The sequence below is a fragment of the Miscanthus floridulus genome, chromosome 8 (genome assembly GCF_019320115.1).
Source record: "Miscanthus floridulus cultivar M001 chromosome 8, ASM1932011v1, whole genome shotgun sequence".
Lineage (NCBI taxonomy): Eukaryota > Viridiplantae > Streptophyta > Magnoliopsida > Poales > Poaceae > Miscanthus > Miscanthus floridulus.
The window spans coordinates 129,244,519-129,316,607 of record NC_089587.1 but is presented as its reverse complement, the minus strand read 5'-3'; the positions used below and the strand labels follow the sequence as shown (position 1 = coordinate 129,316,607).

The window sequence follows — 72,089 nt, the reverse complement described above, 5'->3', positions numbered from 1 at the left end:
GTGTTGACATACATTGTGTATTCGGATCATGGAATCTACATACTTGCTGAAATTTTTATGCGAGATGACATGCTAAAAACTTGGAAACATGGTCACGTTCCTTCTCACAATTATTTCAGTTCCCTTTATTTTCGCAACCCTGTTCTCCTTTATGTTGTGCAGGATCAGTTTCAACCACAATCGACGCCGAGGATGGCTTTTCGTCAAGAAGGGGAGGATGATGAGGACATGACACCCATGCATATGACCATGTTTGGCACATGGTATGGAGGGGTAGGAGGCCAGCAAGGGTGTTCAAGTCAAGAAGGAGGTCTGAGGCTAATTCGGTTCGAGTCCCCAGGTGGAGGCCGAAAGCAACTCAAGTTCGAGTCTGCCTCGGCCTCTACGACCAGTCTGCCTTAAACTGGTCACCCAGGACGCATTTGGACTCTATTTTTGACAATCCACATATGGTTGGAAAGATAATTGATAAGGAAGCCAATCCAAGTGGTTTCACGTCAAAAGACCTTCGAAATCAATGGTAATCGTCGAAACAAGTCGGCGTTCAGAATCTATCAGGGTGCTACGACACCGTCTTTTGGTATATTGGACCGTGTATCGTGTTTGGGCCCATTAGGGGGCGTGTCCAGGGGGTGATGCCCAAGACTCTATAAATAGCAGCCATCGCTCTCCTTAGGGTTTGGGGTTTTGTTTAGTTCTTGATTTTCTCATGAAACAGACATCGTTTTGCTGCAACTGTGCCGCCAAGGCTGCTTGCTATGAACCAGGGCCCCAGTTCTTGATCTTGTTCACCTGTGGCGATTAGTCCTTTCGAATAAAGACTTGAACTCCTTCTCGTTATCATAAGCCTCATATTTATTTGCAATTTCAGATTGCGTTTATCTTGTTCTTGCTTGTGTTCTCAATTCGCTTGCAGGAAAGCCTTCTCAGCGAGGTCAATCGCATTCGCATGGTTGATAACCAATGGAGCAGTTGTGTAACAGTTGCGGGGGTCTGAATCAGTCTTGGTTCGAAGCCTAGATCATCAATGTCAAGTTTCCACCAATCGACGCTATCATACCTTTCAGAAGATCAGGCCTAGTCTACATCACTAGCCCCACTGTCAGGTTGGCCGGCCTATGGGCCCCATCGTCAGCCTCTGTGTTGCTATGTCGGTTCTCCACCACCTCAAGGATCACATCTACGCCATCCATTCAAGTCGATTTGATCTGAGGGTCAAGGATGATTCAAGGACTTATATATACCTGCCTATACCCCCCTCTCTAGGGCAGTCCATGCATTTTATCCTAAGAGCCTGAGGGCTAGAAACCCTAATTCATATGTCCACCAGGATCAAAGCTAGCAATCAAGGGAAGATTAGTCCTCGATAGGATCTAGTCTTATATTAGAGATAGAGAGATAGAGTGAGAAGAAAGAGTTTGGAGAAAGTACCAACCTATCGGTGCTCTCTCTACAGCTTGCACCCTGGCGAAATTAAGTTCTTCATGAGCTTGCTTCTGAGATTTCTCTAATAATTGACTTCTAATTCAAGTAAGCATCTTGTTCATATGGTTCTTCAAGTTTGCGACTCTTTTGAGTACTTTAATCCTTGTAGCTCCTGGGTTAAAGTAGTATTTGTAGTATAAGCATGGTGCTTATACATGGTTACTCATGGATGTACCTACTTTCTGGATTGGTGGTAACTCGCGAGGGTGACTCTTATAGACTTCTTGAATCCTTTGTAGTCCACCTCCTATTAGTAGGCCTAGCAAGACATTATTGCAATAGGAAACATACTCTGCCTATGTTTTCTCTAGTAATATCCCTAGAATTGAACAATAGATGACAAAGCTTACCGATTTTAGAACTAGAAGACCTCTGTGATCTCCCCTACCCTCCTATTATCAAGCCTTGATTGTGAAGTTGGGTTAAGTTAGATTTGGTTATTCTCTCACATGTTTCCTCGAGTTCGATATAAAACTGGGTACTCTCGGTGAAGTGCTACATCGGTATAATATTCATGTGCTTGCGGATTATTCCATGTGCATTAATTTATACCAATAGTATACTAAGTTAGTAGATACATGATGGTTAGCTATCAACTTCTTTAACCATTGTTTCCCTGTGGATAAATATGATACCCTGGAATACTCCTGGGTGAAAGCTCATCGGTGTAACACCTCTGGTGTTTTAAACACTAAAATATGCCATGTCATCATATGCATTACACATCATTTTTGACTTAGTGAAAACTTTTATAATGCATTCACTAAAACAAGTTTACTTTTATGATTATATGTGTTCACTTGTATGGATGAATCAAGTTCATAACTCTAGTATTAAATTTGAATTCCAAAACCCTAATTTCTAGCCTTTAAATTCTGCCCTGGAAAATCTAATTCAAAATCTAAGCACATTTTGGGGCTGAGCCTAAAAGGAAAAATGTAGAGCTTGTCAATGTGTACAAAGTTGGTTTTTAGAGTTTTCAAAGTTGTTATATAAAATTTGAAGTAACTTGAAACGGGATAAATTCTTAAAGTGTCCCCTTTTGATTTCAAACTTGCATTTTCAAATCTAGACATAATTTGGTATGGTTATTAAAGCAAAGTTATAGAACTTTGAATTTGGAGCAACTTTTATTTTTGGAGATTTTTGAGTTTCCATACAAATTTGAGAGTAATTTGAGAAATTAAGCGAGTGGCAATTCGGTAATTTGCTTGAATAGTGCAAGCAGGCAGACTCTCACTGTCGGTGAGCTTCCACTGGCTTCTACGCGCACCCGTAGGTGCCACCTCCGGCTTTGATGTGTCCATGCTACCATGGCGTGTCAAGCGCACCGCTCACCGCTGCTCTTCGCCCACCGGTTAAGTCTGGAGCGCCCTCCAGTCGCTCTTCCTCCTTTCCTCTATTTTTCACGTCCGCGCCGCCTTGCTTCGTCGAGCTCATGTCAGAGCCACCGGGCCTTCCCGTCTCCAGCCAGTGTCACCACTGTAACCATGTTTTCCTGGCGCACCCGTAGAGCCATCTAGCTGAGTCTCTCTCTCCCTAGAGTGCCCGGCGTAACATCGTCTTCCTCCTCTTCGGTAAGATGGCACCGCGATCCACTCCACCGTAGACACGAAGTTCTGGTGGGCTTCTCGCTTCACCGTTTATTGTCTCATGACCCTCATGATTTAGCGTTGCTCATAGTCTTGATCGTTCATCATTTGGTAGTTTGCTTTTGCCAGAACGGAGCTTTGCCGTGAGTTCACGCCGCCGCCATCGTCTCCAACGTCGACGACTTAGCTACGACTCGCCGCAGCCATTGTTCTTGAGCGCATCAGCTTCAGGGTGAGCCACTGATTATGCCTGTGCGGTCTTTTTAACCTCTACCACGCCGTAGCCATTGGACCATGGTACGCCGGCGAGTTTTGCTCCGCCATGCCGCTGCGCTCGTCGCTGCTTGCGTTGTAGAGCGTTGGGGGTTCTATTAAGGGCTCAGTTAAGTCCGGTAGGAGTTGCTGAGTATGCCAAAAACCTTTGTATTGTCGATGAAGTCGTAGATCGTTGGGCGCACGTTAGCCATGCTCCGCTGAGCCACCATCGTCGCCGGCAAGGTCGCTCCAATGACCTAGAGCTTTAACATGTGCCACCGGTGTGTGCGCAATGTCAAGGAGGTCATGTTGGTCCAAGTCCCGTCGCCAAAGACCTCGCCGCCGACAATAACGCGCCGGTCAGAGGCTCGCCGTCGCGCTGCTCTCACTGGCGGGTGGGACCCTGATGTCAGTGACCATTTATTTGAAAATGAAATTTTCTATTTTGCAGAAATGATTAAATAGTGCTATGATTTGTTTATTTTGTGTAGAATTAAATAGAGCTCCAAAAATTATGAAAATTTTTGTGTGACCTCTCTAAGATGTAAACTTTTTAGGAAAAATATTAAATGTTACTTTTCTATACATTTTGAATGTGATAAAAATTGCTCAAATTAATTAAGACATGGGTTTTCATGATTTTTCTAGGCTTGTATAATTATCCAAAAAATATGAGAATAGTTTTTACTCTTAGTTATCATGTGATGAGACTTCACAAAAATTTTGAGCTCAATTGGAAAAAGTTGATTTATTTCATAATTTTGAATTAATTGTTAATTAATAAAAACAAATATTAACCCTTAATGACTTAGGTGTTGTTTGAATTTGGGATTGAGTGATGACCTTGGGTCATAAGCATAAAATGATCCTTGGCATCGAAAGTAAGTGTTGAGTTTATAAAAAGGTTTAGTTAGTTTTTGGCTTCTAACTATACCGCGAAGGAAAGTTGTATTCATGTTATTAACTTTTGCATCCATCGTCAAGCATCATGTTTTCTATCTCGCATCATTTTAAACATGGCATTATTCTTATGTGTAGTGAACGAAAGTGAGAACGTGGTAGTCAATCAAGTTGTTGAGGGAGTTAATCCACCTGTTGAGGTCGGGTTTGATATCTATGGAACATCTCCAGAACCGGACTTTTTCGACAATCAAGGCAAGCCCCGGATGCATTTAAACCTACCTTGAGTTTTACAAATTTATATCGCTTATGCTTTTAAATACTACATTATGTGATTAGGAGTTGAGTGGAAACCTAATTGATGCATTACCAACTTTGTTTTTCCATATCAACCTTGTTACCAGTTCTAATTAGGGAAGGTCTAGTTATGCTTAGCCATGCTTAGACAGATAAAAGTCGGGAGATTATCTATCACCTGTGAGGTATAAATGGATTTTCGGATACGATTGGTTATTTATGCTATCATGAGGTATAATCATGTGGAGTAATAAATCTAGACCGGGCGGACTCGGTGTATGAGAGCCACAAGACATGGATGTCTTGTGAGTGGGTTCTTTCCGCCTGTGTCGATTAAGAACCGTCCGTTGTTGAATTGCATGAGGTGAGACTTTGTAGTACTAGCCGCATACTCCGGTAAGCCTTAACTCAGCTATTCTATTACGAGAATGGCCACTCGCGCACTGGGATTTGAGAGATGGCGAGAGTAGCGTGTACCCACGTGGTAATGGGCTGGAATGGTGGAGTACTGTATTCTTGGGTGGCGTGGACCCGTTCTTGTTTTAAAGGACCTGAGGGTAGGTTGGTATATGTAGGTCAGGGACCTGCATATGTCGTGTGGTTGAGAATCCCCAGCTAGGTTATAATCGGTTCGAATCGTCATTGCTCCTCGGTTATGGAGACTCAACTCACTGTTCATCATCGTAGTTAATAAATGAAACTTGAGGAAGATTTGAGAAAGGGTTTGATATGAAGTTCATGATCTCAATACGGATCATGGCAAATTCATATATGATCTTGATGAGAGTTATATGTTGAAAGAAAGAATCTTGTTAGAGAGCTTTTACGCAAAAGAATGTTGATTCTTGCTAAAGCCTTACCTTGAACCCCCAAGCCTGCATTCCTGAGTTTTCTCTGTTTATACATCGGTTTAGTCTTGTTGAGTACTTTTGTACTCAGGGTTCTTTAACCCTTGTTGCAGGTGAGCCTCACGGGTAGGTCTGCCTTGGACCATGCTGCATGACGGTCATTCAAATCGAAGATGTCGAGTAAATGTGTGGCCCTTGGGTAGGGCACTTTAATTGTGTGTTTTGTTTCATGTTACTTAGGCTACTCCACTATTATGGTTTGTAATAATAATCATACTTAGTTTGTGAAACAACTATTTTGTAACTAAGTTATTGTAAGACTTTCACTATTTTACTCTGATGTATATTAATGAATAAACTGTTGTAATACTGCAATGACTCTGTAATGGATCCTGCTCGGAAGAAATTGTGGCTGATTCGGGTTTCCCGAGGACACCCGACAGGCTTCTTAAGTTACCGGGAACATATGCATAGTCGTCAGCAGTCATTGGACAATGACAGGTGCATGTGGGCCCTATAATTTAAGAGGTGCTGCCACATAATGGTATTAGAGCGACCATTACAAAGTTTTTATAGTATTGATTTACAAAAACTTCAAAACGATTTGGGGCAAATAAATTTAACTTGTTAATTTGGTCCAAACTGCTTTTGACTTATCTTAATTCATTCTCGCCATTCCTTATTTGATTAAAAAGGCTTTGTATGGTGGAGTAGTAATCTTATTATGCCCTATATAATAAGAACTATTGTTTATGTACCTTATGAGCTTTGATGCTTAAGTTTCGTAAGGACGACTCATGCATCATGATTAATCCACTTGTTAATTACTTTCCCTCTTAGTTTGGGTTGAGTAGTATAAGTTCCATTCTTACTACTCTTTAGACTTTTCTTAGATTGTCTTACTGTTATTAAATCTTGCTTTCTATAGTATGGCTCATACCAAGGTAACAGCCCATAAGTTCGTTGGACCCAAAGGAGTTCCTCATCACCAGCTTGCCCCTAGAAGTGATGGTGCTAGCAGTAGCAGCTTTAGGCCTAATCCCCAGGCTGAGGTACAGAGGCTTTTAGCAGAATTAGTACAGGCTACTAGAGATAGGGTCTTGGATGCCATCCAGGTGGGCAAGTTATAGGATCAATTGAGGTGTCTCACCACTACTCATAAGAACTGTGAGCGTATGTTAGTTCGTATGGTGGAAGGAAGAAATGAAGCTTGGCATAGAGAAGATGTAGCTAGAGCCCGAGCTCATGAGTTAGAGTTCTATGTAGAAGACTTAGAAGAATATTATATCAATCTGCATGAAGAAGTCCATAGGCTAAACAATCTCCTAAATCCAAATCATGAGCCTCAAGCAAATGCAATGGACCTAGGTGTCATCATAGCAGATGATGATGAGCCTGAAGAGGAAGAAGAAGAGGATCCAGAAAAAGTGGTGGTGGTCAATGAAAGTGATGATGAAGGTAGAAATGTTTCTGGAATGGATACCGATCCCGAGGTTTGATGTGATCAAGGAGAAGAGTAGAGTTGTAATATAGTGAGTTCTAGTCTAGCTGGGTAGTCTTGCTTAAGTGCATACTTGTGTATAAATAAGTAAACCCAATGTAATGTGTTTGTAGTAAGCTCTTTTAATATTTTAATAAATGCTTGTGAGTAAAGTTTGGTTTCTCATGAACAGATGCCTCGTACTCGGGCTTTGGATATTCTTGGTTCTTCGCAAGATGAGGGTGGTGTTCCTGATCCACCACCAGTTCCACCAACTTTGGCTGATGCAATCGCGGCACTGGTCCATGTGACCGTAGATAATGCTCGGTTGCTTCGGGAGTTAGCTCAAAGCAATCAGAATATGATGCAAGGGAATCATGGTCGTAATCATCAAAGGCAGGAAGCTACGTATGTTGACTTCACGGATACATGACCACCAGTATTTACCAAGGTTGATGAACCACTTGAAGCTGACGATTGGCTTCGTACCATAGAGCAGAAGTTTGACCTCATTCCATGCACTAAGTTCCAAAAGCCTATTTTTGCTGCCCAATAGCTTAGAGGTGCAGCAGGTGCTTGGTGGGCGAACCTTGTGGCCATGCAACGAGCCGATACTCGGTTAACTTGGGCTAAGTTCTGCACTGCTTTCCGTGCCCATTATATTCCAAATGGAGTTATGGCCATGAAGCTTGATGAGTTCTTGCTTTGAAGCAAGGTGATCAAACAGTCATGCAGTATGTGGGCAAGTTCAATCACCTTTCATAGTATGCACATGAGCATGTTAACATGGATGCCAAGAAGAAGAAGTGGTTCATGCGTGGTCTTAGTACCAAACTTCAGACCATGATGACTACCTACACAAATGTCACGTATCATGAGGCAGTTAACATTGCTATTGCTTCAGAGAAGAAATATCGGCAGCATAAGGAAATTAAGAAGAAAAAGAGCGTGCCATCTGGGTCTTTTGGTGGCAATCAAAAGACACAGAAGATAATTTATCATCCGGTAAATCACTACCATCCTTCTTATCGTCTGCCACAGTTCCAAGCCAGTCAACAACCAAATGCCCGTCCTGCCATAACTTACCCGAACTCACAACAGACAAATGTTCCTGGTGTTCGTGCTCCAACACCTCAAGGCCACAATTACCCATGTTTTAATTATGGGAAGTCAGGTCATTTCTCTAGGGAATGCTCATATCCTAAACAGTATAATCCGAATTTTCAGAAGGCTCCGAGAAATCAACAATAGGGTTAATCTCAGGACAAGAACAATAACCAAAATGCTCAGAAGGGCAGAAATGAAAAGAAGATGGGGCGGGTTTTCTATACTCAAGCTGGGGAGATTGTAGAGGGGAACCCGTGATGCTGGGTATGTTTCCTGTCGCCGATCGTCCTGTAGTTATGCTTTTCGATTCTGGTGCATCTCATACATTCATCAATAGAACCTTTGTCATAAAGCATGAAATTCCAATTGGGGAAACAAAGGAGAATTTTTATATACAGTCGCCCAGGGGATGTCTGTGTACTAAGGAAATGGTGTACCAGGTACCCATAAACCTGGGTGGGCACATTTTTCCCACTACCATGATTATTTTAAAAGATCAAGATATAGATGTGATCCTAGTTATGAACTGGATGTATCAGCATAAGGCTGTTGTAGATACTTTGAATAGGACAATAAGGTTGAGTTTGCCAGATAGTAATTGTCAGCTTCTTATCCAACTTCCAATCTTAAAGAGATCAGTGAAAAAAGTTTGTGCAACTTCCATCAAAGAGATTAGAGATATCCCGGTAGTCTGTGAATTTCTAGATGTTTTTCCTGAAGATTTACCCAGTCTACCACCTGATAGAGATGTTCAGTTTGGAATAGATCTTAAGCCTAGAATAGCTCCGATCTCTAGGAGAGCTTATAGGATGTCTCCTAAGGAATTAGCTGAGTTGAAGACTCAATTGCAAGAGTTGATTGATAAAGGTTTTATCCAACCTAGTTTGTCACCTTGGGGATGTCCTGCAATTTTTATGAAAAAGAAAGATGAGACCCTAAGATTGTGTGTTGACTATCGACCATTGAATGAGTGACAATTAAAAATAAATATCCCTTACCTTAGATAGATTTACTTTTTGATCAATTGGCTAGAGCCAAGGTTTTCTCCAAGATTGATTTAAGGTCGGGATATCATCAAATCAAAATTAAGCCTGAAGATATTCCCAAAATGGCATTTACCACCAGATATGGATTATATGAATACCTGGTAATGTCTTTTGGTTTGATGAATGCCCCAGCTCACTTCATGTATCTAATGAATTCAGTGTTCATGCCTGAGCTAGACTAGTCTATAGTAGTATTTATTGATGACATCTTAATATATTCCAAGAACAAGAAAGAACATGCTGAACATCTCAGAGTTGTTCTGACACACCTAAGAGAACATCAGTTATATGCCAAGTTCAGTAAGTGTGACTTCTGGTTAAAGGAAGTACAGTTCTTAGGGCATGTCTTGTCAGCTGAAGGAGTTGCAGTAGATCCAAGTAAAGTTAAGGATATACTAGATTGGAAACCACCAACCACTGTTCATCAGGTTTGAAGTTTTCTGGGAATGGCGGGTTATTACCGTTGTTTCATTCTAGATTTCTCTAGAATATCCAAGTCCATCACTGGATTGTTGAAAAACCAAGCCAAGTTTGTCTGGTCACCTAATTGTGAAGAAGCTTTCCAGACTTTAAAGGGATTATTAACCACTGCACCAGTGTTAGCACAGCTAGATATCGAGAAGTCATTCGATGTTTATTATGATGCTTCTAGTATTGGTATTGGATGTGTATTGATGCAAGAAGGTCGAGTCATCACCTATGCTTCTAGACAACTTAAGCAACATGAAGAACATTATCCAACCCATGATCTAGAGTTAGCAGTAGTTGTCCATGCTTTGAAGATTTGGCGGCATTACCTGCTTGGTAATACTTGTCATATTTATACAGATCACAAGAGTTTAAAATATATCTTTACTCAATCAGAATTGAACATGCGGCAAAGAAGATGGTTGGAATTGATTAAAGATTATGACTTGGAGGTGCATTACCACCCTGGTAAGGCAAATGTGGTTGCAGATGCACTCAGTCATAAGAGTCATTGCAATTGCATGACTACGAAGACAATGGATCCAACTTTATGTCATGAGATGGAAAAGTTGAATATAGAGATAATTCAACAAGGTAGTTTGACCAATATAACTATTGAATCAACTATTCAAGACCAAATTATTGCCGCTCAGAAAGAAAACAAGGGTATAGCCCATATCAAAGAAAGAGTCAGGAATAGAAAAGCGGCATGCTTCAGAATAGATGATGTAGGTGTGCTATGGTTCAAGAATTGCCTTGTGGTACCAAAGGTCCCTGAGTTGAGACAGTTGATTCTTGAAGAGGCACATACCACTAGGTTCTCTATTCATCCGGGAAGTAATAAGATGTACCATGACTTGAAACAGAGATTTTGGTGGACCAAAATGAAGATAGAGATTGCTCGATATATAGCCAAGTGTGATACTTGTCAAAAAGTAAAAGCTATACATTTGAAGTCCGCTGGAGAGTTACAGCCATTGCCTATTCTAGCTTGGAAGTGGGAGGATATTAGTATGGACTTTATCGTCGGTCTACCCAAGACAGCAAAAGGTTTTGACTCAATATGGGTTATTGTAGATCGACTAACTAAGTCAGCATATTTTCTTCCAGTCAAGAGTATATATCCCACTATCCAATATGCCAAGATGTATTTAGCACAAATCATGAGCTTACATGGTGTACCAAAGACCATTGTGTCGGATAGAGGTACATAGTTTGTTTCCAACTTTTGGAAACAATTGCATGCTTCGATGAGTACCAAACTTCTATATAGTACCGCTTATCATCCACAGACTGATGGTCAGACTAAAAGAGTAAATTAAATACTTGAAGATATGTTAAGGTGTTGTGTCCTTAACTATTCCAATAAGTGGGATGAATGTTTGCCTTTGGTTGAGTTCTCATACAACAATAGTTATCAAGAGAGCATTAAGATAGCTCTGTTTGAAGCACTCTATGGTCGTAGATGTTGAACGTCGCTAAATTGGTCTGAACCTAGGGAAAGACGGTTCTTTGGAGTTGACCTTGTGAAAGAAACAGAAGAGAAGGTTAGGCAGATATAAAATAATTTGAAGATAGCTCAGTCTCGACAAAAGAGTTATGCAGATAAACGACGTCGACCATTGGTGTTTAATAAGGGAGATTATATATATCTGAAGGTATCACCAATGAAGGGAGTCAACCATTTCGGTGTTAAAGGCAAGTTGGCACCTCGTTATATTGGACCATTTCAAATATTGGAGAGGTGTGGAAAGGTGGCATATCGCTTGAAGTTACCAGAACATCTCTCAGCTATACACGATGTGTTCCATGTCTCCTAGTTAAAGAAATGTCTTCAAGTGCCTGATCAAAATATTGATATTGTAGGAGTGGAACTTGAACGTGATTTGACCTATTCTGAATATCCTATCCAAGTTCTAGATCAGAAAGACCATGTCACATGAAGGAGGACAATCAAGTTTTGCAAGATACAATGGAATCAACAATCTAAAGAAGAAGCTACTTGGGAATCCGAAGATTTCTTGCTAGAACAGTTTCCAGAGTTTCTTGCGTCGATATAGAATAATGTTAGTTGTGTTTTGTCTTTACGAACCATGTTTTGTAAATGGACCTTAGCTGTTTTATGGTCAGGTTTTGAATGTATTTGCTTGACACATTTCCTTTTCTATTACTTTATCCTAGGACTTTTAAATCTTGGGACGAGATTTCTTTTAGGGGAAAGGTTGTAACACCTCTGGTGTTTTAAACACTAAAATATGCCATGTCATCATATGCATTGCACATCATTTTTGAGTTAGTGAAAACTTTGATAATGCATTCACTAAAACAAGTTTACTTTTATGATTATATGTGTTGACTTGTATGGAAGAATCAAGTTCATAACTCTAGTATTAAATTTGAATTCCAAAACAGTAATTTCCAGCCTTTAAATTCTGCCCTGGAAAACCTAATTCAAAATCTAAGCACATTTTGGGGTTGAGCCTAAAAGGGAAAGTGTAGAGCTTGTCAATGTGTACAAAGTTGGTTTTTAGAGTTTTCAAAGTTGTTATATAAAATTTGAAGTAATTTGAAAGAGGATAAATTCTTAAAGTGTCCCCTTTTGATTTCAAACTTGCATTTTCAAATCTAGACAGAATTTGGGTGTGGTTATTAAAGTAAAGTTGTAGAACTTTGAATTTGGAGCAACTTTTATTTTTGGAGATTTTGAGTTTCCATACAAATTTGAGAGTAATTTGAGAAATTGAGCGAGTGGCAATTCAGTAATTTGCTTGAATAGTGCAAGCAGGCAGACTCTCACCGTCGGTGAGCTTCCACTGGCTTCTACGCGTGCCCGCAAGTGCCACCTCTAGCTTTGACGTGTCCGCACTACCATGGTGTGTCAAGCGCACCGCTCACCGCCGCTCTTCGCCCACCGGTTAAGTCTAGAGCGCCCTCCGGTCACTCTTCCTCCTTTCCTCTGTTTTTCCTGTCCGCGCCGCCTTGCTCCGTCGAGCTCATGCCAGAGCCATCGAGCCTTCCCATCTCCAACCAGTGTCACCACCGTAACCGTGTTTGCCTGGCGTACCCGTACAGCCATCTAGTTGAGCCTCTCTCTCCCTAGAGTGCCCAGCGTAACGTTGTCTTCCTCCTCTCCGGCAAGATGGCACCGCGATCCACTCCACCGTAGACACAGAGCTCTAGTGGGCTTCTCGCTTCGCCGTTTATTGTTTCATGACCCTCATGATTTAGCGTTGCTCGTAGTCTTGATCGTTCATCATTTGGCTATTTGCTTTTGCCAAAATGGAGCTTTGTCGTGAGTTCACGCCACCGCCATCGTCTCCAACGTCGACGACTTAGCTACAACTCGCCATAGCCGTTGTTCTCGAGCACATCAGCTTTGAGGTGAGCCACTGATCATGCCTGTGCAGTATTTTTAACCTCTACCATGCCGTAGCCACCGGACCGTGGGACGCCGGCAAGTTTTGCTCCGCCGTGCCGCTACGCTCGTCGCTGCTTGCGTTGTAGAGCGTTGGGGGTTCTATTAAGGGCTCGGTTAAGTCCGTTAGGAGTTGCTGAGTATGCCAAAAACCTTTGTATCACTGGTGAAGTTGTAGATCGCTGGGCGCACATCGGCCATGCTCCGCTGAGCCGCCATCGTCGCCGGCAAGGTCGCTCCAGTGACCTAGAGCTTTAACCTGTGCCACCGGTGTGTGCGCAATGTCAAGGAGGTCATGTTGGTCCGAGTCCCATCATCAAAGACCTCACCGTCAGCGAGAACGCGTCGGTCAGAGGATCGCCATCGCGCTGCTCTCACTGATGGGTGGGACCCTGATGTCAGTGACCGTTTATTTGAAAATGAAATTTTCTATTTTGCTGAAATGATTAAATAGTACTATGATTTGTTTATTTTGTGTAGAATTAAATAGAGGTCCAAAAATTATGAAAATTTTTGTGTGACCTCTCTGATATGTAAACTTGTTAGGAAAAATATTAAATGTTACTTTCCAATACATTTTGAATGTGATAAAAATTGCTCAAATTAATTAAGAAATGGGTTTTCATGATTTTTCTAGGCTTGTATTATTATCCAAAAATTATGAGAATTGTTTTTATAGTTAGTTATCATGTGTTGAGCCTTCACAAAAATTTTGAGCTGAATTGGAAAAAGTTGATTTATTTCATAATTTTGAATTAATTGTTAATTAATAAAAACAAATATTAACCCTTAATGACTTAGGTGTTGTTTGAATTTGGGATTGAGTGATGACCTTAGGTCATAAGCATAAAATGATCCTTGGCATTTAAAGTAAGTGTTGAGTTTATAAAAAGGTTTAGTTAGTTTTTGGCTTGTAACTATACCGCAAAGGAAAGTTGTATTCAAGTTATTAACTTTTGCATCCATCGTCAAGCATCATGTTTTCTATCTCGCATCATTTTAAACATGGCATTATTACTACATGTAGTGAACGAAAGTGAGAATGTGGTACTCAATCAAGTTGTTGAGGGAGTTAATCCACCTATTGAGGTCGGGTTTGATATCTGTGGAACATCTCCAGAACCGGACTTTTCCGACAATCAAGGCAAGCCCCGGATGCATTTAAACCTACCTTGGGTTTTACAAATTTATATCGCTTATGCTTTTAAATACTGCATTATGTGATTAGGAGTTGAGTGCAAACCTAATTGATGCATTACCAACCTTATTTTTCCATATCAACCTGGTTACCAGTTCTAATTAGGGAAGGTCTAGTTATGCTTAGCCATGCTTAGACAGATAAAAGTCGGGTGATTACCGGTCACCTACGAGGTATAAATGGATTTTCGTATATGATTGGTTATTTATACTATCATGAGGTATAATCATGTGGAGTAATAAATCTAGACCGGGCGGACTCGGTGTATGAGAGCCACAAGACATGGATGTCTTGTGAGCAGGTTCTTTCCGCCTGTGTCAATTAGGAGCCATCCATTGTTGAATTGCATGAGATGAGACTTTATCGTACTAGCCGCATACTCCGGTAAGCCTTAACTCGGCTATTCTATTACGAGAATGGCTACTCGTGCACTGGGAGTGGAGAGATGGCGAGAGTAGCGTGTACCCACGTGGCAATGGGCTGGAATGGTGGAGTACTGTATTCTTAGGTGGTGCGGACCCATTCTTGTTTTAGAGGACCTAAGGGTAGGTTGGTATATGTAGGTCAAGGACCTTCATATGTCATGTGGTTGGTAATCCCTAGCTGGGTTATAATCGGTTCAAATCATCATTGCTCCTCGGTTATGGAGACTCAACTCACAGTTCATCATTGTAGTTAATAAATGAAACTTGAGGAAGATTTGAGAAAGGGTTTGATATGAAGTTCATGATCTCAATACGGATCATGGCAGATTCATATATGATCTTGATGAGAGTTATATGTTGAAAGAAAGAATCTTGTTAGAGAGCTTTTACGCAAAAGAACTTTGATTCTTGCTAAAGCCTTACCTTGAATCCCCGAGCCTGCATTCCTGAGTTTTCTCTATTTATACATCGGTTTAGTCTTGTTGAGTACTTTTGTACTCAGGGTTCTTTAACCCTTGTTGTAGGTGAGCCTCATGGGCAAGTCTACCTTGGACCGTGCTGCATGACGGTCGTTCAATTCGAAGATGTCGAGTAAATGTGTGGCCCTTGGGCAGGGCACTTTAATTGTGTGTTTTGTTTCATGTTACTTAGGCTACTCCACTACTATGGTTTGTAATAATAATCATACTTAGTTTGTGAGACAACTATTTTGTAACTAAGTTATTATAAGACTTCCGCTATATTAATGAATAAATTGTTGTAATACTGTAATGACTCTGTAATGGATCCTGCTTAGAAGAAATCGTGGATGATTTGGGTTTCCCAAGGACACCCGATAGGCTTCTTAAGTTACCGGGAACATATGCATAGTCATCAAAAGTCATTGGACAATGATAGGTGCATGTGGGCCCTATAATTTAGGAGGTTCTGCCACAATCGGTATCCGTGCGCTTGTGGATTTCTCTATGTGCGTTAATAAATACCAACAAGCTTTCTGGCGATGTTGCTGGGGAAGCAATTGGCATAAAGATTTTGATATTGACCTTGATGCCTACTTATATAATTTACCACTAGCTATTGTGGGAAAATGGATCTTTGCTAACTAAACAAAAGCGCCATCTTGTTGTTAGCATAAAAGAAAACCTTTGGCCCCAATAACAACAATCACCCTTGTTTCTTTAAGAAATCCTTCAGGTATCTGTTGTCCACTAACCTTTGCAGGGATGAGAAATGAAACTTGATCGAGAAGGAGGTGAAGCATACACCTCCAAGTCCAAAATAGCCCTGCAGGGCCAAAATCCATATCCTCATCTCCAGGATTGGAAGATGCAAATTTAAGCTGAATTCAATGGAGAAGTCATGCTCAATTGACTTGAAATAATGAGCCCTCACCGATAGGTAAATCGGTATGTATCATGTATTTAATGTTCGCATTACTTTTAAATTTTAAACTATTGCTTGTTTAGCTTTAAATTTAGTCTCTTTTCTTTCATGCATAATAAATTAGAACAATTTGTCTTATGTTTAAAAATAATAATAACAATAAAATAAAGATTTACTTGCATTGTTTCTTTATAAAGCTTGCAACCACTCCTCTAATAAAGCCTCTCTAAAAAATCATACTTAGTCTCTTCTCTTTGTTCTCACCTGAAAAAAAGAAGTAACTTTATAAAGTGAGAACAAAAGCATCTTGTAGAACTTGTATCCTTCGGGTATTTGTCACTAAACCTTTTAGGTTGAACACAAAAGGATGAAGGATCAAACAACAAGGTGGCAACAACTTGAGCAAAACATCATTCAACATTGGAGTACACTCTAAGTGATGTCCCAACATCTACACTAGGCTTTTAATGTCAAGTGACATAAAAGTCCTAGTGTGGGGGGGCTGCCTGATTCTTCTCTTCCACCTCTCAGGCCTCTGCCACTTTGCCATGCTGGTTTGCACTCCCTTTGCCCACTCTTGCTTTGTTCTTCTAAATTTCATATGATTGAAAAATGCTATATGCTAAAATCAAAACTTAAAATATGGATCATGCCAAACTATGAGACTTTATAAAGATTGGCCAACATAAACTTTATTCCTAGTTCATATGCTTGTTACTTGTGGACATATCTATATTAGAGAAACATGTCAACTAAGTTGTTGTGAAGTGAGATATGGTAGAGACTAAAGAAATCCTATCTTTCTATGTAAGCTCTTGGAGATTTTTGTTTTGATCAAACATCAAAATTAATAGCCTCGCTTCTCCTCAATGGTGAGATTTCCTACCAAAGCTAAATATCATGCTATATGTTGAAAACCTTCCATATATGCTACTTGTTTTTGCTTTGAGCTTTGTCAAACTTTGTGACCTGTGTTGAGAATTCTATCATGCTCTTAAGATCAAGGTCATGTAGACTCCACCAAATATATGCTATACTTCTACACTGGAAGTTAGCAAAAACATGCCTTTCTGTTTCTACCAAATATATACTCCATGTTTGTTAGCAAGATCTTTCTCCATAATCCATACAAATGAGCATGGGCTATGCAAAAAGTATTGAAAAAAAGAGAGAAAAAGAAATGTGGACACAAGAAGGTCCATAGAAAAAAGAAATAAAAGAAATATAAAGAAGAAAAAAAGAGAAACATAGCCATGCTCTCAAATAAAAGGTGGAGAAAGAATCATATCATGCTATGGAGTAATCATGATTAGCCCATTTCCACACACATGCACACCTTGATCTGAGTGTATGATATTTTCTCCATAGATCCATTGTTTGACTTACCAATATATGCAATGCAAGTGTACTTTACTCTTATCCTACCCAAACTCCACATAAGCCTATTAGAAGTATGATGTAAGGCAAAAAACTAATGTCTTGGTGAGGATACAAACACCATTGAGTGATTTGAGAGTACCATTTGAGGAGAAGAATGCGCTAAGTTTTCTATTGCAAAGTTATAAAAACTCCAAGTATGCTTCATAGGGGATAGTGACGACTTGGTGTCAAAAGTTGTTCCACTTTTCAACCGCTCAAGGCGACATGGTAGGCACTTCAAAATCCACAAGGTATGAGGTACGACTTGGTATATCTTTTATGTTAGCATCATATCTTTTGAAGTCTTGTTTCATATCAAGTTACACTTGAAACTTTGTTTTCCCGCTTTGCTCGGGACAAGCAAAGGTTTAGTGTGGGGGACCTTGTTAACGGTCACTAAATGCCTAATTTGACCATCAACATTGCACCAACAATGGAAGAAAACAACAACTTGAGTAATGATTTATGTTTATAATTCATATATTTCCACTTGTACTTGGAGATCTTTGCTCATGTAGGAAAACTATACAAGAATACCAAAAATCAAGCAACTAGAAGCAATTGGAGCAAGGTGGGCCACCATGGGCCACTTGGTGGCGCCGCTCGGTGTGGCCCCACCCATGCCACCTCACCAATCTATGGGAAATGGCCAAGAAACATACCTCCAAGCCTTCTCCACCATTGATTGCAAGTCGGTGCATGATCAAGGGCCAAAAAGAAGCATCACATGGATTGGTGACTCACCATTCGGTATGTTGGGTTCTCAACTGGACAAATGGTGTTCATACCCACACTCTACTACATCCCAAGGGGCCCCACACTGAACGAGGAGGGGCCACTCAATAGTGGGTGCCGGCCGATGCCCTACCTACGCCGCCCAGTGCCCCTCAGCCACTCTACCGCCTCTCCTTCGGACACATGCAAGGAAACACACTTGGGAGCAATCCTATGTGTTGATTTATGGCAGTTCAAGGTCGGTTTGATCCAAGGGCAAGGAGAAGGTGTCACCTAGATTGATGACGTGGCATTGGAGTAACCCCTACTCCACCTTAGGCTATAAATAGGACCCTCAACGCTCACTTGTAACACACATCACAAGAGAAACTCTCTCTACTCTCAAGATGTAGTCTTAGTGTGAGCTTTAGTGGGAGTTAGAGTGAAGAGGGCCTCTTCTTAGAGTCTGGAGCGGTCTTCAGGAGTCTAGTATAGCTTTGTATCTCTCCTATAGTACTTTGCTTATTTCAATATATTACTTTCTATGCAATATATTAGTATCTTTTTTATTGTTTATCAAGTTCATGCCTTGTTGTTTAGCTAAGTATGGTTAGTATAGTTGTATCACACCTTAGCATGGGATCTCCGCTCGCATCGAGTGCTTTAGTTATCGTACATGACTAGAGTAGTAATCGTTATCATAGATGTGGTGTCTAGGCTGGTGTTTGCCTGAGTTTACGCCCAATCCCATGGATAGTTGTGGTAGCCCTAGAGGTGACATGTCTATAAGGCCTTTGCAATCCATCACATTTGGATTGGTGTTTTCGTAGAGCTTTTTGGCAGCCTTCTCCCGACCACTCTTTCTCACCTCCTTCGAGGGTTAGAAAGGTACTATTGCCACAAAGTGTTATTATGTGTGATCTCTATGTCTTACCCATTCTTAGTTATCCTATCTGGTCTGCTCTAGAATATAGAGAAGAACTTAGGAAACTCACTCACTCGTTGTCCTCTCAGTTAGCTATGCTTTCACTTTATCCTATCTAGAGTAGAACTTCTTGTGTGTCACCCTATTTTATCGTATATCACGTACCCCATTTAGTTTAGTTGGTATACTAAGTTAGTAGATACATGATGGTTAGCTATCAACTTCTTTAACCATTGTTTCCCTATGGATAAATACAATACCCTAGAATACTCCCGGGTGAAAGCTACATCGGTATCCATGCGCTTGCGGATTTCTCTGTGTGCATTAACAAATACCAACAATATTGATTTACTTCCATTTTAGTGCAATGTTGTTGGTCAAAAGTGATAGTTAAGGACCGTCAACACTTAACATGTAGAATTTTATGCTTAACCATTCATATAACTTATTCATTAGAATTAAGCTAATTTGAGGTGGCGGATCATCGTGCCTACAGGTGTGCCCATGTCCTATGCTTGTCGATCTGTAGGGTCGAAGTCCTGGGGGATGTGGGTAGTTTCTGTGTACACAAGCGTGGTGCTCAGGTATGGAGGAATAGGTGAATACATTTCCTACTCCACGGTTGAGGGTAGGCAGTAGGTGGTGATAGCCCTATCCGTCCCTTGTAATCCCCCTCATTCTGGTAGGGTGTAGGAGTCTAAATTGTCACATGAGGTTGCTGGTAGACAAATACTCGGTGGCCTCCCAACCCATCTTACACTTAGATCTAGCTCTAACCATGTAATTTGTATGATCATCAACTATTCTTTGCATGGCTACATTAGAACAAACCTGCTCTGCTTAGGAACATTCTTTCTTTCTCTTTTATCCTTGAGGTGGGCCCAATTGTGTGTCACACTATCCTAAATTATACCATGTTTACCCCTGCCATAAACCTTGGTTCACTTTACAAGCATGTAATCTTGTTCATATCCATACTAGACTCTTTATATCATGCCTTCCTTTGGTAAAATGTAAATAATGATACCCTGAGTACTTCTAGGTGAAATGCTACAATGATGGATTCGTGCGCTTGTGGATATTTTCTGTAATTGTTAAGAACTATCATGTTGATGTTTCTTGGCTATGTTGCTAAGGTTTACTAAATCTTAGTGATGGTGCTAAGAAATATCAACAAGCATTTTTGGCACCATTGCCGAGGATGGATTCATACTCCATACTTGGTGATTGTGCTAAGAAATGCCAACAAGATGCAGCCAAGGATAGATTTTCAATCCTATCACGTTCTGGCCCAAACATGTCAGTACCAAACCATGTGTTGTTACAACATTTTGGTTTGCTCTTAGCAAGGAATCTGCCCTACAGCTTGACATAGCTGCCAGAGGTTCGTTCATGTATAAAACCATAGAGGAAGCAAAAGCACTTCTAGACCATATTCTAGAGAACACTCCTCCCCTAGAACCCTCCGTGTAGAACCCAAGCCAAGCCATGAGGAAGTCTCTTCAACTGACTCTGAACCTATACCACCAATCTAGAGACTCTCACTTGAACCGAAAGATCCGAAGGAAGGTTTCCAACCTTCGAACCTTCCATTTTTCGAGGATGATCTATTCGAAGACTTTGGAAATACCTTGAGATATTCATGCCAAAAGAAATCCCTAGTTCCTATCACTCCCCTCGACCCACTAGACAAAGAAACCCTTAGGGAATCCATTAAGGAGTTGACTATTATAATGTGTAGCGAATGGGTAGAGGAAGCAGAGCTTTCTTCTGAAGAAATTCAGATTCAGACCCCTTCTTCAACCATTCGATGGAAAATCCAAAGGAACATGGTAGATGTGTTGTATAACCCAACTATGGGAGCAAATCTCATGTCTGCATCATTTGCATCCACCCACTTGGGTGATGAACCTTTCCCTCCCTTCGCCAAGTCCTTCAGGAATGCCCTAAATTTGAGCCTACGAGGACTCATAATTATCCATAATACCATAGGACATAATGGCAATGTCAAAATGGCCCTTGACTTCCATGTCTTTGACATTCAGGTGTTTGACATCCTAATAGGGCATCCCCTAGAAAAAATCTTGTTAGAACCACCAAGATCAGGGGACCTAGACATAAAACTGGGGAGAGATACTTTTTCCATTCCTATCACTTGAGCTAAAAACTCAGTGGCAGAATCTCTCCCATATCCAAAACTACCCAAACAAGTCATGTTGGTTTCACCTTTTGAATCTCCCGAGTCGACCATAGAAAAAGATGCTAAACTCTTCATCGAAGAGGAGGATGATTTAGGCAAAACCATTGATCTTCCTAAGGAGGAAGCGCCAACATGACCTCTAGTTGAACTTAAGCCCCTACCCGCTAGAGTACATTATGCTTTCCTGAATGGCGACACTAAAACTCATCGCCGTTTTAGAAAACATATGCCAGTCTTTGGGTATTCCCTTCAAGACCATAAGGGGATAAGTCTAATGTTTTATACCCACCGCATCCAATAGATCCCTCTAGCACATCGTCTAGAGAGCCCTAGCATAGGTTGAACAATGCGATGAGGGAAGTCATGAAGAAGGAAGTCCTCAAAATTCTTCACACTGGGATAATTTATCCATGCCACACAGCGATTGGGTTAGTCCCATCCAAGTGGTACCTAAGAAAGGAGGAATGACGGTCATGGAGAATAATAAAAATGAATTGATCCCACAATGAACCATCACGGGGTGGAGAATGTGTATAGATTACCGAAAACTCAACTCGGCTACAAAGAAAGACCACTTCCCACTGCCCTTCATTAATGAAATGTTAGAGTGGTTGGTAAAGCATTTTTTCTTCTATTTCCTTGATGGGTATTCAGGGTATCATCATATTCCCATCCACCCTGATGAGCAGAGCAAGACAAAGTTTACCTACCCGTATGGAACGTACGCGTACCCACGAATGTCATTTGAGCTATGCAATGCACCCACGTCGTTCCAACGGTGTATGATGTCTATTTTCTTATACATGATTGAAGAAATGATGGAAGCTTTCATGGATGACTTTTTAGTCTATGGAAAAACTTTCGATCATTGTCTTGAGAATTTAGACAAAGTCTTGCAAAGATGCCAAGACAAGGATCTGGTACTTAACTGGGAAAAGTGCAATTTCATGGTCAGAGAAGGCATCGTCCTTAGGCACCTTGTGTCCAAAAGGGGGATTGAGGTAGATAAGGCTAAGATCGAGGTCATCGAGCAACTACCACCCCCTGTGAACATTAAAGGAATCCGCAGCTTCCTCGGTCATGTAGGGAATTATAGACGATTCATCAAAGATTTAATCTCTAGACACCTCACGAACCTGTTAGCCAAGGATGCACCTTTTGAGCTCACAGATGAGAGCTTAAATGTTTTCTACACTCTTTAGAAAGCACTCATCTCAGTGCCAATCATCCGACCCCCTATTGGTCGCTGTCGTTCAAAATAATTCTGATGCCAGTGACTACGTTGTTGGTGCGGTTCTTAGCCAAACCAAAGATAAGTGTTGATGGTCACTAAACACCCAATTTGACCATCAACAATCCACCCAAACCAAGGTAAAACAACATCACATGTGCCATATTTTGTTTATAATTCATCTAGTTCCACTTGTACTTGTAAAATTTATTTGTATGCAGGAAAAAATACAAAAATGGACAAATGATGTGCATAGGAGGCAATGGGACGTGGTAGGGGGGCCATGGGCCCACATGCCATGTCGGCCGACACCATGTGGCATCGCCCGATGGCCCCACCCCTCTTGACACATCACTGATCCATGTGAAGGCCTCCACACTGCTTCTCCACCATTGATCCAACTTGATTTGATCCAAAGGATGATGTTGAGCTACCTTGGATCCACGGGCCCGCTGTCATACACTTGGAGGGGGCCAAACCAACCTCCAAATCACCTTCCTGACCACGACAACCGACTTACCTACATGCAAACGCCATCTAGAGGCCATCCATCACCGTTGGATGGTTAGGCGGTGCAATGGACGGTCGGCCTACCGTGGCCAAAGTCAGCCGACACTCCACCACCTCATCATTGCTTACAAGTACCCCCATGCCCTCTACACACTATAAAAGGGGTTGTGGTGCCTGGTGGAGATCATCACTCAAGAGGCTCTGAAGCATTCCAAGCGTTCTAAGCTCTCAGAAGCTCCCTAGAGTAGTAGTTTAGAAGTAGTAGCTAGCTAGCAGTGATAGAGTAGAGAGGAGCTCACCTTACACTCTAGAAGAGTCTTCTGGTCTGGTATAGCTCCTCTTGTAATCTTTCTTTTAGCATTTACTTTATTTAGTACTTTACTTTGTTGAGTACTTTATTTAGTAATATAGCCTTGCTTAGTTCAAGTCCTGTCTTACTATTGTCTATCATTAGTGAGCCTAGGTGCTTGTCCCTTGGCATTTGCATCTTTATTATCTTAGTGTTTTGTTCATTCATCGTTAGTACTTGTTCTACCATCTAGTTAGGGTGTTTCGATCTTATTTCACTGGAGCTTGGATCGAAACAGCGAGTTTATAGATTAAGCGTGGTGCTTAGGCTATATCTTGCCTGTAGGTAGATCACCAGATAGATTGTGGTAGTGGCAGGTGGTGATAGCCCTGTCTTTCCTCTGTATTCCACCACATTGGGTCTAGTTATTAAAATGTAGGGCTTGTTGTGCTTTGTGCCTGATTGAATTAAGAGCAGTACACCCCTCGTCATGAGGACATCAACACCAACGATACATCCACGCCAACACGAGTACCAGTTTCTGGTCCTATTACTCGCGCCCATGCTCGTCACATTAATCATCAAGTAAGTTCACTCTTGAGTTCCTTTCCATCATATTTAGACCATGGAGATGCGTGCACTCTTGTTTTGGTTAGGAACCAGGGAGAGGACCGAAAGGGACAAGGATTCGCGGAGGTTGAATTCGGACTCTAGGACAGCTCCAACTTGTGATGGTCACCACGGTCGCATATGGACTCGGATTGGGGTGTTCAAGTACTTCATGGAATCCTTATGAAGTCTATTTTCATATGGATCAGGAATCAAGTCCATATCTATTTTGAGGCGGCCGCAATGACTGAATTACAACTGAGAGTTTGTCTATCCAAAGGTGCTGCATCACCTTAGTTTGGTCCAATGGGCCGTGTATCAAGTTGGGTCCATTAGGGATGCATCTTAGGGTTGGAGAATGACCCCAACACCCCCCTAATCATCCTTCCACCTTCATATACTCCTTAGCCGCCACCAAGAATAGTCGGGTTTTGTTTAGATCAAGTTTAGCTCTCGCTACTTGCTTGTAAGCGCGCGTGTTGGATCAGCCGCCCGTCTTCTTGTCTTCGGAACCCCACCTTAATTGAGACTGAGTTTGAAACTTTCATCTACATCTAGTAATCCAGTACTTGCTATACTTGTTCTTGCTAGTTCTTCGATTGCTTGCTGGACGAGTGCCCTAGTGGCCGGGTGATGCGCTCCACAAGATCGCGGCAGCCATTGGAGGTGGTGTATCAGTTGCTAAGGCGTAGCTTGGAAGGCTGTAGTCGGGCCGTGAACGTCATCTCCACCCATCAATCGAGTTATCCCACACCTCTCATCGAAAGATCGGGAACAAACCCTAGCGGGTTCATATCAGTTGGTATCTGAATTGATGTTAAAACTGCATGAAACAACTAAAGAAAACGTAGAGCGTATGAATGTTAAATATAAGTTTGCTGGTGATAAAGGTAGAAAGGAACTAATATTTGAACCTAGAGATTTAGTTTGGTTGCACTTGAGAAAGGATAGGTTTCCTGATTTCAGAAAGTCTAAATTGATGCCTAGGGCTGATGGACCATTTAAAGTGTTAGAGAAAATTAATGATAATGCATATAAACTCGATCTTCCTGTAGAATTTGGGGTTAGTCCCACATTTAACATTGCATATTTGAAGCCATATTTGGGAGAAGAAGATGAGCTTGAGTCGAGGAAGCCTCAAATGCAAGAAGGGCAGGATGATGAGGACATCAACACCAATGATACATCCACGCCAACACGAGTACTAGTTTCTGGTCCTATTACTCGCGCCCGTGCTTGTCACATTAATCATCAAGTAAGTTCACTCTTGAGTTCCTTTCCATCATATTTAGACCATGGAGATGTGTGCACTCTTGTTTTGGTTAGGAACCAGGGAGAGGACCGAAAAGGGACAAGGATTCACGGAGGTTGAATTCGGACTCTAGGACAGCTCCAACTTGTGATGGTCACCACGGTCGCATACGGACTTGGATTGGGGCGTTCAAGTACTTCATGGAATCCTTATGAAGTCTGTTTTCATATGGATCTAGAATCAAGTGCATATCTATTTTGAGGTGGCTGCAATGACTGAATTACGACTGAGAGTTTGTCTGTCCAAAGGTGCTACATCACCTTAGTTTGGTCCAATGGGCCGTGTATCAAGTTGGGTCCATTAGGGACACGTCTTAGGGTTGGAGAATGACCCCAACACCCCCCTGGTCGTCCTTCCACCTTCATATACTCCTTAGCCGCCACCAAGAATAGTCGGGTTTTGTTTAGATCAAGTTTAGCTCTCGCTACTTGCTTGTAAGCGCGCGTGCTGGATCAGCCGCCCGTCTTCTTGTCTTCGGAACCCCACCTTAATTGAGACCGAGTTTGAAACTTTCATCTACATCTAGTAATTCAGTACTTGCTATACTTGTTCTTGCTAGTTCTTTGATTGCTTGCAGGACGAGTGCCCTAGTGGCCGGGTGACGCGCTCCACAAGATCGTGGCAGCCATTGGAGGTGGTGTATCGGTTGCTAAGGCGCAACTTGGAAGGCTGTAGTCGGGCCGTGAACATCGTCTCCACCTATCAATCGAGTTATCCCACACCTCTCATTGAAAGATTAGGAACAAACCCTAGCGGGTTCATATCACCTCGTACTAAGGACGATCTCACTATCATTAAGTTACTTTTGTTGCATTAAGATTACATACTCTACTTCTTACACTTAGCTACACTACGCTTCTAGTTACCTCTGTTTGTGTGGTCAATCTTTTTATCTTTTCTTTTACGTTCTTCATTCACCAACCCCGTGTTGCTAAACCTACCTACCTAGTCTACCTAGCTACACTCCCTGACACGCCGAACCGCCGTCCTTTGGGAAAATATAAATTTGATACTTGGTACTCACCGAGTGAAGTGCTACACGATAGTTCTGTGCGCTTGCAGAATCCCCTTTCCTATATACACACATACGAACCATCAACAAGCATTTCTAGCGCTGTTGTCGGGGAAGGCAACTGGTGCATGTTAGTTATCCATCTTAGCAACTCTTCTTTTCCTTTTTCATTTTCTTTTTAGTTACCTTCTTTTCTTCCTAGCACGATCATGGCCAATAAGACCATCCATGAGTTTTCTACCCCCTCAGTTGCTAATGTAGCCACTGGCCCTGATGTCATTAATGCGGACACTCACTTTGATCTTAAGCCCGCATTGATCATGATGGTGCAAGCTAGTCATTTCTGTGGTAAAGCCCACAAAGTTGCTAATGCGCATCTCCAACACTTTTTGGAGATTTGTAGCACCTTTACCATTAAGGGAGTGACCCAAGAGGCCATATGTCTCTGTCTTTTCCCCTTCTCCTTATTGGGAAAAGCAAAACAATGGTTCTACTCGAATCGCAGCGCTATTGATACATGGGAAAAGTGTTCCAATGCTTTCCTAGTTAAGTTCTTCCCGATGCGTAAGACCAATGCTCTTCGCAACAAAATCTCTAGCTTTTAATAGCAAGCCAATGAGTCAATTTCTAAAGCCTAGGAACATATGCAAAAGTATGTCATCACATGCCCACACCATGATATGGAAGACTCGCTTTTGATCCAGAACTTCTACCATGGCTTAGTTCCATTGGATAGGAGCCATTTGGATGCTGCCATTGGAGGAGCATTCTTTTCGCTTAATGTCACAGATGCTAAGGCATTGACCGAGAAGATGGTTTCCAACCAAGGATTGAGTGATGAATGACTATAGCCCCACAGATGAGGTATGCATTCTCTTAAAGAATCTAACATGCTTGCAGCCAAGGTAGATCTGCTCGCAAAAAGACTAGAAAATTGTGAGAAAATGAGTACCCAAGAAACTATACAAGCCATGGACACCCACATGACTTGTGAAGTTTGTGGAGAGACCGAACATTCAGGCAATTTCTGCCCAGAGAACCATGAAGACCTCAACTTTATCAATAATGACAATAGTTTTCATCCTCAAAATCAAGGATGGAATCAGCGCTCCAACAACCAAGGTAATAATTACAATAATTATTCGCAACGTCTGAGTAATCAAGGTAATGGTTATCCTTTCCTTAAGGATCTTGTCTATAGTCAAGATAGAATGATTGATGGTATAAATAAGAAACTCCATGCTAATGATAAGATGTTGGAAAACATAAATACTAAATTGGATGCTTTCTCTTCCGCTATAAAGAATCAACTTAGCTTTAATAAGATGCTAGAAATCCAATTAGCACAATTAGCAGCTGCTATCCCATCTTATGAGAAAGGAAGAATTCCTAGCAAGCCTAAAGAATTCATGGAGATCGCCAACCTTGCCACATCAAGGTATGATTTTGGTTTAGATGGTTGGGTGTTCCTATTAAGAAAGGTGATCCTAGAAGTCATGTTATTACTTGCTCTATTGGTCCTCATACTTTTGAAAATGCAATTTGTGATCTTGGATCTAGTGTGAACATAATGTCTAAGGAAACTTATGAAAACTTGTTTTACACTAAATTAGCTCCAACTTATGTCTATTTGCAACTAGCTGATCAGTTAGTCTGCCATGTAGAAGGTATAGCCACTAACCATTTGGTCGGAATTAGAGGTGCTTATGTTCCAGCTGATTTTGTGATATTAGACATGCTAAATGATAGAGATGCACCCCTCATCCTTGGTCATCCTTTTCTCAATACTGCTAATGCTTGTATATATGTGGCATCTGGATGCATTCAATTCCACTTAGATGGAAGGAAAGAAACCTTTGCTTTTGCCTCTAGAAAACCTATCTTTTATGAGAAACATGAAAGAAAGAAGCAACCAAAGAAGAGAAGAACTAGAAAGCCAAAGCCAATTGAGAAGGAAGAGCCTCACAAGAATAAGCCAAAGCCACGAGGGACATGGTGCAAGAAGAAAGAAGCATCATCTACATCATCGTCGCTCAATCCTATGAGTACCCCTGAAGAAAACAAGGAGGAAGAATTCCCATACAAGGAAGAAGAACCCCCATGTAAGGATGCACAACCATGAGTCAGTACTAGAAGGTACGCTTTTACTGCATTTCTACCGCATTTAGTATAGGTTGCATTTGCATATTTCCCTTTCCAACTTTGCATTACATGTTAGGTTATTATATGCATTGCATGTTTACATTTTCAATAAAGGTACTCATGAAGTACTAGCACTTAGAATAAATTCATAGTAATAGAATCTAAAAAACCCAATAAAATAAATCTCATAATAGTTAGGCTTAGTAAAAAAATTATCATAGTAGCAATAAATGAAGAAAGATTCAAGGAGAGCCGCCTGAGAAGAAGATTTTGATTTCCGCAAAAGGCAAGCTTGGGGGAGAACCTCCCCGCTCAGGTATGATGACATTCACATCTACTCTTTTACCTACATTAATTCTATGTATCAAAAAAGAAAAAGAAAAAATATATAAAAATTATAATAATATAAATATGATAATAACAATAAAATGAATGATGATATAGAGATACAGTAATGATAGCATAATTGAAAACAATAGAATATGTAAGACAACTATGCTATTATAATCAATGTAGAGAAGAATCATTAAAACTGCCTTAATCACTCTTGCTTTGAAATTGATGTTTACACACCTTTTGGAAATGATGAATAATTGCTCTGTGATACTTTGCAAAAGCTTGCTATACAACCCTTTACTTCTCAAGTTTTGAGCATGTAAAATTAGAGTTCATCTTAAGTTGACTGCTTTTGTGGGTTGCGAATGCTAGAACCAAGTATTGGCTTTTTGTGAGATATGTTATAGCAAAGATTAGAGTAAATCTTTTTAACCTGTCTAAGGAATGGCTGAGATAACCTGGAGTTTTGTTCTTACAAAAAGATAAAAAAACTTGCTAGAAGTTCCTCGATGGTGAAAATTTCCTACCAGAGCCAAATATATATGCTTTCCCAATATGATAAGCCTACACAAAAAACTACTTGTTTGTTTTGAGCTTTGTCAAGCCTTATTGATCTGAGTAGAGAAGCTTGACTTATCCTTTGATCAAGATCATGTACACTCCATGTAGATAGATATGCTACTTCTACACTGGGCTACCGAGAAAAATAAGAGAGAGAAAGAAGAGCAAAAAGCTCTATAGTTCAAAAAAATAGAGAAGAGAGAAAGAATAAGGTAGCCATGCCCTCTCAAAAAGGAAGCTAGAGGAAGGGAAGTTCTCAAAGGAGTACCACTTCCACCAAATACCACACACTTGCACATCTTGATCATTTTGTATGACTTGTTGCTCCTGTGATCCAAGCGTCTAACTTAGCAATAAATTCAATTCAAGTAAGCCTCGCTTTTTATTCCCTACCTATGAACTCCACATAAGCCTCTACAAATTTTTGACCCTATTGCACCGGCAAATTTTTGATGTAATAGGGCCAAAATTGATGCCATAGCTAGGTACCGCATCAATTTTGTGTTTGATGCGAGCCGATGCAATAGCTCTAGATGCAATAGCCTTGTCGCATCGGTTTGCTAGGACCGATGCGAGACTTTGCTATTGCATCAGCCATCCGCTGTCTCTTGCATCAAAATTGTTTTGATGCGAGGTCGCTATTGCATCGGCCAAAGATGTCTCTTGCATCAAGATAGAGAGATGCAAAAAGGTTATTGCATCAAAATCATGTAGATGTAATACATCTAATTAATTTGATGCAATAAGAATTTCAATTACAACGGCTAACATTCGGTGCAATAGACCATACTGCATCAACATTAGGTTCGGTGCAATAAAACCTATTGCATCAATATTAGGTTTGGTGTAATACAACCTATTGCATCAACATTAGGTTCGATGCAATTCAAACTATAGCATCGATATAAGGTTTGATGCAATACAAACTATTGCATCGACATTAGGTTCGCTGCTATTTTATATTGCATCCATTTTTATTTGCTGAATAATGAAGATTAGTGGCACATAAATTTACAAAATTACAAAATCAAATAGCACAAAAGGGCAATGATATTAATAACTTTGATCTTCCACATTCAGTAACGTTTACAATAAGAAAATTAAAAAGAAGCCTGATAGTTCAAAAACTAAATAATTAAACTAAGGACTCTTAACACACAAAAATGAAAGGTTCGTTGTCATTGCAGATTTCTTGATTAAGTTCATCCTTCCAAAGAGTCTGAGCAATCTTCTCAAGATTCAAGGTTCGTCTTCCTGCTCAATAGAAACAGTGATAATTGCATATGCATTAGTAATTAAAAATATTAACGGTGAAAGGGTAGTTTATGCAGATCAATAGCAGCTCTATAAAAGTGAAACAACACTGCACACAAAAACATAGTTGTATGAATTGGTTAAACCATTACTTAGGAAGGCATAGAAGTAGTATAGCACTTTAGAGTATAGAACTACAAATCACTAAAGCATAAGTACTTGTGCAACTGAACCAAGAATTTTGAAACAAAACAAAACTAGGAAGATGTAAAGAGCTCAAAGTGCTAAGAAAAAAAGTAAGTGTTCATTTAGATTTCTAATAAATCCAGCATGCATCTAAGCTCCAGTAGTCTCCTTAGTGGAAAGAAAACAACTACAGAATGATGATGAGCAAAAAAAGGCAAGTTTCTATAACTATTCTTTTTTTGTGCAGCTGTCATCTTCCTCAGATGTATCATCTTACAAAAAAGGGAATTTTATTAAAAAACAAAAATCAAATTCACAGGTAGCTAGACGAACAAATAAAACATATCATCATCACACAAGCAAGAGGATACAGAGGGTCGGCTCTGTTTTTCTCAGACATTCTTGACTTAGATGAGCTACCACTGCAAGCACACTAGCCATGTACTACTAGTGATGGGTTAACTCTCATTAGTTTAATTCATGGCTAGCCAAATCTGGACTGAACTATTTATTCATGTGATGCACATACATACAAGAAGGAGCGAGGGCTGGAACTGTAGCTTGCTGATCGATGAAATTTACTAATGGAAAACTGCACCTATGCTCTCTAATACTCACATTAACCTAGGTAACAGAGATAAGCAGAGACACATAATATGCTATGCACAATTGTGCCATCTTCAATAGCTCAAGGCTGATTTTAGACAAGTGTTCAAAGGGGCACATTTTAGATTGAAAACTACACCTATATGCTATCTGATCAAAAGTGTGACCTAAAAAATACTAATGTGTGAGCACAAATGGCATAATAGTCTCACCATAAATAATTTCATTTAAGAGCACAAATCAGAATCTTGCAACTAACAAGCACTTTCCCCGGTATTATATCCCTATCCATGTGAGATGTGTGCATTATGCAACATCTTTTTTTAAAAAAAATAGCAACTTTTTATCTCCTAGAATAATCAGTGGTGGGATTCATTGCTTTATTCAGTGAGTTTTCTGAGTTACCACAAGTAAAAGTGACCAAGACTAGCAGCCATTAAAACTGAGCACAAACTACTACTACTAAAATGAGTTCTTTTACCAGGTAACACAGCAAGAAACCATCAATGGTAGATTTGATGTAGACAAGGCCCGATCTTTGGATAGGTATGATAGCGTCGATTGGTGTAGACTCGACGTTCACGATCTAGGCTTCGAACCAAGACTGATTTGGACCCCCGCAACCGTTACACCACTGCTCCATTGGTTATCAACCATGCGAACGCGATTGACCTCGCCGAGAAGGCTTTCCTACAAGCGAATCGAGAACACAAGCAAGAACGGGATGAACGCAATCTAAAATTGTAAATAAATATGAGGCTTAAGAAAACAAGAAGTTCAAGTCTTTATTTGAAAGGACTAATAGTCACAGGCAAACAAGATCAAGAAACGGGGTCTTGGTTCCCAGCAAGTGGATTTGGCGGCACAGTTGCAGCAAAACGACGTCTGTTTCATGAGGAAATCAAGAACTAAACAAAACCTCAAACCCTAAAGAGAGCGACGGCTGCTAATTATAGAGCCCCAGATGTCACTCCCCCTTGATGTGCCCCCTAATAGGCTCTAAGATGATACACGGCCCAACGGACCAAAAGACGGTGTCGCAGCACCCTGGTAGATTATGGATGCTGACTTGTTTTGACGATTTCTGTTGATTTCGAAGGGCTTTTGACGTGAGACCACTTGCATTGGCTTCCTTATCTAATTAGCTTTCCATCCATATGTGGATCATCGAAAATAGAGTTCGGACGCACCCGTGTGACCAGTTTTATGACAGACTGGTCCTCGAACCCGAGATGGGCTCGAACTTGATTTGGGCCTCCACCTTGGTGACTCGAACCGGGTGAGCTTCGGGCCTCCTTCTCGGTTAGGACAACCTCGCTGATCTCCTCGGCCTCTATCTCTAAGCATGGTCGTATGTATGGAGCTCATGTCCTTATCATCCTCCCTTTCTTGATGAAAAGCCATCCTCGGCGTCGATTGTGCTTGAAACTGATCCTACACAACACAAAGGAGAACGGGGTTGCAAAGACAAAGGGAACTAAAATAATTGTGAGAAGGAACGTGACCATGTTTCGAAGTTTCTAGCGTGTCATCTCGCATAAAATTTTTAGCAAGCGTGTAGACTCCATGGTCCGAATGCACACGATGTATGTCAACACTATCCTGCAAAAGATTAGAACTAACCAAAGACAATGCAGGAATAGATGGTCTAGCAGACATAGGTAGCAACCAACAATGGACCCCTTCTTGGAAGTGAACTTGTTTCTTTGAGGAGCATGAGTAAATATTTGTATTATTATGGCTACCCTCTAAACGATCATAATCTTGTACAACAAAAGAAGAATTCATATTACTACGAACGTATACTCGATGTATCATATATTGTCCTTTGTTGTTATATTTACCAATAACATAATATGTGTGTTTAGAAAACCAAGGCAAATCAACATATTTAAAAAGACTCTCCTCCAAACAATCTAGGTTACACAAAACATCAAATTCAATGTAACCCAAAGTATGTAAAGAAAACAACAGTTTGAGCTCATCAGTTTTAGTAGCAATATGAATCACATGTTTATTTTCAGCACCAGTGGTTGGTTCCAAAACATGTAAAACTGAAGCATCATCAACCAATTCATCTTTATCACAAGGAACATCAAGCAAATTATCATAGGACAAAGATAAATCAAGAGAGGGTTCCACTAACAATTGCTCAATGATAGCATGGTTTGTAGAAAAATTTAGTACAGTAAAACAATTCTCACCTTCCGTGAGTGTAGCACTATGGGCATTACCTGTGTTCTCAGCAGGAGTAATTGGTGCATTGTGAAGTGATGGTTCTGAATTTGCATATGAGGTTGTGAGCTCCTCATTTTCTTCCATGTCATCCTCTCGCTTATGTACATTATCCTACAGAAGATTAGTCATAGCAAGAGGAATAACAATAGACTATTTCTCTAAATAGTGCACCTCAGCATATGAAGTCAAAACATGAGGTGGATTAACAAAGGTTTCTCGCATAAGGAGTTTCATATCATTCCAAGTTTGAGGTTTATCAGAAGGATCTAAAGACTCCCACCAACATAAAGCGGAATGTCGTAAAACACTAGCTGTATTTTTTACCTTCCTCCTTGGACAAATAAAGCGAGTAGGAAATATATTATCTATGGCAATTTCCCACCCCATGTACGAATCAGCACCTATACCATCATAAGTCGGTGGATACGAACAACCTGTCATTGTTAGAATCAAACAAGAAAACACACAAGTATGTATTTTCCTATCAGCTACTATAGGATGTGGTCAAGGAGTAAAGTCACACACTCTCAAGCGTCTTACCACGGTCTTACAAGTGTTCTTACCAAAGCAACAGGCGGTGCAATCGGTCGGTGACTATGATACCATTGTAGCTTGAGTGTAATAGTTGCAAGACGAACCTATACTTGGTTAGAAGAAAGTGGAGCTTGGACAAGCACAATATAGTAGCAAGGAATAGAAATATTTGCAACTAAATAGCTAAGCTGAATAAGTATCTCGAGTACTTGTCTTAGTTGTTGGCCTACTCACGTTCCAAGTACCAGATGTATCAAGTGATATGAACAGCAAGAATATGATTAGGAACAAGGCAGAAATCAGCACACGCAAACACAGCTCAAATGGCGCTCTCTATGTGCTCCTCTAGATATTGTTCCACTTTTACCCCTCTCTTTTTTCTCTATTTTTTGGTTGTCGTTGTTTTTTGGATTCTTTGACTTTTTCTTTTTCTTTTTTTAATATTTTCCACTTGGGAGCACAAAAGAAGTAATCATAGAAAATATGAGCTTAAACAAGTGAAAGGTGTGGCCTGTAGAAAATTCAGAAGACGTGCTCAAAATTGATAAAAAACTTATGACCACGAAAAGAGGATATTGTGACCAGTTTTTGGTCAAAATAAAATTTTCCGAACCCAGCAAGTCTGGGGACGGATGGATCCAAAAATTTTTCTGATTGATTTTGATATATGGAACGTCGAAATCTGAGTGCGTATGCAAAAACTAGACCAGTTTTAAGAATTAACTCTGAATTAGAGGACAAAACAGAAATAATGAGCGCAAAAGTTGTTGCGGCAGCTATGGATAGATGCAAACAGTGAAGACAAGTGTAACAAATTAGATGGCGTGCATTAGGGTTTGATGGATACAAAAAAACACAGCAAGACTTGAAGGTATTCACGGATTATGATGAAAAACAAAGGGAAAAACACAAACTGTACTAAAAACGATCTAAAACCAGCAACCAGAACTTGCCCTAGGACACGAACTCAACAACGCGAAACAGAGATGAAATTGCATGGCACAACAAGGCTATAGGACATGGAATATGTGGCGGTGTATTTTTTTGGCTTTTTGTGGACTATAGGTAATGCAAAAACAGTAATAATCTAAAGAAGAAAATAAAGTTATACCTAACGGACAACAAGGTCTCTGATACCACTTGATGTAGACAAGGCCTGATCTTCCGATAGGTATGATAGCATCGATTGGTGGACACTCGACGTTCATGATCTAAGCTTTGAACCAAGACTGATTCGGACCCTGCAACCGTTACACCACTGCTTCGTTGGTTATCAACCACGCGAACACGATTGACCTCGCTGAGAAGGCTTTCCTGCAAGCAAAACGAGAACACAAGCAAGAACAGGATGAACGCAATCTGAAATTGCAAATAAATATGAGGCTTAAGAAAACAAGAAGGAGTTCAAGTCTTTATTCGAAAGGACTAATAGCCATAGGCGATCAAGATCAAGAACCGGGGTCCTGGTTCACAGCAAGCGGCCTTGGCGGCACAGTTGCAGCAAAATGACGTCTGTTTCATGAGGAAATCAAGAACTAAACAAAACCTCAAACCCTAAAGAGAGCGACGGCTGCTAATTATAGAGCCCTAGATGTCACTCGCCCTAGACACGCCCCCTAATGGGCCCAAACACGATACACGGTCCAACAGACCAAAAGACAGTGTCGCAACACCCGGGCAGATTCTGGACACTGACTTGTTTCGATGATTCCCGTTGATTCCGAAGGGTTTTTGATGTAAGACCACTTGCATTGGCTTCCTTATCTAATTAGCTTTCCATCCATATATGGATCGTCGAAAATGGAGCCCGTACGCGCCCGTGTGACTAGTTTTATGACAGACTGGTCCTGAAACCCGAGATAGGCTCGAACTTGATTTGGGCCTCCACCTTGGTGACTCAAACCGGATAAGCTTCGGACCTCCTTCTCGGTTAGGACAACCTTGCTGATCTCCTCGGCCTCTATCTCCAAGCATGGTCGTATGTATAGAGCTCCTGTCCTTATCAAGACTAATCTAAACAAGGAATTCTATGACTACTTATTAAACAAGCTACTTCCCCTGCAACTTTAATTATGTACCAGATCACTCAAAATCCGCTCACACATGGCAGGGATGAAAAATAGGATTGAGACGTTCCATTGCATGTTACTTGATTATATTTCTATAAGAGATAAATGTTATATTTCCAGCTCATACCTTTCTGCCTTTCTTTCTCAAATCTCACTTTTTAGCTGCAGCATTTCTCAGTGTCTGTGATGAAATAAATTTCCCTGGCGCATTATTCTCTTTGTCATTTGAGAAAAGAGATCTGTTGGCAGTTCTGCGAGTGAAGCGACCAGATTGAATTGTGTTTTGTGTTCTCAATACACTTTCTGTTAGAGTCTGCAAAATCCAGGAGATTTGAATGAACAATCACCTCTAAGCAATTATAAGAATCTATGCAACTGCAGGTGATATTTTTCAAATATATTACATGTTGCACATGTTCTCCTCCTTGGCTGCGAGTGGGAACAACAGTAGGTTCATCAAAAGCTTTATTATTTGTGGCCATTGCAGTTTCCATCCCAGCCTGCATATTTGAAAAAAAAAATATGAACAATTACCTCTAGATTAAATGTAGGTATCCATTGCATTGCAGTTGTCATTTGTCAAAAAAAATATTACCTGTGCTAAATGTGCATCTTCATGTTCACTAAGCAGATTAGTAGTGAATTGTGCAGGTTCACAGGTGGGTGGAGCGTCTTTGTATTGGCGTTATAAGGTGAAACATTAGCACTCAAATATTGTTTAAATCCATGATGTTTTTAACAATTAAGAAGTTGTATTACCTGTGCTGGTGCTTGTTTGTGTTGTGCCAGTAGTGAAAAAAACTCTTGTCTTAGTTCTCCTCTAATCTTGTTACTTGTATTCTCCAGTTGTTGTCCCAGGTGCTGAATTTTTTTCTTGTCGCTCTCCCTCTCAGCAGCTTGAATGGTAAGCTGTTCTTTTAACTTCACCTCAGCTTGCGTCTCATTTTTTTTGTTGGGCTGCTGCTGCTAATGCAGCTGCACGAGCCTGCTCTTCAATTATTCCATTCATCAGTTGCCTTCGGGTCAGATACTTCGCCATGTATCCATGTCCAGGACCTTTGTTGCTCCTGCATGCAATGGTTTCCTCGTAGGTTTCCTGAAGAATGTGGCTTTCTTCTATTTTTGAACTGCCTCAATTCTATCAAAGATTTTGGCGCAGGTTTTATCCTAAATTTATTAAGAACATAATTAGTGTTTTTAACTTTAGTTGTTCATAAATTATAGGAACTTTGATACATCTAATGGATGATTAAAGCAGTAACCAAGTGCTTCATGCTCTGAAATTAAAATCATGTCTGTCTTGCAGGCTACCTGAATATATATATATATATATATATATATATATATATAGAGAGAGAGAGAGAGAGAGAGAGAGAGTATATTCAGTAGCCAGCTACAAAATAAATTTACGATAATATCAATACGTATTTACGATAGTTGGGTTACTACAACACATGGGGATATTTATCATAACCTCATAGTAAACCACTTAGTAAGGAGTTACTATAATCTCGTAAATTAACATAGTAATTATCGTAACTCAAAGTGGCTACAGAATAAGTTATTTTGTAGCCAGTTACAAGGTAGTAGTTCTCTCTCTCTCTCTCTCTCTCTCTCTCTCTATATATATATATATATATATATATATATATATATATATATATATATATATATATATATATATATATATATACACACATAATTGCTAATAGGAAACAATATGTAATTGTTAATTAACCCTACAGGGTGGTGCCACTGGTAGAATATTCACTAAATGATGATATAAAGAGATAATAAATTTGTTCAATAAGACAATGTGCAGTAGTACCATGACACGTGCCGAACTAATCCAGTCCACACACAAACTTGCTGTAAACGAAAGGGTTAACAAACACACAATCAGTCCACATGCAAAAACTATCTATATTTATGACTCAAATAATGATATTTTGCATCTAGTGAAATTTAAAACTGCTTTACTCCTAGAAAAAAGAATCCAGCATCGATATACCAGGACAAGAAAACACATGAGCTATACATACGAGATTTATTTCCCCTTAAGAAGAAATTGCAAAAATAAACTGACAAACGACACAGGAGAAGAGCACGAGCACACGAAAGGAAAATCACAGGAAACACAGCACTGCACCAATCAGCTCATCATTTTGGATCCAAAAAAACAATTTGCATGCCCATGGTAAGATGCCAGTTCCATCGATTGGTCATGCTTATGCAGGCAACCGAGCTTTCATGCAGAGATTCATAACTCGGTAGGGTTATTAGCAAACTAGGCCCATCGACTTCGTACCTGGTAAGTCACCGTCTTCATTCTGGCTTTCTTCTTGTCCACAAGGAGGTGTGTCCTCCGTTGGGTCGACCTCTTCATCGGCTTCACGGGAACGCCGCCGTCTGGACAGTCTCCTGCTGGATGACTGAGTATCGGGCGACCTCCTGGACGGAGGAGACGACAATCTCCTAGTAGACGTCCTCCTTATAATTAGCGGAGGAGATGCCGATCTACTGAAGGTAGTAGACGGCGACGTCCTTGATGCAGGTTTCTCCATTGCCTCGGAGTGGAGAAGATCCGATCGGAGGAGACAAAGACGTGGGCGACGGCTCGTCTCTCCCAGGCCTGTGATTTTGGAATTTATATAAACCGCCTTTTAGGGGAGGGAATTAGCGGGCCCGATTTGATTTTTCGTGGGGGTAGGTGCGCGGGGGCGGGGTCCAAATTTTTTGAGCAGCGTCGTGGTGTCCCTGGTCTATACATGTCCAACGGGCCGGCCCGATCCGGCACGGCAACAGGCCGGCACGGTCCGATGGGGGTCAGGCCGACAAGGTAAGACGTGCCCTGTGGGCCGTGCCGCCATGGGCTTCGTGCCTGGCCGACCGTCCAGGCACGGCCTGCTGGGCCTTTTTGGTGCTGGGCCCACTACGTGAAAAACGGTTTTTAGGAACAGGATAATTTTTTTTAGGGGCGGCTGGTGATGGAGCCGCCACTACAGTGACGTGTTCGGGATCCACGAGACCAGCCGCTCCTACAAATGAAACAACAGGGGCGGCTGGTGGTACGAGCCACCCCTACAAATGGATAGGATTTGTAGGGGCGGCTCAATCACCAGCCGCCCTCGGTGTTTCTATCTGTAGCGGCGGCTGGTGATTGAACCGCCCCTAGAAATACCCCACGTACGGTCCAACCGTCCGAAACATCTATTGCCTCCTCTCTCTCTCTCAGTCTCGACTCCCTCTCTCTCTCTCTCACTCGCTCTCCCTCTCCTCCGACTCTCTTCGAGCCCCTCCGTCTCTCCCCCACGCCGCCCCTCCCTCTCCCCCACGCGGTGATGGGACCTCCCTCTCCAGCGGAGGCGCACGGCGTCGCACCCCCCCTCTTCTCCGCGCGGCGGCACTCGGCGGTGCACCCTAGGGTGGCGGGGGTTCTGCTGGGTGGGACGAGGAGTCCGTCCTCGCCGCGATGGTCGTCGAGGACACCCCCATCTGCGAGTCCCGTCGCAAGAGGCGGGCCTCCACCTCCTCCACCGGCGGCAGCGCCGGATCCAGCACTAGGTACGGCGGCCGACCCGCCTAATTCTTTTCCTGCTCGGGTTCTCGCCGGTACGGCGGCGCAATAGCCCTGCTTTTACACCAGTCTGCTGTTTTTCTTCGTTTCCCCCGTTCAGCTCGCCTATACGTTCGATTTGGTCGTTTTCTGCATCAACGGGGCCAAGCGACCATCGGCGCGGCCGCCCTACTCCCAGCTGCCCAGGTCCCTTCGTCGACGACGAGCGCCCACCACAGCAGGTACTCTTTCCCCCCTCTCTCCCCTTCCTTCTCTGCAAAACTGAGCACGCGGCCCCGAACCCTATCCGGATCTGATCTAATCACAAGTCTAAGTGTATGCATGTGGCTTCGGGGGGGGGGGTGTTTTTTCACAAATTATTGGGTCCGTTCCTGCCTCTTGCATTCTAGGATGGCGACGCTGGGGAATCTGAAGATCAAGACGTCGATGTGCAAGAGGATCGTGAAGGAGCTGCGCTCGTACGAGAAGGAGGCGGCCAAGACTGCCGACATGAAGGAGAAGGGCGCCGATCCCTACGATCTGAAACAGCAGGTGCTGACAAGTCCCTCTGATTCTCAGAGCATTCTTCTTCTACTACTATTTTTGTTCCTCTTGACGCAGTTATTGACCCCACCCTGCCCTAGTGGTTGCAAAGCAACCTAAGATTATATTAGTATGTTGTGTTGCTGAAGGTTTACATTACAATACCTGCCACTGGTTGTGATCTGATATGCTTACAATTCTTATAATACTATTGCTCGCTGGTCTTTCAGTCTGCATCTAGTTAGGTAATACTTCCGGATTGCTCTGCGGTAATTGGTGGTTCAGTTTAGCCTTGGAAAAAATAGTATGGTTCATGGGTCTGAAGTTTCTGCCTTCCCATACATTGAGAGGAGACGCGTTAATGGATTGTCACTGAAAATTATATTCTGGTAAGAATTACATCCTTGAGGCTATAAGGATAGGAGTAATTGGTTGTTGATCATCGCATTGTTGTTTTCATTGTCCTAGGCTCCTAGCATTAAACTGATCTCTCATTTCTCAGATGCACTGCATTTGTCAGGCCACATGAAGCCACTGAAGTGGTTTTCTCCTCTTCATGTAACAGAGATTGTGAAAAGTCATTGTTGAAATTGTCTGCTGTTCTGATCTCAGAACTCACAAGTCTGTCTGAAACTTGAACTTCACCTCTGCAGGAGAATGTTTTAGCTGAGTCAAGGATGATGGTCTCAGACTGGCACAAGCAACTTGAAACTGCACTGGCTGACTTGAAAGCAACACTGGTAAGACATAAAAATTATGTGTCCGTATCCTTAAATATTGTGCATTATTTTCTTCGTCCTTTTCAAGGATTGTATCAATTGCAGGCTGAACTGAAGGAGCCAAATGAGCAAGGTGCTGAGATTGGAGAAGCTGAGAGTACAATCACAGAGGTTGAAGCAGTTGTCAAGCCAACAGAAGATTAGACTTAAAACTCTCATATTGCTGAACTGTTAGCAGGCATCGGAAGTGAAGGCCGCCAAGGAGGAAGAGAAGGTTGTCCTTGTGGGCAACAAGGAGGCGTCAGGATCTGGCGAGAAGGCAGCGGCCACCGGTAACATGCCGTGTATCGATCGCCTCCGGGAGGAGCTCTCTTGTGCGGTAAGGGTGCTTCTTTTCTTTTCTATGATATGATGTTACATCTGTGATTGCATACTAGATGGTATTGGGGATTGATTTGGGAGTTGCTTATTGTCCTAATATTGGGAGGGATCCAATTGTTTATAGGGTCGTAAAAAACCCCTTTTATGATTTTTTTAAAAGTGACATTCCTTTTTTACATGTAAATTTAACAGTCATTTCGTTTACGTTTTGATTTGCTTGGTTGTATCGGATTGGAGTTGGAGTGTTGGACTATAGTAGATTAGTATGAGGGGGAGGTGGTTCTTGCTGAGCAGGCTGACAAGACTGGGGAAAGCAGCCCTTCCGTGGATGACAAGGCCACAGAACATCAATGTGAGATTTTTTTTGTTATTGACTTTTGTACATGCGTGAATCTCTTTGTACAATTCAAGAATTACTATATTTGGCTTTACACTTAAATTGATTTATTTTCAGGGGAGCTGATTGATAATTTTCTTACCATCAACTTCACACCCTTTAAGGCTGAAACTCTAAGAAATGATTCATGGAATGAACAGCAAGCTATGACGAATACTGTTGTGTGTATAACATCAATAAACTGTTGTAGTTGTTATTAGGTACATTAATGTTAACTAGTTCAAATTTATCTTTGTTCACAGGATTATCTTGCTCAATTTGACAACACTTCTGAAAAGTATGTTTTTTCTACCTGTTTTTCTCAACGTGCTTTATTGTTGTGTGTGTGTACAACATTCCTAGTTTGGATTTCAGCAACCATGGGAATCTTGTATGAATGGTACTGTGCAGAAAATGTCCGTCAGTAGGGCTATAAATGATATGCTAGTTGAAGCTATAGTTTCTTTTCTGATCTGTTGATTGTTGCTGTTAACCAAGCGCAATAACTTTCTTGAACTTCGACTATTTGATGGTTTTTCTGTCATTGTGTATTGGACTGTTGGCTTAGCATGTACTTGAATGACCAATATATGCCTTACTGTGATTTTGAATGTGCTCAACGTGCTGAATCATCATAGATGTGCACTCCTGAGCACATTGTATGTGTTATCTAAATTCTAACGCTACCACATTGGTCCTCCTATGCTTGCAGCTCTGATCTGGAGCTAGCTATAGCACTTCAACAGCAAGAGTTTGAGCGGCAACCACAAAGGTTTCAAGCTCCACCACCACAGCAGCAGCAACAACAGTAAGTATAGGAGCCAGGGATTACATATGTCCCTGCGAAGTCTTAATTATAACATCAAAGTTTATATTGTGTGTTCACTTGTTCTGTAAATTTATTTGTGTGTTCACTTGTTCTGTAATCCATGAATATCACCAAAGTTTATATTGTGATACTTCCTGGAATATCATACCAACTGTATGCCAAGCACTATGATATCAAAAAGGAAAATCATCCATGTATCTCAGTATCATTTTCATGTCTTTCATGTCTTTGTGAAAGTGCTAAGATGAATAATTGTATGCTAAGTAGCCCTTCCGTCGAATTTGAATTATAAATTTAATTTTTTTGACGGAAAAATGATTTGTAGGGGCAGTTGGTACTGTAGCTGCCCCTACAAATCAATATGTAGGGGCGGCTAGTGTTCCCAGACCGCCCCTATAAATTGATTTGTAGGGGCGGCTACAGTACCAACCGCCCCTACAAATCAATTTATAGGGGCGGTCTGGGAACTGCCCCTACAAATGCATGATTTGTAGCCACCCTTTCATAGGGGCGGATGGCAAAACCGCCCCTACAAACGGTTACCAGCCGCCCCTAAAAACGTTTTTTCTATGTAGTGGCTGGCCTGAGAAGCACGGCTAATCCAGTGTGCCGGGTCGGCCCAAGGCCCACTACACCGACAGAGAGAGAGGGGGAGGCTAGGGAGCCAGGCTACCATCGTTGCTTCGGAAGGCCATGGACGACGCGACCTCTACATCCGCGGAGGATGAGCGATGAGGAGGCTAGATCCGTAGAGGATGAGCGATGAGGAGGCCGGATCCACGGAGAACGAGGCCGGATCCACGCAGAGGAGGCATGTGGAGGAGCAGCACCGCGTGGCGGTGAGGAGGAGGTGGCCACCGTCGGCGGAGGCGGGTTGGAGTGGAGGTGGGATTCGGCGAACCACGGGGGAGCAGGAGCTCGAGGTGTCGGTGGCCAACGGGGCGGAGCTCTAGGACGTCGCGCTCGCACCCAAGGCGTGGCCTCGTGGAGGGACGGGAGGAGACGAGCCCGAGGCAGGTCGTGGATGGCCGTCGTGGCGTTCTACAGCTTGTGCGTGAGGAGGAGGCGGGCGGCTGTAGGGCGGAGAAGCAGGTGAACGGCGGGGAAGGAGAAGGCCGCATCCACGCCATGTGCGGAGTCGTGTTGCGTCCGCGCGTGTGCGGTGTGGGGAACGGGAGGTGGCGGCGGTGAGGGGGAGCCGGAGGGGAAGGCCGGAAGGGGTTAGGGTTCAGCCGGGGGTGGGAGTGTGTTGCGGTTGCGCGGGCCGTGGGGCGGCGGGGCCATATGAGGAGGGGGAGGAAGGGACGCTGGGCCGGCCACGCTGTGCTGCGCTAGGCCGCGGGGAGGGGAGGAGGAGTGAGGAGGGGGAGGGGGGAGGCTGGGCCGGCTGACGCAGGGCGGGCCATGCCGTGCCAGCGCACGGGCCTGAGCAGCGGCCCAGGCATGGCCTGCTCCCTCGGACTGGGCCAGCCCGGGCCCGCATGTCACCGGGCTGTGCCGTGCTCGTGTCGGGCTAAAAAAGCCGGCTTCGTGCCATGCCGTCGTGCCTCGGGCTGCATGGCCAGCTATACCCTGGTCCGGGCTGGCTCATAATAAATAAATAAATAAATGGAAAAAGAAAAGGCTTGGGAATGGGCGCTGGAAGTAGAGAAAAAAAGACGTGAGGAGTAAATAAACAAAGAAATGGTTCCGGATGATAAATAACTAAAGAGAAAATATAGAGAAGTTGGCATAAGTATTAATTAAAATCAGCTTAAACTTGTAGAATAAATAATAATAAATCACATAAGTATTAATTAAATAAAGTTAAATTAAATTTATTAATTTCTATAAGTTAGGTCAACATGATGGCCCTGTTCGCTGGTCTTATAATATGTATTTTTTAGCTTATTTTTTCAGCCGGAACAGTATTTTTCTCTCACAACAAATCATCTGAAAACAATGTTTCAGCTTGTTTTTTTAACGAAGCGAACAGGGCGATATTGGTGATCAAGATCCTGAGTCACACAAGTATTAAAAAAAGTTAAATCGGTTTTGTAAGGTTACTATAAACTTGATCCACACGACATGACGTGGCAGTCTTGACAGACGATGTACCTATTGGACAAGATGTAGCACCCAATGGGATACGACACGCGTAGCAAGTTGATGATCATGGTCGATCCGTCGGTGGCATATGACATGGCACTTGATAGGACGAGACTACATATCAAGTTGTTGGTCATGACATGGCATGCTCAATACGACACCAATACATGTACTTACTAGTTAGTGAGACAGGCAATTACGTGCCACTCGATGGAAATGACAAATAGTTACTAGTTGGACACAAAGACTCAGTGGCATATGACATGGCACTCGGTGGCATATTCCATGGCACTCGATAGGACGAGACTACATATCAAATTGTTGGTCATGACGTGGCACGCTTAGTACGACACCACGACATGTAGATACTCCCTCCGTCCCAGAAAGAAAGTCGTTGTGGGATGCGTGTAGGTCAAACTTTCTCAACTTTGACTATGTTTGTAAGAAAATACATGCAATATTTATATCTCCAAATAAGTTTATTATGAAAGTATATTCAATGATCTATCTAATGATACTAATTATGTATTATAAATATTAATACTCTTTTATATATAATTGGTCAAAGTTAAAAAATTGACTTCTTGAAAGGTGAGAATGACTTCTATTTTGGAACAGAGAGAGTACTAGCTAGTTAGACATAGGAAATGGCATGCCACTCGATGGAATATGACAAATAGTTACTAGTTGGAGGACACGATAAGGCACTCAGTGGCATATGACGTGGCACTTAGTGGCATATGACATGCACTCAATAGGTCAAGACTATGTCGCACTCAGTATCACACCACGAGTCCACGACATGTACCTACATGACGCACAAATACTAGTTGGACACGCAATAGCCTTGACACACGGTGGTTTGATGTCCTTGCAGCAACTAGGAGCAAATCTAGAGATCACTAAAAAGGTTATAAACAAAAAATTGTTAAAAAATAGAACTTAAAAAGTTGGCACTTGTAAAAGGTTATAATATGTCGCACTCAGTATCACACCACGAGTCCACGACATGTACCTACATGACGCACAAATACTAGTTGGACACGCAATAGCCTTGACACACGGTGGTTTGATGTCCTTGCAGCAACTAGGAGCAAATCTAGAGATCACTAAAAAGGTTATAAACAAAAAATTGTTAAAAAATAGAACTTAAAAAGTTGGCACTTGTAAAAGGTTATAAAGAAAAAAATGTAAAACTATAGAACTAAAAAAGTCACTCGTGAAAGGCTATGGACTCACGAGGATCAACCCCCATAAGGGCATGGCTGATTAAGTGTGAGTCATCGGCTGAGAAAGTAAGATTTATAAGTCAAATAAGCTTAAATGAACATGATGTATGTTATAAGAGTTTCAACATGAACAACTCTCTTGAGCTTTTAAGTTGTGCTTTCCTTCTCTCAATAGGTGAGGTGGTACTAATATACAAGCGTTGGACAACAGCCAACACGAACATGTTAATGGGCCGGTCCACTTCGTTTCCTCAAAACCTTTCTAGCCCCCAGCGACCGCTCCCTTCTCCAGTGCCAGGTAGGAATCAAACTCAAGAGCTCAAAACTATAGAACCGCTATGTCATGTATTTAGTGTGAAGAGAATAAAATAAAAAAAATGCAAAAGGAAAAAATAGAAAAAGGAATTTCCACGTGACATCTGAACAAATTCATCTTATGACTTTGATTATATTGTCTCTATATAGAAACTTTGAAATGTGGACAGCCACCTTCAGCCGCCGCCAGCCAAAAAACGGGTAGCTAGCCAAAATCTCAAACAAATCGGCAGCTGGCCACAGAAGCCCACCCGTAAGCGCAGCGATTGTGTTCACGAGCCCCCCATGATTGTTTTGAATTTTGATGTTTTCATTCCCTAGTGTTGGTGCATGAGTTGAGATCCTACATCTTACAGCTTGTACCGGAAGCTTGAGGCAATTAAAAAAAATCTATCGGCGCCTAGCCCTCTAAATCTGTTCCCCAATTTCGCCCCCAAATCCCGCCGCCACTCATCGGCCACAGCTACCTCTCCACCACCATCCCATCGTCCACGAGCGCACGACGGCACGACCCCTTCGCCACCACACGACGGCACGATCCCTTCGCCACCGCACGACATCGGCGGCGTCTCGGAAGATGCGAGGGCCCGCCGCCACCGTCGCTGCTGCAAGGACCCCTCCGCTGCCCGGTCGCTGTTGCAAGGATCCCATCGCCACCCCAGCCCGGCCGGTGCCCTCGGCGGGAAGGTGGCCAGCACGCAGCATGTGGAGCAGGTCGAGGATGATGCATGGCGCGCGGAGGAGGCCGGCTGCGGAGGTCCTGCATTCACGGCCCTCAGCCCTCGCAACTCTCTCCCTCGCACAAGCAAAAGACCTCTCTAATCAGCGAGGATCTAACACTGGTATTCACTGGCAGTGCTGCAGTTCATGCTCCCCCACCGTGCCGCAAGCCTGCATGTACCTGGCCGGACCTTGATTCAGGTATGCTCTCCTCCCTTCTCTTTTGCATATGTTTTTCCATGTGAATGCAGATCAGCAAAGGGATTTAAGTAAATATTTATCGTGACATGATTTTTGTGAATGGGAGTTTTGCTGTACAGATCAGATTGCAGACCTTCATAATATTCCTGCATTTTCCATGCCCACAAGGTGTTTGCTAAAATGCTAGGGCTCTGTATAAGAATAAAATTGTACCATTTTTTTTCTATTCCAGACAATAATATTTAATGGATCCATTTTCTATTCCATGCAATAATATTCAATGGAATCAATGGATCGAGATGTTTACTATACTGTAGTATTCAACTGAACCATGAAACTGATAGGTAGTATTTTGCAGCTAATCCATGTTTCAATATTACTCTATAATCACCATTGTAACTGCTAGCATGACAATAATAATAATACATGTACTGCTCTCTTTAAAATATTGATACTGAAAGAATATAGAAGATCAGGTTTGTGTAGATGTGCAGATAAGCAAATGTTTTGTTTCCTCCATAGAGTAGCTCCTTCTCCATATATATTTTCTTCTTTGCCCATGACAGAATCTGACTACTTGAGCTCATCAATTTTGTTATTATGTGTATAACATTCAGATAGATTATCACTTTATGCACCACAGGAAAGTGTCTTTGACAGTAAAACCGATAAATTGCAGGAACAGGAGCAGCAGAGCTGCAGCTTGTCCATCTCTTAGCCTTGAGGGAGTAGCATACATCAAGCACCAAATGAGAGTGCTGATCGATACTTCAGATCTTGTTTAGTTATTTTCTCTGCATTGCATTATTTTAGCTTTGAACTTTAAGTATATGCTTTGCTGCTTCTTTGTGCAATCATTTTTTTAGCCTGGTTAGTTGCCTTCTATTTTTACCTGCTCAATGCTTTGTAATAGCAAATTCTGTAGTCAGCCCAAAATACTACTGAGTACATTCCCTTTTGCTCTGCCTATTTTGGTATTGACCTCTGTTTAAAATTCAAAATGAGAGTAGCTTATAATCTCACGTTCTCCTTTTCAAAATCCTTCACAGATGGTTTATAAGCTTTAACATCTTTGTTTATTTTGTGTCCTTGTAGCTACTTCTATGCGATATTATCCATTAACAAATCTAAAAAATATAGGCATTACTAGTTTATAGACATGGCTTATATAATTCTTCAGCTCTGAGTATGTCAAAATATATAAAAACATATAGGGTACTGAGTTATTAAACTTACAAAGTGGAATGTGGTGTAAATATAGTCAGGGATCCCTAAAGTTGTGTCATCTTCCAACAAGAGCCTACAGTTAAATTGTTCAGATAGTACTTCAAATTTTTTCACAAGCTTGGCAATATTGATTATTAAGTGTACCTGTCTATGTAGTACTTGTATTACATTATAATCCCTGTATCTCTACTATGATGTGTCTTAAATACAAAAAGTTGCCATAGTCAGGAACTATTCTTATAAAACAGGGGACTCCACTTCTGAATGGTAGATTGATTAAATGTCTTTTAGGCATGATGGTCCTATCTACAGGTAGGCAAGCAGATTGTTTCAGTTATGTATTCATGGTTGATTCATAGCAGAGCTTCATCTGCCTCTTCTCATTTTCAGTTGTTTCAGTTATGTATTCATGGTCCTATCGACAAATTGTGTATCGCCCTTGCAAAGCTTCTCATCTGCCTCTTGCATTTTCAATTATTTTTTACCCAATGACTGATGAAATTCTTAGTAATTAGTATCTGTGCCTTAGTGATATCTTCAGTCATAACCATATTTTTTTATTAAAGGTTTCTGATGACAGTAACGAGGAAGACGATTCTTCATCGAATGCCTTCTACACTGATTCCTGTGACTTACTTTCGGACTTCGATGAACATGATGATCCTGTCAACATGGACCTGCTGAAAGCGACAGTTGAGGCAGCTAAGGCCGATGCCAAAAAAGCCAACATGCACTATGCGGAGAAGTCAGACCGTAAAGTTGATGAGTCGTTTGATAGGCTCTACTGTGACATCAGGGACGGCGTGCTGGCACCACTAAAGAAGTAGAAGCTGAAGAACACGAAGAGGGCTGCTCGCAAGAAGTGAATTGCAAGTCTGACCTGGTGGTCATCTTTTGTAGTGGCTGATCGTCACTTGAATAAACCACTATTATGTATATGTATGCGCTGTGGTTGTATGAACTAATGGATGCACTCGATGCGCTAGTGGTTGTAAGAACTAATGAAAGCACTGTATGTGCTAGTGTTTGGTAGTTTGTAAGACCTAATGGAACCACTATGTATATATGCTATTGCCTGCTAGTTGTCATGACTTGGTGTCAATTTCGAGTCTGGTTTTTGCTTCCCTTCAAGATGTCGAACAATTTCTTGCTCTTAGCTGCAATTAAGCTGGTTGAAGTATTCCAATTGCTCTTAGCTGCAATTAAGCTGGGGTATCTGGAAAAGTGCCTTGGATCCACGAGCCCACTGTCATACACTTGGAGGGGGCCAAACCGACCTCCAAACCGCCTTCCTGACCACGGCAACTGACTTACCTGCATGCAACCGCCATCCAAAGGCCATCCATCGCCGTTGGCTGGTGAGGCGGTGCAATGGACGGTCGGTCAACCGTGGCCAAAGTCGGCCGATGCCCCACCACCTCTCCACTGCCTCATCATCGCCTACAAGTACCCCCATGCCGTCTACACACTATAAAAGGGGTTGTGGTGCTTGGTGGAGATCATCACTCAAGCAGCTCTTAAGCATTCCAAGTGTTCCAAGCTCTCAGAAGCTCCCCAGAGTAGTAGCTTAAAAGTAGTAGCTAGCTAGTAGTGATAGAGTAGAGCGGAGCTCGCCTCGAAGTCTAGAAGAGTCTTTTGGTCTGGTATAGCTCCTCTTGAAATCTTTCTTTTAGCATTTACTTTATTTAGTACTTTACTTTGTCGAGTACTTTATTCAGTAATATAGCTTTGCTTAGTTCAAGTCCTATCTTACTATTGTCTATCATTAGTGAGCCTAGGTGCTTGTCCCTTGGCATTTGCATCATTATTATCTTAGTGTTTAGTTCGTTCATCGTTAGTACTTGTTCTACCATCTAGTTAGGTTGTTTCGATCTTATTTCACCGGAGCTCATATTGAAACAACGAGTTTATTGATTAAGCGTGGTGCTTAGGCTATATCTTGTATATAGGTACGGCTAGATCACCAGATAGATTGTGGTAGTGGCAGGTGGTCATAGCCCTGTCCTTTCTCTGTATTCCACCACGTTGGGTTTAGTTATTAAAATGTAGGGCTCATTGTGCTTTGTGCCTGATTGAATTCAGGGCAAGTATGCCCCTTGTACTAAGGATGATCTCACTATCATTAAGTTACTTTTGTTGCATTAAGATTACATACTCTACTTCTTACACTGAGCTACACTACGCTTCTAGTTACCTCTGTTTGTGTGGTCAATCTTTTTATCTTTTCTTTTACATTCTTCATTCACCAACCCTATGTTGCTAAACCTACCTACCTAGTCTACCTAGCTACACTCCTTGACACGGCGAACTGCCTTTCCTTTGGGAAAATATAAATTCGACACTCGGTACTCACCGAGCGAAGTGCTACACGATATTTCTATGCACTTGTGGAATCCCCTTTCCTATATACATACATATGGACCGTCAACAATAAGAAGCATCATGCAATCGCTTACACTAGCAAAATGCTAACAGGAGCTCAGCTTAACTACGCTACCACTGAAAACGAGCTTCTAGCAGTTGTTTTTGCTGTTGACAAGTTTAGGTCTTATTTAGTGGGAGCAAAAGTTATTGTTTACACTGATCATGCTGCACTAAAATACCTATTCACTAAGAAAGATGCTAAACCTAGATTAATAAGATGGGTACTTCTACTATAGGAATTTGACCTAGAAATAAAAGGCAAAAAGGGAGTAGAAAATACCGTTGCAGATCATCTTTCGTGTATGCAAGTCACTAACATGCATAAGTTACCAATAAATGACTTCCTATGTGACGACATGCTACTAAAGGTGACGGACTCCAACCTGTGGTACATGAACATTGTGAATTTCATGGTCGCAGGTTAAGTACCAATGGGGAAGAACAAGAAAAAGCTACAAGCCAAGTGCAGACATCCCCTTTGGGATGACCCATACCTATACATGGTATGCTCTGATGGTCTATTGAGGAGGTGTGTGCCAACAGTGGAAGGAATGCAAATCATCGAGAAATGCCATGCAACACCATACGGAGGCCACTACGGAGTATTCCGCACACAAGCAAAATATGGTAGTGCGTGTTCTTCTAGCCAATGGTGTATGATGAGACCAAAGAATTCATCTGAAGGTGTCGAAAATGCCAGCTGCAAGGAAGCATCACTACTTGCAGCGCAATGCCCCTCCACTACAACTTGCAACTGGAGATCTTTTACGTCTAGGGGCATTTCAAAAATCCCATGATAGCGAGTGCATCCTTATCACTGTAGACTACATATCCAAATGGGTGGAAGTACTACCATGCAGAGCTGCTGATGCCAAGCATGCACATAAGATGTTTCATGAAGTGATCTTCCCTTGCTTTGGAACACCTAGAATGGTGATAAGCGATGGGGCATCCCACTTCGCCGACAAGACCTTCCGAACCTTCCTGAAGGAGCTTGGAGCTAAGCACAACATTGCCACCCCTTACCACCCTTAGACAAGTGGTAATGCAGAGACCTTAAACAAACAAATCAAAAATATTCTATAAAAAATGGTCAATGCCATGGGAAAGGGTTGGAAGGACAAACTACCTGATGCACTTTGGGCATATAGGACATCTTACGAAACCCCATCGGCATGTCACCGTTCTAGCTCGTCTATGGAAAAAGTAGCCATTTACCAGTTGAGCTTGAGCATAGAGCTCACTGGGCCAAAAGAGCTAAAACATGGATGCAAAGCTAGCCGGCAAGAACAGACAAAAATAAATTGCTGAGCTAGAAGAATGGCGAGAGAAGGCCTGTCATAGTGCCAAGCTTTGTTAGATAATTAGGCATTTTCATGGTCAATTTAATCCAGAAATAAAAACATTAGCAGGTTTGTGATGACATATATGTGCATGTGTATATCTACTAACAAACGCTACAGCATGCAAGTATGACATACAGATTGATACAGTAAATACACAAAGTATGGTAATCACAGAATTAAGATTGTACCCAGCGGAGGGTCCCATGTCAAGGGCATCAGAGGCTCCATTCGCACTAGTCGACATAGTGTGTTGCTCGAAGTCGTGGACCACAGTCGATGTAGGAAGGTGTTCGCAGTGCAGTCCCATGAATGGTCACCTAGGAAGAAGACGGGTTCTGCGATCGATCCCCTAGGAAGAAGACGTTGGATGAGCAGTCGCAGAATCGCTCCCCAAAAACCTAATCGCCGCACACCCCATGCAAGGTTCGTAGGCGGACAAGGGTTCTAGAGGCACCTGCTCTCCCGCTATTCCATGCGTGCAGAGGTACGGGATGGGGAAAGCCAAAGGGTGGCTGAGATGTGGTATCTTAGAAGCGAAGGGGAAGGACTGGACTGATGGAGGACTTTAGATTTATGGCTGCGGTGGGGAGGGAGAAAGGCAGCGGAGGAACCCTAGGAGATGGAGACACAAAGAGATGATAATTGGCAGCAATCAGTTTGCCTCCTCCATAAAGGAGAGAAACTCCTATGATTATGTGGATTAAGTGGCAAAACCTGGCCACGTCCGCCCGCCCGCTCGCTCACCACCCTCAGTCTCGCCACGCCCACGGCCACGACCTTTGCCTTGGCCTGGCTTGGCCCGCCACACCCACGCCCACTGCCCATGCCCACGCCCACGGCCTAGCCCAGTCCCTGCCGGCGATGACGGCGGTGGCGTGCGCACGCGCGTGTGGCACTCCTAGTGTCCTTTTCTCAGCTTCTCAATTAAGATGGATAATTTCCAACCAAATAAGCTGAGTAAACATTCAGTCAAAATCCCATACCGTATTAAACCATACAACGCTTAATGTTACTGACCATAGAGTTTATTTGATTTATTAAATATTGTACGGGCCAAGCCCATAATATATCCAACAATCCTGACCAAACTCTAGGGTTTGTAACAAAGTAGTCTCAGAACCACATTTCTTTTATATACCAGTGTTTCGATGGAGACTGTTAAGTTGAACATCCATCTAGAGCAATAGTTTCACTCAGTCACAACTGAACAATGGACTAAGCCTTGAATTGACAGTTTTATGTGAGGTGAATGTCACTAAAGTCCTTAGCTGATACTAGGCTGCAAGGCATCCCCTCTATTTGAAGCATATAAGTCATACTCCAGTGCCTTTCATGAGTATTTAGAGATCACCCAAATCTCATAGACTGTGACTAGCAGTCTGACTCATATAGGTGTGTTCCTCAAAAGATGTTTTGTGGGACAACATCTTTGCTTTAGTAAGCCACTTGGAACACATTAAGGTAAAAACCAACCTGTCTTACAGAAAGGAAAGATATGCATCAGAAATGAGTCTTACTAAGGATCTTTCCTCACAATTTACTACTAGCTTGTTTCACCATCCTACTTCATGGGATCTTCGATCACATAGAACAGGTTACCACTATAGTAAATTTCATGTGGGTCTCAAACCCATCTCTCTCGATGCACTTTCTATCATATTGTGTGACAGACCCTTAGTGAACTGATCTACTAGATTGATAGACGTGTGAACATAGTCCAACGCTATTACTCCGGAGTTTCTCAATTTTCTAACAGATTTTAGTCGTCTCTTAACATGCCTTGTAGACTTCATGTTATCCTTAGAAATGTTGACCTTCGTAATCACAGTCTGGTTATCGCAGTTCATAGAAATAGCCGGTATGGAGTTTTCAACAACCGGTAAATCCATAAGGAGATCACGAAGCCACTCGGTCTTAGAGCCAGCAGTGTCTAATGCTTTGAGTTCTACTTCCATTGTAGACTTCGGTAAGATAGTCTGCTTGCAAGACTTCTACGAAACAGCACCACCTCCAAGCGAAAACACATATCCACTTGTGGTATAAAGCTCATTAGCATCAGAGATCTAGTTGGCATCACAATAGCCTTCCAGCACCTTTAGGTGTCCGATATAACGAATACCATAGCTCATAGTGACTTTTAGATAGCGCATCACTCTCTCAAGAGCACGCCAGTGAATCTCCCAGGTTTGACACTAAACCAGCTCAGCTTGCACACAGCAAATGAGATGTCAGGCCTTGTTGCACTAGCAAGATACATGAGCGAACCAATGATCTAGGAATACCTCAACTGGTCCCTTGCTATTCTCTAATTATTCCTCAATAGCACACTCGGGTCATAAGGTGTAGGAGCAGGTTCACAATCACTAAACCCAAAGTGACTCAGCACCTTTTCCACATAGTGGGATTGTAACAGAGTTACCCCACCATCACCTTCTCTTAGAAGCTTGATATTAAGAATAACATCAGCCTCTCCCAAATCTTTTATTTCAAAATTATTAGATAAAAATTCCTTCACCTCCTCAATCACTTTGAGGCTGGATCCAAAGATCAGTATCTCATCAACATATAAGCACAAAATAACTCCTTCACCCCCACCATACCGATAGTACACACATTTGTCAGCTTCATTCACAACAAAGCCAACAGATGTTAGAGTTCTGTCGAACTTCTCATGTCACTGCTTAGGAGCTTGTTTTAGGCCATATAATGACTTTAATAATTTACACACCTTGCCTTCTTGACCATTTGCTACAAACCCATCTGGCTGATCTATATAGATCTCCTCCTCTAACTCTCCATTTAGGAAAGCTGTCTTAACGTCCATTTGATGAACGATAAGACCATAAGATGCTACCAGGGAAAGCAAAACTTGAATTGTAGTTAATCGGGCAACCGGTGAATAAGTATCAAAGAAATCCTCACCTTCCTTTTGAGTATAACCCTTGGCCACAAGTCTTGCCTTGTACCTCTCGATAGTACCATTAGTCCTAAGCTTTTTCCTGAACACCCATTTGCACCCTATAGGCTTGCACCCATAGGGACAATCAACTATTTCCCAAGTTCCATTAGACATAATAGAATCCATCTCACTCCATACTGCTTCCTTCCACAAAATGTAGCATCTCTAGATTCCATGATTATATCAACAACCTTCTCAGGAATACTAGAATTTATAATTAAAAATCTATAACCCACGCTATGAATAGCATAACCAAGAAAAACACAATCAACGGTCTTTGGTCTAAGCTTTCGCTTTTTGTTTATTGGCACATTCACCTTTGCCAAACAACCCCAAGTTCACAGGTAAGAGAGATTTAATCTCTTCTTCTCCCATTCCTCGAATGGTGTAATTTCTTTGTTCTTTGTGGGCACCCTATTCAGGACATGACATGCTGTCAATATAGCCTCACCTCATCATTCCTTAGATAGTCCTACAGTCTTTAACATGGCATTAACCAAATCAGTTAGAGTGCGGTTCTTTCTCTCTACAATCCCATTGGACTGTGGTGAGTATGGTGCATCCTCTCATGAATAATTCCATTCACCACGTAAAACTCAGAAAATTCATTTGAGAAATATTCTCCCCCGCGATCGGACCATAAACGCTTGATTTTCTTCTCAAGTTGATTTTCTACCTTAGCTTTATAGACTTTAAAATAATGCAACGCTTCATCTTTAGTTTTCAATAAATACACGTAGCAAAATCTAGTACAATCATCTATAAATGTCATGAAGTATTGTTTACTGCCTTTAGTCAATTCGTCATTCTTTTCGCATAAATTAGAATGAACGAGTTCTAATGGTACCAAGTTCCTCACCTCAGCAGCCTTGTGAGGCTTGCATGGTTGCTTTAATTGCACACACACCTAGCACTTAGAATCTTTGACTAAGTTAAATTTCAGGATTAAATTCATATTTGCAAGCCACATGAGATAGCCAAAATTAATGTGACAAAGTTATGAATGCCATATATTCGACTCATCCGAAACATTAACATTGTTCACTACTTTATTACACACATCATCAAGCAAAGATAAGCGGAACAAGCCTCCGCAATCATAACCTTTTCCAACAAATGTTCCATGTCTCGACACAACACACTTATTGGACTCAAGCACAATTTTAAAGCCATCGCAACACATTTGAGAACTGCTAACAAGATTCTTCTTGATGGAGGAGACATGCTGCACGTTCTTTGATAGCACCGTCTTTTCCAAAGTAAACTTTAGAATGACCGTACCAGTACCAAGAACACACGCATGCGAACCATTTCCCATCAGCAAGGCTCCAGTCCTACCGGCCTGATAGGAAGTAAACAAAGAAACATCAGCACACACATGAATATTAGCACCGCTATCCATCCACCACTCAGGTGAAAGACAAACTGAAAGAACAAAAGGTAAAGAATTACCATACCCAGATGTTCCTCCTCCAGTCTCGCTAATCACCTCATTTGCTGATTTCTTTTCTTGCTTATAATTACAGTCTGGGCACGCACTTGCCCAATGCTCATCACCCCCGCAAACAAAGCAACCTCCACCTTTCTTGTTGTTTTTCTTCTTAAACTAAGCAGTTTGCTTAGGCTTTGTATTGTTGTTCTCTTGCATGTTCTTCTTCTTTTTATTATAGGATGCAAATGAGTTTTTCTTCTGCACCATATTGGCAGCGGAAGACTCAACTCCTTTTCCACGGTTATCTTTTGCTCTCGTCCTCTCCTCAACATCAAGAGATCCAATAAGCTCAACCACACTAAACTTTTGTCTCTTGTGTTTTAGAGAAGTAGCAAAATCCCTCCAAGAAGGTGGCAGCTTAGCGATTATACCACCGGCCACAAACTTGTCGGGTAATAGACATGGAAAATGTTCTAGTTCCTTTGCTAGCGCCTATATCTTATGAACCTGTTCCACTACAGAATGGTTTTCAACCATTTTGTAGTCATACAGCTGCTCCATAAGGTACAACTCACTACCAGCATCAGAAACTCCAAACTTTGCCTCAAGAGCATCCCATAACTCTTTGTCTGATGTGCAAGATATGTAGTTTTTCTCATACTTACTATGAAGTACACTAATCACGACGCCTCGAAATAGGTTATCGGCAGCCAAGAACTTTTGCTCCTCCTCAGGAGTAAATTGTTCAGGCTTCCCCTATGCAGCGTGATAGCAGTTCATAGCAGTCAACCACAGTATTATCTTGGCACACCATATCATGAAATTCTTGTCATCAAAATTATTTGGCTTCAAAGCAACAACAAAACCATTGATAGAAAATTGCCTAACATTAGGTTTTTGGATTGTTAGATAATTAGGCATTTTGATGGTCAATTTAATCTAGAAATTAAACATCAGTAGGTTTGTGACGACATATATGTGCATGTGTATATCACTAACAAACGCTACAGCATGCAAGTATGGCATACAGATTGATACAGTAAGTACACAAAGTACGGTAATCACAGAATTAAGATTGTACCCAGCGGAGGGTCCCATGCCGAGGGCATCGAAGGCTCCATTCGCACTAGTCGACATAATGCATTGCTCGAAGTCGTGGACCACAGTCGATGCATGAAGGTGTTCATAGTGCAGTCCCACGAATGGTAACCAGGAAGAAGACGGGTTCCATGATTGATCCACAGGAAGAAGACATCAGATGAGCAGTCACAGAATCGCTTCCCAAAAACCTATTCGCCGTACACCCCGTGTAAGGTTCGTAGGTAGATGAGGGTTCTAAAGGCACCTGCTCTCCCGCTACTTCGTGCGCGTAGAGGTACGGGATGGGGAAAGCCAAAGGGCGGCTGAGATGTGGTCTCTCGGAAGCGAAGGGGATGGACTAGACTGACGGAGGACTTCAGATTTATGGCTACGGCGGGGAGGGAGAAAGGCAGCCGAGGAACCCAGGAGACGGAGACACGAAGAGACGGTAACTAGTGCAATCAGTTCACCTCAACCACAAAGTAGAGAAACTCCCATGATTATGTGGATTAAGTGGCAAAACCTAGCCACGCCCGCCCGCCCGCTCGCTCATTGCTCGCCCGCCCACCTACCCCGCCTCGCCTCACCTCACCTTGCCATGCCACACCATGCCCACAGCCACGGCCTCAGCCTTGGCCTGGCCCAGCCTGAGCCCATGCCCATGCCCACTCCCATGGCCTAGCCCTCCTGTGTCCTTTTCTTAGCGACGGCATGTGTGGCACTCCTGGAATGCGGCGGTGGCAGTGCGTGCATGCGTGTGTGGCACTCCTGTGTCCTTTTCTCAGCTTCTTAATTAAGATGGATAATTTTCCATCAAATAAGCTGAGTAAACGTTCAGTCAAAATCCCATATGGTATTAAAGCATGCAACACTTAATGTTACCGACCATAGAGTTTATTTGATTTATTAAATATTATACAGGCCAAGCCCATAATATATCCAACAAGCTTTACAAGAAAAGAACTAAAAGATGGCACGATCGCCGAATCCAACAAAAAGATTTTAAGGAGGAAGACAGTGCTACTTTTTAACTCCTGAGTCAAGCTCTTCGATGAAGGAAAATTGCGCATCAAATGGAAAGGACCGTACACCATCATCAACATATCACCGCATGGCGCAATCACTATTCAAGATGATGATGGTAACATTTTTAAAGTTAACGGTCAATGCTTAATTTTTTTCCTAGAGCCTTCTTATGACATTAACCAAGAAATAGATAAGATAGAGCTAATTGCTTTTGATAAATTTATTCTAAATTAATCAAAATTAAAAAATATTTCTAACATATTCATTTCATTTAAATAAAATTCAAAACATTCTCTCTTTAAAACAAGAATTCTGGTTAATTACTTTTATGCCCTCACTAGAATAATTCTTGATTCATGCTTGATCACATGCAATCTTCATTCTTAAACATGAATCATGTGAAAACAACAGGTTGGATACCTCTTTGATTCACCATGATAATGCTTATCTTGCTCTATCATGATTTGATCCCGATGAATAAAAATCTCAAACCATAATATTTCGCGATCATGGGCATGCATGAGCAATTGGTCATAATCTTGTCTCAGGGGGATGCACTAGGGGTGTGAGCGCCCCCATGGTGCGGCCACCCCAAACCTAGCCCTGCTGATCCCCCTTCTAGGCATTTGCTCTCTGAATCATATAATATCTGAATCTCAGGGTATGGCCGTATGTTGATCTGGGTGCCATCTCAGTAGAGGCCCAAAGACCCATAAAAACCACCCCTTGGCCTCTCTTCTCCTCACTCTTCACAACATTCACTAAGAGCTTCTCCCTACTTTACCTATTCTCTTCCAAAAGCTCTAGACATGGCTAGTTGTGATCTCATTTCTTACACCAGCTCAAACACCACTTTCGCCCTCAGCGGGATGCCGATGTTGGGCAACAAACTCATGCCCGCTAGCGAGTTCATCCTAGAGGAGGAGATAGCAATCACCAAGACACCCTTAGTGGTCATGCTGCCACCGAGTAGTGGCACAAGTGGCGGCACTAGCGTGAGGTCCATGGCATTTACCACGACACCTTGCAACGGCGCCAAGGTGAAGCGGGTGACCCCAAAGAGGACATCCACGGCGCCATCAGGCTCAAGAAGATGCACATTAAGGAGCGCAGACCAAGCTGTCATTTGGGCAAACACTACAAGGGCTCTCTTGTAATGCCTTTGGGCAATGTTGTGCACCATTCCTACTCAATCTCCCCCATGCCGGCTAGCAGCCCTCTTCCTAGCCCTCGCTTCACCATTGTGGGCGTAAAGAAGCCCAAAGGAGGGTATGGAAAGGCACTTAATCCCAAGCTTACTCCTAAGGAAAAGGAGCAAGTAGAGTCATCCTCTCAGCCGCTTAGGATTAAGCGGGTTAGGAAGTCAACATCCGTCCAGCGTTCTCCCGCTCCCTTCGAGAGTGATGAGGAGGAAGCGCTGCCTAAGGACCCTACTATTTCCTCGCTTAGCGCTACAAGCAAAAACCATGTGCGAGGATATTAGGAGCCTCAATGCCCGTCTATCTGAGAGTCATGTCAAAATCAGAGACCTCAGTGATGACATCAATGAGCTTCACCACGGCTTAGGACAAAAGATCACTAGGCTAGCAAGGGTGGGGGGAGTGGCAGATTAACTGGATCAATGCTTTTAGGCCACTCCTTTCAAATAAATACGCGCATTTCTCATTCCTAGTTTTCATTCCAACCATTTTGATGTTCTAATCATGTAATGCGCCCTCAATTTTGATAATTCAATAAAGTTTATATTATTAGAATTGTTTGCCTCCACTTGTCTTTCTTGTTGTCAAAATAAAATAAACACATGTACAGAAACAAGTGTGGGGGGAGCCGCCACACTCATCTCCAAAAGATGCACAAAAAGAATCAACATGTTCAAAATTTGGTTTGTGCACTCTCACTCTATATAACGAGACAAAAGATAAAAATTAAACAAACTTTAAATACAAGTTAAAAAGTGACGCTCCATCTCCATGTCATCCTATGATTAAAAGTTTGCATACTCGTTATTCCTTGCTAAAATTCCTATAACTTATGAACACGCATGTTAGGTACCCAACTTTATTGAAGTAATTGGAATATGAGATATAGTAGGATGATATGAAACTTGCTCTCTCTTGCAACATGCAAGTGTGTTGAGAGATTTTTCATGCTCCCAAGATAAAAAATCACGTACACACCACATATAACTGCTGCTTCTACACTGGAAATATGCAAAAACATGCTAACCATTACCACCAAATAAATACTCCATACTCTAAATATATGATCTCTCTAAGCATATTTTTGTTAAAGATGCATGAAAGGCTATGCAAAAATATCGAAGAAAGGGATACATGAAGGTCCCAAAGTATTGAAAAAATAGGGCACATGAAGGTCCCAAGGTATTGAAAAAAAATATATATGAGCACATGAAGGCTCATAGAAAGAAGAGAATAATGATAACCATGTCTCAAAATAGAAAGCTAGAGAAAAAGATCATATCAAATAGAGGAGTATAGTTCCACCATATTCCACACACTTGCACATTTTAGATCTAAGAGTATGACACTTCTCTTGAGTGGATCCAGAATTTGGCTTTACAACATACACAAGGTAAGTGTTCCACAAATTTCATCCCTACCCAAGCTCCATATAAGCATTTAGAAGTAGGATGATCAAAAAGAAGGCAAACATCAAAGATATGCCCTGGTGAGGAACCACTTACATATTTGAGTGACATGAGAGAATCATTCAAGGAACATAGGCTATCTTAACATTTTCAAAATTGAGCAAAAACCCAAGTTTCTAAGCAAGAGTAGAGTAAGAAGATTTGAATCTAAACTTTTCCATTATCCAATTACTCAAAGATATTTTTGTAGCCACTCAGAAGCTCATAGGTTCATTTGAAGCCTGGAATATCTTGTATGTAGATTTCAAATCAAAGGAGATGAACCAGCTTAGTCCTTAGAACTTTACTCAAAGACGAGTGTTGATGGTAGTTAACACTCATCATAAACCGCCAATATAACTGGTATGAATGTATGAAAATGATCACCAACATAGGTTTAGGGGTTTAAACTAACAAATTCCATAAATTTTGGTGAATCTACGTTTTTAGCAAGGTTCATCCAGAAAACCGTCAAGAAGGACCTACTTATCAGATTTAATCACGCTTATCCGTGATGAAAACAACTCCAGAAGACTCTAGAAGACACTAGAAGGTGACCCACCAAGATAGAGGTGAAAGCCCTAGTTTGGTTTTGGATAATTGATGAAACCTAGGACTAACCTTTGATCTAAGTGTGTGAATTAGAAAAGGTGGTCCAATCCAAGTATGAACATGGTGATGAAGTCCGTGAAGATGAAGATATACATGTGTTGATGATGATCAAGCTCAACTTGGAAAAGAAGAAAGAGAAAAACAAAAACTAAGAAGATCAAGGTAAAGGTATAAGAAAGGTTTTTGTTTTGCACTCAAGACACCATAGAGGGTGTGAGTGACTTAGGATCGATAGCCGTACTATAAAGAGGAGAAATCTTTGGCTAAATAGTTTATCGAGTGCCACTAGGTGACATGACTTTTGCATATGCATTTAGGAACCTAGTGTGCTAACTTTAACCCTTGTAAAATGCTTTGAAAAATGCTAACACACGGGCACACAAGTTCTACACTTTGTGGTTAGCAATATAGAAGCAAGGGTGAAGTGGTTGTGTACTTAGAAAAAAAAGGAGGAGCTGCACAGTGACTAGACTCTGGCCATGTCCTAACCGAACACTGGGGGCCAGCGTCAGATCAATTTTAAAAGTTGGTGCAAAGTTGGCTGAGAGCGCATAGTTGTGATCGAATGCTGGCCTAGCTTGATTGACGCGTCCGGTCACATGTTGAATGGTGTCAAGTTGATCTAATCGGACACGTAGGGGCAGCATCAGGTGAAGGGTGACATATGGTGACATCAGCTCGGTAGGCATGCGCATAGCAGCTGAGAGCTGATCGGACGCTAGGGCACGTTAGGTCAACATTGACTTGACGCGTCTGGTTAGTGTTTTCTAGCTCTAGAACGTCTATGGAAATGACTGGACGCTAATGGTATGAGCATCAGGTGGTGCAAACGGTGCATCTGGTCATGACTTAATCGTTGCGAATTAGATTCTAGCCATTGAGATCAAGAGGATGTGGTTGAACCATGAGGACACATGGCGGCGATCTAGCGACTGGACGCTGAGGAGGCTACGTCCAGTCACACCGATCGGCATGTCCGGTCGCCTTGTAGAGGCACCCCTTTGAGCATAACAACTCTATTTTGTTGGGGGTGTCTATATAAAGGGTTTGGCTGGCTTGGGGCTCACTCTCTTGGCACTTTGACATTCCTAACATCCTTGTGAGCCTAAGCAAACACCTCCCACTCATCTCCATCATTGATTCATCATCATAGTGAGATTGGGAGTGATTCCAAGTGCATTTGCTTGAGTGATTGCATCTAGTGACACTTGGGGATCGTTGTGGCTGCAGATTTCTTGTTTCTCTTGGTGGTTACTGCCACCTAGATGGCTTGGAGAAGTGGAGGAGCTTCGGCATGAATTGGTGATTGTTCGTGGCTAGCTCTGGTGATTGTGAGGGGTCTTGTACCTTCCCAGGTGTAGAGCCAAAAGGTAACTCTAATGGATTGCTCGTGTCATTGAGTTACCCCACTTGTGGGTAGGTTCTTGCGGTGTCCAATTGTGTGGACGAGGTTCATGCAACACCTCTTAGCCACCAAACCACCAAGTGTTGGTCGACACAATGGGGACTAGCGTGTTGGCAAGCACGTGAACCTCGGGAGAAAAATTGATTGTCTCTTGCCCTTTGGTATTCTCCCGGTGATTGAATTGGTATTCATCTTGTGATTGGTTCACTCCTCTACGTGGTGGTATAATCACCCTACTCACTCATTTATATTCCCGCAAACTAGTTGTAGCAAGCTCTTTAGTGTAGCTAGAATTGAGAGCTTGCTTTGTAGCTTAAGTTCATCTAGTGGATCTCTTTAGTGTAGCAGGTGTGAGAGCTCTTAGTGAGTAGTGGCTTAGCCAATTGTGTGCCTAGTGATCATAGTAACTAGAATTGTTGGATAGGTGGTTTGCAAACCACCTTTCTTTGATGGTACATGCTATGATTATTGGAAGAGAAAGATAAAGATATATCTTAGTTCAATCAATGATCAAGTGTGGGATGTGACCAAGAGTGACTATGCTATCATTGATCCCGACAATCTCACCAACCAAGACAAGGCCAACAAGGAATGTAATACAATGGCTCTCATAACCATGTACAATGCCATTGATTCCAAGGTGTTTGAGCAAATCAAGGATTACAATAGAGCTAATGAGGTGTGGAAGAGATTGGAAGAAATATATGAGGGCACACCGGCGGTGAAGAGTGCCAAGTTGTACATCCTCAAGGACAAGTTGGCAAGCTTCAAGATGAAGGATGATGTGAGCATTCTAGAGATGTTCCATCGGTTGCAAGTGATTGTCAATGACTTAAAGGCATTGGGAGAGAAGATCAATGATGATGATGTGTCTCATCGGTTCTTGATGTGTCTACCTCCAAGATTTGAGATGTTGAGATTGCTGATCATAAGAGGAGGATTGAAGGTGATCACCCCTAACCAAGTACTAGGTGATGTCATGACACAAGAGACATACCATGTGGAACGGGACGGGGTTGACAAGGATGACAAGAAGGAAGATGAAGACAAGAAGAAGAAGAGTGTAGCATTCAAGGCTAGCTCATCATCCAAGAACAAGAGCAAGTCCAAGAAAGAATCAAGTGATGATGAAGATCTTAGTGACATTGGTGATGAAGCTATGGCTCTCCTTGTGCGCAAGATGGGAAAAATCATGAAGACGAAGGGCTATTGTCACACCCCAAAATTTCTAATTTTAGGTTGTGCATAGAAAACACTAAATAAAATAAATGATTTCAATGTTGATATAAAATTTCCCAAGATTAGTTTAAACTTATGCAAATTTAGATGAAAAAATAGTTTCCAAAATTTTCAAAATTAATTCTATGGGCTTTTGCTTGATGCATGACTTTGTATTATGAGTGAGTAATGTTTTCAAAAATGTGTTTAGTAAGTCGATCTTCCATCTCAAGCATATCTTAATTTTTTTCTGTGATCAAATTCCTTGTTTTTCAACTTAATCTTTTCCTGTTGATCATCCAAAAAATCCTTTCCCTGTAATCCAAATCACTACTTTCTGCTCACCATTCATCAACCTATCTCTACAGACCTCTCAGGAATTTTTTAGCTTTTTCTAGAACTTGTTCCCACTATTCTATGAGCATAATCTAATTTATAGATGCTCCAAAATATATTTTCATTAGCTCCAAATACTTTATTTGGGTTCCTCATGTTCCAAAGAGCCTCTGAGAATTTCTCCCAAATTATCGGAGCTTTTGGATTATTTTTCACGACTTAAAAAGCAATTCTTGACTTTTCTAGAATTATTTTATTCATGAAATTAATTATTTTTGTAAATAATAAAATTTCTATTCTTCCACCAACCCTCAAAGCCCATACCCAATAATCCTAATAAATCCTAAACGCCCATGTCATTATTTGCTAATAGGCTTTAATGTTTCTTTAGGCCTATTAGTAGAGATAGAGGGTGCAACATCAATTAGTACCATATTTCTAGTTGATATAGATGTTGAGAGTTCTCCACTCTATATATTTGTACCAACCCTTTGGCCATAACACACAAAAACTACCGTAAGTGGAATCCTTAGTTTGGGAATCCCTAAGGTAATAAATTTGATTTTTCCTACGCTACCTCTAATGTCTCACCTACGCTACCGTCATCATCATCATCAGGTTTGTCTCATCGTTATCTATCCCGTATTTTCCTTGTTTGCATCAATCCAATACCGTATAACCCACCCCCTTGTTTTTCTATTATTCTTGGCAAGGTTATCCACCATGGACAAGAACATCTTCAATTCCGGCCATCCCTGTGATAGAATCACCTAATTTATACAAGATCAAGTACGACTGTCCCCGTTTAACATGTTGACACACGTACTTTCACTTATATAAACCCAGTAGTCCACCAAGTGTCACGAAGGACCTCGGTAAATCAACGTCATAACCATGATTGCATGATTAAGCAAATACACATCACATACAGAGAGTTGCAGCAGAAATAATATTGCAAATGGGTTCACAAATAATAGTACAAGTTTGGGTTTCAAAACCGATTAGTGAAAACAACATTGCTTTCCAATGATTACAATAATATTAGTTTCAAATACATTGCTAGCATAAGTGACATCCTCTGATAAAAGCATATAGATGAGAAATAAATATAGAGTCACCGAGCCCACCGGCGGTTAGCCACCATGTTCAGCAGGCCAAGAACTTCACCTGCAACATGGTGGGATAAACCCTAGGTACTCGAATGTACTCAGCTAGACTTACCCATCATAAACCATAAATAAAGTGACACCAAGGAGTATGCAAGGCTTTATAGGTGGAGCTAGCTTAATAAAATTTTGCATAAAAGCCACTAGTTGAGCTATACATTTTATAATTTGGTAACCAAGTTAATTAAAGCTATTCATCTCTAGATTAGCACCTATACTAGAGCAATCATGTGATTAAGCTAACAAGCATTAGTAAGCATATTGTAACACTCTCGGTGTTACATTGTACAGTTTTTGCTAAAACCCTACATGAGCATCAACTTGTGTAAATGCGTGTAATATAGAGTGTAAATCAATATTCGGAGCTTGAAACATTCAGTTGAAACAAGAAACAAATGTTACAATTCATGTCACTTTATATCATTTAGTATTCTAAATGAATTTTTATTGGACGGAAATGCTATGGAATGCATTGGCAGAACGTATTATAGTTGGTAGCCAGAACCTCGTAGGCGATGATGAAATAGGTGCGGTCAAGGACGAGGTTCGCTAGCTAATATGTCAAGAAACTCGGAATTGGAATTCAACGCAAAACCGTTTGAGGTTTATTCATTTCGTGTTAAGTCTGTAATTGAGTCGACGAAGCCATGTTCGGCAAATTTTGTAGAGCGATTGGCTTAGGAAGTGGTGAGATGTTATGGCTTAGGTCGATAGCCCTACGTACCCTCTTGCGTATAGAAGAATTGATTTGGCGTTTGGACCATCGGGTAGGATTTTTCAATAGCTTTAAAAAGCATGCACGTCACATAGTTTCAACCAAAGCTAGAGCTGGCCATGGTCACCGCCTCTGCCTGGCACCGCTGCTGCCGCTACTGGCTACCAGCAAGCTGCCGAGCCGGCCGTGTCACCACTGCTGCGCTTGTGCGGGCACGCCACGCGTGGGCCGCCGCACTGGCCGTCCTGGCCATTGTCCTTGCCCTACTGGCTGCGCTGCGCTGCTGCATTAGCACGTCGCGTACGCTCCCACACCGGCCGCCATCGCGCCTGTGCATGTACACCCATGCGTTGGCCCTGCGCTACTATCGCGTGCTAGCACACGGCATGCGCGCGCTAGGCCTGGTCATGCCTGGCTGCTCTGCTCCTTTTTCAGCGCATTCGCCCATGGCTACTGTTCGCCATCGCATCGCGCCGTGTCGCTTGGACTATGCACCGTCCGGCGCTACCGGCCCGCTACTGCTTCCGTTGACATCGGCTGTGCGCACGCATGGGCTCGTCTTGCTTGCCTTGTCCTCACACTTGCGCTCGAGGCCATGCCAAGGGTGCCAGTCCCATCGCCTGGATGGTCATCGGCCGGGTGAGCCACGCCAAAGCCGAATCGATGCGCTGGCCCCTTTCTTTGTACTGAGCATGTTGGTGGTGAGTGGAAGGACGGCGTCATGCCAAACCAGTCACTGCGGCGGTGGTACAAGGGAGGGGCGCCAATTTGATTTTTTTGCCATCACCGGCCGCCATAAGTCCTTAGGAGTCGCCACTGCAATTGGCCTCACCCACTCCACCATTTTCCAATTAGCGGTGCACACTATGAGCTCAGGTAGTTAGCTATCGAGTGAAGTCCTCCCTGCATTCGTTCGACCTATAGTGAGGTGAGGCAGGGCGTTCCCCTCACGGTGGTCCGCCATGGCCGCTAGAGCGAGCGCACGACCAGAGCATCGTGTGGTGCTTCGTCGTTTCAATTAGGCTGTGCCTTGAGTAATAGTTGACTTGGTTATCGCGCTCATGCAGTGGTTTCACCGGTGGAGTCACGGGTCACCAGAGACACCGTCGCTGTGCTCGCTGGGAACCAGAGCCACCCCATGTTCATTGCCTACCATCTTGTCGAGCCTTGTGCCTCTGCCTAGTCCATCCATCACACCGTTGGTGAGGTCCTCTTGCTCCTAGGGTAGCTGGTTGACTCAATTAGGGCTGAGGCTCGCTAGAGCGCGGGGGCGGCCACCGATGATCTGGTTTTGATGCCACTCCGGTGGCTAGCCTAGTTAGGCACAACACCAATTCAATTAGGGTTTCAAGGTAGTTAATTTTAGACTGCTGATGGTCACCGAGTAGCAGTAGAGGCGTAAGGGTAGATGGTTTCACCGGTGTTGAGCTACCGTGGCCAGACCCCACTGCGCCACGTGGCCACGCCTGCATGGTGCGCCGTTCTGTGCAATTGTTACCTCAATCGGTCGCGCATGGTACATAGATGCTCATGGGGATGCTGGTGTGTGCCGGAGAGGTCAGTGCTCGCTGATGTTTGGCCAGTGAGGCCGCGGCTCTGTTAAATCTAGCCAGGGTTGTCAATATGTAAATTCGAGATGAGGCAAGGGGATAAATGCGAGTGTCAGTGACAGAGTAGAATAGTAGGAGGGATGGCGGAGTCATTTAGCGGAAACCCAGGGTTGTTTTCGCATATTCACCGGCGCATGCGGGTCCTCCCCGCCACAGGCCATCCACGCTCTAGGCTAGGCCACGCCGTGTGGGCCGCACCATGCGCTGCGCATACGCGCGCGCGTCACGCCAGTTTGGGCCGAGCCACACGAGTTGGGCCGCAAGTTAGAAATCGGTTTCTTCAATTTCCAGTAAAGTAGAAATGATTATTAAATTAGTTATGAGATGAACTTTGGTAAATTATAGTAAATTTTGTAGATGTCCAAAAATAGTGAAACCAAGTTGGTTAGGTTCACAAAAATGTCATCTATCTATTAGTGTAGTTAAATTATAGTTAGCTATGACAATGGTAGGTTCATAAATTCAAACTAGATAGCTAGTATTATGTAGCTTAATATTTGTAGGAATTTTCATGGTAAATTGGTATTAGCTATAGCTATGAAAATTTTACAGCGGACTCACTAGGTTATTATGTGCTTGCTGTAAATTTTGTAGCCCTAGAGTAGGATGATAAATAGAGTAGCTATTATCCTTGCTTTATCATATATAGCGTAAATCAGCATTAGGAGTAAGAATACCGGTAGTTGCTATAGTAATGTATGCCACACTTCATACTTGTTAGTGGTAGCAATAGATAACGTAGCACCGTGGTCGGTAGCACTAGCGTAGTAGTTAAATAGAAGTACCTTTATTTTAAGAGTTGCTATTGCTATATTACTCAGCATTGCATCATCATTTCATGCATGTAGATCACGAGCTGGTAGACTTCGTGCCCATCGACAAACAGGAGTACGATGAGGTGATTGAGCAGTACGAGGAGGAGATCCTTGTGCAGGAGGGAGCCCTGGAGCCTGTTGGTGCTGACCTTACTGACCTGTCGCCTACCCAAGGCAAGCCCTGGTGCATAACCCCTATTTTATGATCATTGAATATATATATGATGTGCATTGAAGTTATAGTCATTTTATGGAAACTACATTCATAAATATACCTACCCATGATTCCAACTAGTACAGGTCGCGTAGCTGGTATGCTCAGGACATCGGTAGCATGAGTAACCTGCCGTTACTCGCAAATAGGTGATAAATATGATCACTCATGATAAAATGATGGAAAGGTAAGTGGTGACCGGGCAGGGATATGGTTTGGGTACTGGTGGGTGTAAGGGGTTGTGTCCTGCAGCCAATAGGGCATAGCTCGATTACACTTTTTCCCTATTTGTGTCAATTAAGGATCGGTCGTTGCAATGGACGCTAGGCAAGTCACAGATCTATTGTCCTAAGTGCATACTTGGGTATTGGCGCAGGGAAGACTTGTTGCCCTCTTGTCGTGGATCTGGCTCTTTCCGGACCGACTGATTGGAGGCGGGGATGGTGGAGGTCCTTGCACCACACTGAGTTTGGGACTCAGGAGTGGAGGCTTGGAGTCCAAGTTTGGATGGGGACCTGGACACCTAGCACAGGAGGGTGATTGGTTAGTCCTGCTTGTGCCTGGGGTACAAACGGGGCATGTGTTTTCGAGGCACCGAGCTGGGCACATTGGTTCACGAATCGCCACCGAGTCGGTATGACTTGTCTTAACTCTAGCATCGTAGTAAGAACTGAAAGATGAAAGGTGATGAAAAGGAACTAATTGCTCAACTATTGCTTGAAAGTAGAACAAGTGCTTATATAGACTAGATAGATAATAACTTAATACACTTGATAATAATAACATAAATAAGGACTCACTATTAGTATTGCTTTCTACCAAAAGAAAACCAGCAAACCATAAATCTTATCATATTCCTTGGAGTCGGGAAATTATTCCCACTAGTCGGATAAGTCTTGCGAGTGCATTATGTACTCAGGGTTTATTTACCCCTATTGTAGGTGATGCATGAGAAGTACTTTTGTGTGGAGGATTCTTCTAGTGGGCTCAGATGGATCCTCGTCGCTTATCGCTAGTTGTTATTTTAAATTCCGCTGTTTATTATTCTGCACTCTGATGTTTGGTAATGTAATAATGTACTTTTTAAGAAACTCTGATGTATGAAATGGACAAGTATTGTAACTCATTCTCATTATTGGATCCTTGGGAAAAATGTGGATCTTTTGGGTTCTCTCTTGGGGTGTGCCCGACGGATACCGCCCGCTGTAGCTTGCTTTTGGGGTGTTTAGTGTCTGGTGGAAGACGATCACCTCCGGAAGTGTGCTATTTTGGTCGGTTCTACCATAGTTGGTATCAGAGCCAAGAATGGTTACGAGTTTCATCACTCTTTTTCAAAAATTTAAAATTTTGACCAACAAAAGCTTTGCGAAAAGTAGGATGCGATTAAGTTAGTTAAATAAGTATGAGCCCTAGCAATATGGTCTATCTAGGATAGTGGCACTGGTTTATCTAATCAGTTTTCTATAGGTACACTGACTTACGTTGCATAAGAAATCTCTTAGTATTGCAGAAAGTGAGTGTACGATGTGCCGAAAATTTTACGAATGCAGCTATATTCTAGCTAGAGTGAACGTATAGGCCAAAGCATGCATCATGATAATAGCATCTTACTTACCGAAATTCTCCCTACACGTATAATTGAATTAGTAACTTGATAGGACTAACTAAAGGAATGCTTTAATAAATGTGTTGTCATTCCTCTAATTCCTTGCTTCTAATCATGAAGGTTGTTCTAAATGGATAGTTCCTATCTCTTACAGATGAATCTAAGGTCTGGACATGGGAGCACCAGTGCTGGGGCAGCCCACGGTCTTGGCGAGGGCCAAGGCGAGAGTGGCCAGGCCCATGAGCCCAACGGGGAGAGCCATGGGACTCCACTTCTGGCTCCTCCTCCTCCGCCACTGCCACCTCTAATGACTCATGCTGAGATTATGGCAGGCTATTGGCTGCTCGCCGAGAGTCAGCCCGTGCCATGGAGATAATGGCATAAGCTATCGTGGGCTTCGCCCGTGGAGGCCACGGGGGCAATGGTGGGAACGGTGGTGGTGCCCACCGTCCTAAGGGACCCTCCTCTTACTAGGACTTCCTCAAGACCCACCCTCCCACCTTCACGCTGACAGATGAGCCCCTGGATGCGGAGCACTAGCTTTGCATCCTGGAGCAAAAGTTTCTGTTGCTCAATGTGGCCGATAAGCAGAAGGTGCTCTTCGCAGCACAGTAGCTATTAGGGTCCACAAGTGCATGGTGGGATACCTTCCATGCCATGTAGCAGCTTGATCATTTGGCAACCTGGTAGGAGTTCACCACGGCATTCAGAGAGTTCTATATTCCTACCGGTGTCATCAATCGAAAGTTGACTGAGTTCCTAGAGCTATGCCTAGGGAGTATGATAGTGATGGATTATGTTAATAAGTTCAATCACTTGTCCCAATATGCTGGTATTCATGTGGACACTGACGACAAGAAGAAGGACCGCTTCTTTCATGGTCTCTCTTCCATCCTTTAGGAGAAGCTATACATGGCGAACTATCAGACCTTTGGGCACTGATGAACGCCGCCATCGCTATGGAAGGTTTTTAGCGGGAGTCCCCAGCAGAGTGGAAGAGGAAGCGGGTGGCTGTAGGGTCTTCTAGCCACCCACATACACAGAAGGTACATGTTGTCTGGTGGGGGCCCTATCAATCATCAGGCGGGCCTTTGTTTCGGTAGCCCCAGCAAACTTCTCAGACTTCTTCCACACAGTATCATGCTCCCACGCAGCAAGTGCAGCCCCAGCAGCCTCAGGGATAGCAGGTCCCACCTTGCTAGGGGTTTGGGAACAAGCCTGGTGCTTGCTTCAAGTGTGGCAAAGATG

The 72,089-nt window shown here is 42.3% G+C and overlaps 2 protein-coding genes and 1 long non-coding RNA gene across 11 annotated transcripts; 2 read left to right on the top strand and 1 right to left on the bottom strand.

The window, feature by feature from the left end:
* Positions 1-31,978: 31,978 nt before the first annotated feature.
* Positions 31,979-38,640, bottom strand: LOC136473542 (uncharacterized). 2 transcript variants are annotated; one of them, XR_010762665.1, is made up of 7 exons: positions 38,355-38,640; positions 37,875-37,915; positions 36,806-37,213; positions 36,642-36,718; positions 36,451-36,546; positions 36,174-36,359; positions 31,979-35,291 (listed from the first exon to the last, which is right to left on the bottom strand). It is a non-coding gene; the product is annotated as an uncharacterized lncRNA (long non-coding RNA). The 2 variants fall into 2 exon arrangements; XR_010762666.1 differs by lacking the exon at positions 37,875-37,915.
* A 632-nt stretch (positions 38,641-39,272) lies between these two features.
* Positions 39,273-42,658, top strand: LOC136473541 (uncharacterized). Of its 8 annotated transcripts, none has more exons than XR_010762664.1 (8): positions 39,273-39,610; positions 39,724-40,154; positions 40,799-40,885; positions 40,970-41,035; positions 41,103-41,243; positions 41,483-41,597; positions 41,700-41,919; positions 42,334-42,447. XR_010762664.1 is itself a non-coding variant. In XM_066471188.1 (8 exons), exons 1-8 carry the CDS (start codon positions 39,388-39,390, stop codon positions 42,431-42,433), a joined length of 915 nt encoding a protein of 304 aa, XP_066327285.1. In that variant the 5' UTR covers positions 39,273-39,387; the 3' UTR covers positions 42,434-42,658. The 8 variants fall into 8 exon arrangements, 3 of the variants coding, with proteins under 3 accessions (XP_066327285.1, XP_066327283.1, XP_066327284.1); XR_010762662.1 differs by having other exon boundaries at positions 41,103-41,597; positions 41,700-41,803; positions 41,885-41,919; positions 42,334-42,434; XM_066471188.1 differs by lacking the exon at positions 41,483-41,597 and having other exon boundaries at positions 39,724-39,844; positions 40,013-40,154; positions 41,885-41,919; positions 42,334-42,658.
* A 547-nt stretch (positions 42,659-43,205) lies between these two features.
* On the top strand, positions 43,206-49,318 carry LOC136469896 (uncharacterized). The gene is made up of 4 exons (XM_066467918.1): positions 43,206-43,335; positions 46,423-46,839; positions 46,939-47,003; positions 48,797-49,318. The coding sequence occupies exons 1-4, from the start codon at positions 43,206-43,208 to the stop codon at positions 49,055-49,057; spliced, it is 873 nt and encodes a 290-aa protein (XP_066324015.1). The 3' UTR covers positions 49,058-49,318.
* Positions 49,319-72,089: the final 22,771 nt, after the last annotated feature.

Bases quoted from the DNA above. Each gene is read 5' to 3' on its own strand.
- LOC136473541 (XM_066471186.1), top strand. From the start codon at position 39,388: ATGGGACCTCCCTCTCCAGCGGAGGCGCACGGCGTCGCACCCCCCCTC. The intron at 40,886-40,969 runs GTAAGACATAAA...TATCAATTGCAG, and splicing joins CTGACTTGAAAGCAACACTG to GCTGAACTGAAGGAGCCAAA. The intron at 41,036-41,102 runs GTTGAAGCAGTT...AACTGTTAGCAG, and splicing joins CTGAGAGTACAATCACAGAG to GCATCGGAAGTGAAGGCCGC.
- LOC136469896 (XM_066467918.1), top strand. From the start codon at position 43,206: ATGAGCGATGAGGAGGCCGGATCCACGGAGAACGAGGCCGGATCCACG. The intron at 46,840-46,938 runs GTCCTGCATTCA...ATTCACTGGCAG, and splicing joins GGAGGAGGCCGGCTGCGGAG to TGCTGCAGTTCATGCTCCCC. The intron at 47,004-48,796 runs GTATGCTCTCCT...TTTTTATTAAAG, and splicing joins CTGGCCGGACCTTGATTCAG to GTTTCTGATGACAGTAACGA.